The following is a 72,089-nucleotide window of genomic DNA, read 5'->3' on the forward strand; positions in this document are numbered from 1 at the left end:
TGATAAATAGAAAGTTCAAAAGTATGTATACATATTCACTATTTGAATATGTATACATTATTGACCCCAAATTTTGAACAGTAGTGTAGCTAACTAGCAAGACAACTAGATAGATAGAGACATTGCATCATTTTGTGTGTATTTTTAATAACTGGATATTTTATATATTTTGCATCTTTCATTTTTAAGTGCTCATTAGGCCCAAAACATACTCTACACAGGTATGTGAACACAAACGCTTCTAGTTGCACAAGCTTTGGCCGTCGTTGCATTCTGAAATGTGTTAGAACACAGTTTAATATGCATCACATTCTTAGCATTGCTGTAAGGGGCACTTTAGCGGGCATTAAGTGTAAACAGCCTTGCTTACTGTCTTGGCAGAGCAACAGTTTAAAGAAAGTCTTGCTTGGCAAGTTATTTGTATTTGGCTTGATTTTAGCTACTGAAGGTAATTCTATTGCCCTCTTGAGTATAGAGGTTTGTAACAGCAATGCAAAATCAATGTGTTGCATTTGTGTACTTGCATAAAGGGTGTTTCTTGCCTTATAATTGTTGTACCCGTGTAATTTGTATGTTTTATATGTAAGAGAAAAATACTATATTTTGTTTACTGATGTTCAGTGTGACCTGTTGTTCCCATTTAAAAAAAAAATATATCATATTTTTTAGGAGGATGCACTTTAAGGAGCTCAGTACGAGGATCATGATTAGGCAGCAGATACGCTGATAGGAGTTGACTGTTCCTACAACTGTACAATATGAACTGCTATTAGTTGCTGCTGTGGTATATACATTAATACATTCTGAGCATAACCCTTTCAACATGCATTATTACTTTCTGACCATGAACCTTTCATCACATATCATTGCTGTTTGATAATAAACCCTTCAGATCAGTTCTGGAGTCAAACTGGATAACAGCTTTTCAACAGGTCCAGGTTTATTTTACTATCCTGAACAAGAAGTTGAAGACGCCAAAGGCTTTCCTGTCTTTTGTGGTTCAGACTTCCTAGTTCATAGTATTTTTATTTAACTAAAGTTCAATTTTTCTGCCAAGAACAGCAGGAGCATATAAAAGACAGTCCCCCTTGATCATTCTTTATTCGCTTTGTAAAAATGTCAATTTGTCATGTCAGATATACATTTTTTTGTTTCGTTTTGTTTTAAGAGGTCTACATGAGCAATAAAGTGCTTCTTATATATCTTTGGTGCATTCTTTGGTCACATGTATCAATCTTTTCATACTGTATCAGATGACCTAACATTTCACTGAAGACAAACTGGTAACATGCATGACATTTATAGTATATTTATTGAATTTTATCGATTGCTCTTTATGCCAGGGGTTCCCAACCACATTCCTGGAGGCCCCCCAACACTGCGTGTTTTCCATGTCTCCTTAATCAAACACACCTGATTCAGATCATCAGCTCATTACTAGAGACTCCAAGACCTGAAATGGATGTGTCAGACAAAGCTGAGATTCAAAATATGCACTGTTAGGGGGCCTTGAGGAACATGGTTGGGAACCACTGCTTTAGGCTGTGTTCACACTGTACATTTTTGGGACTGACAACTGCAGGTGTGAGTCTCGAAGTGTCCCAAATGTCCCGTTCACACAGCAACTTACAATAGCGTCTCGAATACTGTCTGTATGAATGTGCAACTTATTCTCTTATCAGTAACCACAGAGACAGTGACCAAAGTGATATCAAAGTCTTATCACTTTTGACACGACAAGAGTCCAACTGAGCCGCGAGTTTATCCATCAAATCTCCATTAACCAACATAAGCGTCTATGTAAACAACACGTGCTAGCCGGACGCATTCAACCGCTGCACTGGCATCTCATGTCCTTTGCGGCGTCTCGGCATTTGAGTCGCGCATAGAACCAAAGTCCCTTTAAGACATAGACAGTAAAAGAAATGGACACAGCGACCCCATTGGAACTCAATTGAGACAAGTGAAGCCCATTTTTAGCGATTTTTAGCACTTCCGTTTCTGACCCGCAGACTCAAACTAAGCTTGATGACGTCAGCAACCTGTCTGACAGATGTAAATCTTCTAGTAGCTGTGCGTGAAAACTGCCATCGTTAATCTTGCAGAGACGGCGAGCTTGAGCGGGGAGTTCTTTGGCGTGAGTGAGCAGGAGTAAGTATTCTGATTAATTATTTTGTATAGTATTTTAAAATGTAACGCCAGTACGCCATATTAAGTTAATGCATACTATTGCCTGCGAGCTTCTCCTCCTGTCTGTACGGTAATTTCTCTACTGTGCGACAGAGAGTCGAGTGGTTATGACGCAATCATTAGCCTATTTTTACAAAAACTGTTTCTGCGGGGCCATAATGTAACATAGAAGGTAATGAAGCCCTTTATACATTGTCGTGTATCTTTAGAAATAAATAATGGACAAATGGAGTCTTTAAACGCCTCAGATGTAAAGTTATTCACTGTCAAAGTGACGCCAAAATGAATGGGAGTCAATGGGATGCTAACGCAAGTGAAGTTCTGCTACAAGATGGCAGCACGCGGCCGACTTCAACTTCCGGTCGACTTCCTTGGGCACTGCTTTAAGACAAGTCATTTCACTCGGCGGCCATCTTTGAAACGCCTCTCGGGCATCCTGAGCATCATGCCCTATCTCTTTGAATGGGGAAACATCAAATTCTCCAAAACTGCCAACCTTACGATTACATTTCATATTTGAAATCACCAATGAATTCTGACAACAGCTGTCTTATAAATGTTTTATCCAAACGCTCGAATCATGACAAAAAACTGTATTTTTTAGGCTGGATCAAGCTAATGAGCATGCGCAGACTTAAATGCGCGTCTCTTCTGCCATGTTTAAGAGGCGAGCGTCTGACTGTTTCTATAGAAACCGGTGCTTCTAACGGCTGCTGCAGTGACGCGATGACTTTACCAGTCAGCGATTGGCTCTTATTTAGAAGGCGGGACTTATTCCGCTTTCTCCCATTCAAAACAATACGAGTGACACGTCTTGTGTTATTCTATATTCTTTGATAGAACACAAAACTCACGGGAGCCGTTCCGGTGGATAACAGTGACTGTTTCCAAAACCTTCAGATGATACACAGCTCAATCTCCATTACTGTAAGTGAAACCACACACGAAACCCCTTTAGCAGAGCAGTTGTCTGACGTGACAGACAACTAGTTGTCCAGCCCGGTTCCGTTCACACAGTGCAGGTTTTACAAGAATGTACGAAATGTACGGGTGTGAGTTCGGTTATAGAATGCGGTCATCACTCCCGTAAATAACCGTATTGTGTATGAACGTAACCGTATTAAAGACCCGAATACGACAGGGCTGACAACCTTACTCTGTTGCTGTGTGAACGTGGCCTAATAATCATACTGCATAGATGTTGACTGCATTATAATGGCATGACAAGAACACAAAACCTTCACTAATGAGTCCCTTTTACACTTTTAAGAGCCTAAAAAAAAAAAATAGAGAATTATATGGTGATTGCATACAAGTTTGTTATAATACAAGGCTACTTCAAAATGGCAGTCATGAAGCAAGATGCTTTTTGGAAACAAATGATACAGTTACAGCATCTGTCAGCGGGGCAAACTGAGCCATGCTAACCAGGTGAATGTCTATGTAGCCTATATTTTTACAATTTTTAAAAATTATTTATAGGATTTTAACATTTTCATATAACATGACAGGTAGAGAGAATGGGATACTTATTGTGTGCACACTCACAAACCCTTTCACTAGTGTTGTAGTCAAGACCACCGAGACCAAGACCAGACAGCACTCCTTAAATTCATATAAAAGATCCACAATTACTGCCTGAGAAATGTTTGTTTATTAAAATAATAGGAATAATAAGACACTATATAGAGGCACAGAAATTGCATCTGAATTGATACAATGACAACTGCATAAATAATGTTGAGATTAATGTATTAAAAATAACATTTTGTTTATTGAACGTTTGTATAAAATCAATATCACGTTTTCAATCATGCTCATATTCGTGAAAACAGCACTCTTACTATTATTGCTTAATTATATCATAAAAATCAAGTACTTTTTTACAATCATACCTTGAATTTTGTGGGCATTTGTATTGATTTTGGTGACCTTTTTGGCACAATGCCTTATTGAATTCTGACCTGGCACAACAAAAGCAATCAAATTAGAAGTTATTGATTGCATTTGAAGCAGGAAGTTTTACATCCAATCATAGTAAGGATGTTCACAAACAAATCAGACAATGCACCGGCAATTTGGTGATGTTCCCGGCCGCAGTTGTTACGGTCTTGATTGGTCTTGAATCAAAATCCTGAATCCTCTTAGTCTAAGTACAAATGCGGTCAAGACTCGAGAGACCAAGGCCTTCAAAAAATGGCCTTCACTACCTTGCACTACAACTATGATCTGTTATGCGTGTTTCCATTGTACTGTTTTGTGGTGATGATGTAATTGAAAGCAAAAAACAATAAATAAAAGCAAATTTAAGATGTTTGGTCACCTGTGCACAAGATATGTAAGATGCTTGAGACAAAGCTTATTAGATGTACATCCCACAAAAAGTACCTAGAAAGCATCCAAAAAGAAGCCTATAGAAATTCTGTTCAATTCAAAAAGAAACACTGCACTATAACCAAAACAAAAATAGAAAATGTTAGACTAGTCAACCTTGCCAACACCATTCAGCAAAAATGGTTCTTGTTTTAATGAGCAGTTATTCTCTAGCTCCATCTGCTGACCAGCCAAGTCACATCAACTCTATGATATCAATTTACCACAACATATGACACATCGAAAGACTCAGGACCACAGCGTGAACTCTGGATATTCTAAATGTTTATGAAATATGTATATCTATACCAGTTTCAGCAGGTTTGCAGGCCTGGTTGAAGACTGTCGGTTGTGCATATAGGTCAGAGCAGTACTGCATGTCAAATAAATTTGGCTCTTTTATATCATTCACCCTCTCTTGTTCCTCCTCTCTCTCCTTCTCACCCTCCCTTCCTCCTCCGACCTCGATTCTGTCTCTTTTTTTGCTCTGCCCCTCCAGCTCTTGTTACTCTGCAGAAGCTAGAGGGAAATCTAGGTTATAATGTCTACACAACAGAAAATTATCTTAGGTTATTGCAGGAAGTGCGTCATTTCTGTTTGACAAATCTTTATAATACATATATTTAACAAGATACTAAGATATAGGATACCAAAAGATCATATCATTTTGAAGTGCCATAATGATGATGTTTAAAAATCTGAAGGTCAGACTTCACCAGTAGGGGGCAGATGGAGACAGTGGTTTATTAGTATGGTGAAATGACCAAAGATTACCAGGGTCACTGGTGTTGGGTAGTACGTTTTCATTTGCCCATCGTATGTCTTAACAAATTACATAAAATATGCATAAACATACAAATATTAAAGATGGAAATCGTATCACAATTAAGTGAGCATAGATGTGAGTTTTAATAACTGTGCTATAATTTTGTCATAGCAGCATTTCTAACACGAAAAGCTGGCTATTTATTGAGAAATATTTCAATATTTCCAATATAACAGAAGTTTCTTCATTTGTTTCTCTCTTTATTCAAACTGTTTCAAGCAAAAACTTTATTTTAATTGCTAATCATTCAAATTATATCACTTTCCATCCTGGTTGTCTCTTTTGTAATATCCCTTTAGAGTACAAAAAGCTGTTTCCTAATGACATCATCTTCCAGGAAGTGACATCATTTTGGAGAGAAAACAACATTGCAAACATTTGCTAGTATTAGTGGTTTGATTTGATGAGTTCTGTGATGTTTTGTGGTATTTGTCTCACTCTAATATATACCATGGTGTCTGATAAAATTTCAGAAATCAGCTTGATAATTTAAAGGTTGACATCCTAATTTAAGTTAACTTCCAATCACTAAACTATTGTATAAATAATCAAGTTATGATAGATAAAGCTTGATCAGAGTGTACAATAAATGTATAAAGTGATTGTGTCTCTTCAGGAAATCCGGCCTAAACAGCTCAATGCATATGGATTATTTTTACGATCTTTTTAGGAACTTTTTGAAGTGTCAAAGTGGTAGTTGCGACTTGCGAGGTACAGAAATCTCTCATATTGCAATAAAAAATATCTTTATTTGTGTTTCAAAGATGAACTAAATTTTTACAGGTTTGGAAAAACATGAGGGTGAATAAATGATGATGATGACATAATTTTCTAATACTTTAACCTTAATTTAGTCAGGTTGCAAGTGAACGTAAGCACAATTCACCCTGGGCACCTTGTCACTGATGTCCCATGTGCCATTAACATGGAAAATTGCCTGCAATGTTGGCATGCTAAACACTTTTCCAAAACAGTGGTTGGTAATGCAGCTGTCCCGTCCCATCATTCTTAAAGCAGGGGGTCTGTACATGCACTCGGCTTTAGCTATTCTAGATTGATCGTAAACATTCTAGCTCAGGGGAGGCTGAGGATCCCGAGACTATGGTGCTGTTTGAATCTATTTTTGTGTGGTTTAATGTATCACGGCTGCTTTGATGTTAGTCTGTTTTCATGCATTCTTACTTGCTGATGCATAATTTTAGAACTGGATAATGAAGTATTTTATACCGTCTGCTTATGTAAGTGCATTCATTCTAGTATTTAACATATTATACATACATTTATATATTTTATCCTTCTTGCAGTATCATGTCAGACATATAAGAGTAAAAAAATGGCAACATTTTTTCAAAATTACTGGCTAAAAAATACCATCATCTTTTTATTTTACTTTTTTTTCCTTTTTTTTTTACCAAGTACATGATAATTTGTTAATGCCATGGTATTCTTTGAAGTACCATGGTTTAAGCATGGTTTATTATTATTTTATTTATTTTTATATATATATATATATATATATGAAATCCATGCACCATGGTTTATATGGAAAAACATGATACAATGGTAGTACCATACTATTTTAAGTGAAGTTTCTTATAAATGGATGTTATTGGACCATCAGAGTGCATTTAGAAATGTGATGTCACTCTATCATCAATAACTTATTAGCACTTCACACTGACAAACTGATTCATTAGGGTTGAATTATACATGAACAATATCAGGCGGATGTCATAATGAAAATGTTGGATATCTCACTATTTTTTTAATATATTTTTGCCAATATCTACATTTCTTTTCTTCATATTTCTCTGGAACTGAATAGGAAAGTATGAATTGTTTGCTAATGAACATATATATGACGTGTTAGGGTGAATAAATGGATGGTAGTATTTTAAATAGTGTGACATCAAAACCACATGACAGTGACAGAATGATGTGTACATTACAGAGATGCATTTGTGTATTATCTATATTTGCCTTTGTCAACAGTGGGGCAAAGAAACGTGTGTCCAAGCAGGATTATTTGTTTTTACATGGATCAGCATAATGGCTGGCTGTTCATTTGAAACACCGTGTACTTGGTAATGTTAATAACCTTGGCACATACTGTTTGATAATGAAAATAGCACAGTAGAGCACACATATAATTAACCTGAATGATGAATTAAACATATGTTATGGACTTTTTAAAAAAAATTATTTCACACTGTGCTGCTGTATGTTTCTATTAGTGTTTGTACGTCTTATTAGGCAATACTAGACATGACACTGTTTTTAAATTTAGCATTTGTCCCCCTCACCTTTCATTACATGTTTCCAATCCGCTGTCCAAGAGGTTATAAAGTAAATATACGCAGGGGCTATAACCGGCGAATCGATAAATCATTCAAATTATGCGGAGGCCTCTCTAGGGGCAACGTGACTGACTCACACTGTGTCTAACACAAACATAGAGCCTGTGATCTCACATGCAGGTGAATTTCACGTCTGTCAAGAACATGCATGATCGAAAGAAAGAAATAAGAATGTATATTACATAAAGAAAATAAAGCCTATTTTAAGGACAAGTATGTTTTTTTTATGCATTGTGAAATTCTCATTACTTCTCATTACCTTATTCATACAATTCAACATGCCTTTAAATGCGTAATAATTTGTTTTATTTTAGTATATCTGTGTGTGTAAGCTACATAATTGCATAATCTTAACTGTGTGCAATGCACTATAGACATTTTTCCATTTCTGCTTTCATTTCACAGGTCAGGATAGTCACTGGTGACGGGTTTGGGACTGCATTTGTTCTTATGGTGCCACCAACCAATCAGCATTGTCCATGAAAATACGACAGCATGCAGATCATCGATGTTGGAGGATGTATGGGGCAGCCGAGGAGCTGTAGTTGACATTAGGAATGCTGACAGGTATCTTTCTCCTGGTATTACAGACCCCCTTGGTACAACTGGAATATGCTTGATTATACGGGTTTGAACTTTGTTTTGCATTTGCAGTTTTTAATTAGTAAAATGCAGGAGAAGAAAAAGGTATTTTATGGCTGGAAAATACACTTTGCAAAGTGCGTTGAAAGTGTGGTGTAACAAACCTCCTTCCTCAAGGGGGCGATAGAGGTACTTTCAGATGTCTGTGCAGTTAAAGGTGCCCTAGAATGTTTTTTCACAAGATGTAATATAAGTCTAAGGTGTCCCCTGAATGTGTCTGTGAAGTTTCAGCTCAAAATACCCCATAGATTTTTTTAAATACATTTTTTAAACTACCTATTTTGAGGCATCATTAACTATGCACCGATTCAGGCTGCGGCCCCTTTAAATCCTCGCGCTCCCTGCCCTCCTGAGCTCTCGACTATAAAACAGTGCATAAACAAAGTTCACACAGCTAATATAACCCTCAAATGGATCTTTACAAAATGTTCGTCATGCATGCTGCATGCATGCTTCGGATCATGTGAGTATAGTATTTATTTGGATGTTTACATTTGATTCTGAATGAGTTTGAGGCTGTACTCCGTGGCTAAAGCTAACATTACACACTGTTGGAGAGATTCATAAAGAATGAAGATGTGTTTGTGCATTATACAGACTGCAGACTGTGTTTAAAAATGAAAATAGCGACGGCTCTGTGAATATAGTAATAAACGATAGTAACTTTAACCACATTTAACAGTACATTAGCAACATGCAAACGAAACATTTAGAAAGAAAATTTACAAATATCACTAAAAATATCATGTTATCATGGATCATGTCAGTTATTATTGCTCCATCTGCCATTTTTCGCTGTTGTCCTTGCTTGCTTACCTAGTCTGATGATTCAGCTGTGCACAGATCCAGACGTTAATACTGCCTGCCTTGTCTAATGCCTTGAACATGGGCTGGCATATGCAAATATTGGGGGCGTACACCCCGACTGTTACGTAACAGTCGGTGTTATGTTGAGATTCGCCTGTTCTTCAGAGGTCTTTTAAACAAATGAGATTTACATAAGAAGGAACTCCTGAACTCCTGTTATTCAACTATGCCAAGGTAAATTCAATTTTCAATTCTAGGGCACCTTTAAACTGGATGTGTTGTTCCCCAAGCGAGCCGCACAAGTCCTGAAAAGTGAAGCCGAAGCATCTCGATCGCCCCCAGGTGGTTGGTCCCAGTATAGGTCATAAACCCCGCCCTCTCCATGTAATTTAATGTGACATGAGACAAGCTAAAATCAAATTACATTTTATGTAGTTTTTATCACGCTGATGTAAGTTCATGTGTTTTTTTTTTGTTTGTTTTTTGTTTTTTTAAATAAGTTTGGTTTTAGTTATATGATGTGATAAAAATGGGGGTATAACGTCATGATTGACAGCTTGATTGACAGCTTCTCTGAGTGAAGTAGTCACTGAGGCACTAACAGACTTTTTTCGGGAGGAGATTGGAGCTTTAACTTTAATTTCTACATTTTCATAACTTTCATAACGATTTTGCGGGTAGTTCTTGATGTGCACGCTGCACGCTGTGTGGCTCCACTTCATGCTCACTACTGTGCAGACTCTACTACAGTAGTGAAATAGGTTGTAATTAGTCAAGACATCTCCTAAAGGAGACCTGATTCCTGTGGGGGGACTCGATTTCTCATGACAGCGGCTTCCCTTTTCTGCAATGGAAGAGAGTGGAGGTGCATCATCCATATTTTTTAAAGTCTATGGTTGTTCCAGATAAGTTCAGGAAAATTAAAATGACAGTGTATAAAATGCAGCATGACATTAGATGCAGTCCATCAAAAAGACAAATTATTTGTAGCACTTTCCTGCAGATTGTTTTTGATCAGTACATTGTGACAGGCTGCAGATTTTATGGAAGAGAATTAATTTAGTTTTGCATATGAAGAAATGGTTGTGAAAAGCGAAATCTGTTTGTAAAAGAAAAATCACATGCGTTATAATCTGTCAAATCTCATCAGACGTGTTCAACAAAGCACAATCAGTGACTTCAGTGTGCATGCGGTCGGGGGTCGCGACACGCTCCTGAAGCAGACCTGATTGCATCTATTGATATGAGAAAGAACACGAGAAAAGAAAAGCAGAAAAGCAGTAGACAAAAAAACGGAATCAAGATTCAAAATGAGAAGGGGGAAGATGGGGAGGTGAGAAGGAAAAATGGAGAGGGAGGGTTTATTTTAGAGCATGTTCACGTCTTGAACAGGTGCTGCTGCGTGCTGAGAGTGTCTGAGGACAGTTTGAGTATCTGATCTGAGTCATGCACAGATATGACTCACAAACCACACCAGTCCTTATCAACATACATAGAAAGAGAGAGAGAGAGGAGGGACGTCTGGGTGTCTTTTAACACCTTTCTTCAGTACCTGGTGACAGTCTCTTATGTAAGCTTTGTATTTCTGGTTTAATTCAGACTCATTGGATGGCTAAATTAGGTGGCCCATGTGGTAAAATGGCATCTACTTCTAGAGCGCTCTGAGAATGCTGAAGCTCTTTTAACATTATAACTGTAGATCCAAGTGCCAAGCCTTACAAAATGTTCAATGGTACAGTAATGGTATCAGATGGTAACATTTTCGACTTTGACATATTTCATACAGTAGCATTTTAATATTTCTGCTCCTATGAGTAATTTGTTTTATTCTGTTGATCACCTTAATGTTAAAGGTAGGGTAGGCAGGCAATTTCAAAGAGGCAAGCAATAGCAAGCTAGCTTTGAAACAGATCCTCCAAGCTAGCTTTGAAAGATCCCCCCTCCCTTCAGAGCATTCTCCAAAGCCATGCCTCCTCCAAAATCAGACAGAGTCTGCAAAACGTCACGAGACACGGTGTTAAATTACCTCGTGTCTCAAAGCACATAACATTATAATAGAGAGCTCTTACTTGTACAACCTGACTGCTGCAGATTAATTTCGGTGTTGATAGTGTTGACATAGAAATGCAAAAATCCAAGCCTGAGAACATGGACAACTCTGCATAGCCTCATGGAAAGCGCTTGGGTGATGTCTGCGCGAAGCTATGGAAATACATATGTTGACAGGACATCATATCATTCAGACCGAATGCAATGACTGGACGAAATTTAGGTAAATTCTATTATTGATTCCTATCAGGATGTATTTCAAAGAATACCATGGTTTTAACAAATTAAAAAGTGAGTTTTTAAAGGTGCCGTAGAATGGAAAATTGAATTTACCTTGGCATAGTTGAATAAGAAGAGTTCAGTACATGGAAATGACATACAGTGAGTCTCAAACACCATTGTTTCCTCCTCCTTATGTAAATCTCATTTATTTAAAAGACCTCCGAAGAACAGGCGAATCTCAACATAACACCGACTGTTACGTAACAGTCAGGATCATTAATATGTATGCCCCCAATATTTGCATATGCCAGCCCATGTTCAAGGCATTACACAAGGGCAGGCAGTAACGTCTGGAGCAGCACAGAGCCGAACCAACAGACTTTATGCAGGTAAGCAAGCAAGAACAATAGCGAAAAATGGCAGATGGAGCAATAATAACTGACATGATCCATGATATCATGATATTTTTAGTGATATTTGTAAATTGTGTTTCTAAATGTTTCATTAACATGTTTTTCTAATGTACTGTTAAATGTGGTTAAAGTTACCATCCTTTTTTTACTGTATTCACGGAGTCAAGACTGTCGTTATTTTCATTTTTTAAACACTTGCAGTCTGTATAATTCATAAACACAACTTCATTCTTTATAAATCTCTCCAACAGTGTGTAATGTTAGCTTTAGCCACGGAGCACCATCAAACTCATTCAGAATCAAATGTAAACATCCAAATAAATACCATACTTACGCAATTAGACATGCTGCATGACGAACACTTTGTAAAGATCCATTTAAGGGTTATATTAGCTGTGTGAACTTTGTTTTTGCTGTTTAAGGCAGTCGCAAGCTCGGGGGCGGAGAGCACGAGAATTTAAAGGGGCCGCAACCTGAATCGGCACATATTTAATGATGCCCCAAAATAGGCAGTTAAAAAAAATGAATAAAAAAAAATCTATGGGGTATTTTGAGCTGAAACTTCACAGACACATTCAGGGGACACCTTAGACTTATATTACATCTTTTGAAAATGCGTTCTACGGCACCTTTAATATTTTCAGATGCTATGGTCTATCATGTGTTGATGTGATTCTTCAAAGAAAAGCATAATATTATCATGATACATATTTTTTAAAAACTTTATTGATTGATTGATTGGTTGTACTATGCCCAAATATACATGGTAATTCCATTGTACTAAGTAATACTTTTGTTAGTGAAACTAGAATTAATCTGGCTTGTGAAATATTCAGTTCATCTGTGTCATACAAAAGAGTTGGCATATGAGAGAAAGAGAGAGAAGCAATAAAAGAAAGTAATGCAGCTATATTATGGTGACAGCACAACAAGCTTGTCATACCAAAGCTACTGACAAAGCAGGATAAAAATACTGTGGTGAATATATAGTTCAAGGATACATTTTGTAGGTCATGTTGTCTGTTAATAGAACAAAAACAGAAATACAAAGTGACTTCAACTAGCTTATGTCATTCTAATATTATTGCTAAGTGGTAACCCATTATTAATAGAGTCCATTCATCATGTTTCAACAACAAAAAAATATAGTTCTTCATTCATAACTTTATCCTGAGGAATTGCCTAATGAGACTGTGTCCAAAACGTGGAACTTTTTGCTATCATTGGCTAACCACAATGTGTGAACATAAATAACATTTAAAACATTAGCATTTGGTTTTCCTATACATTCAAAGCATCGTTTAGAATGAAATATTAGAAAATCAACCATGTTTTTGCTGATAAGCATAAGCAGAGACAATTAGCGATACAGCTGTGTGCTAACTCTGTGCTAAAATGCAGGGTTGGCTTGTTTACGAGGACCAAACGGAGTGCAAGGACACTAATTGTCTCATCCAAGCCGGTTTCTAATGATACCCAAGCTGTCAAACCACTACTGCTGTGTGCGCTAAAGCTAGTTGCACTGACATGTAGTGCTGTCAATGAAAAGACTGACTACTGTGCAGGGCTAACGTCACAGTGTAGCACAGTGTTGATTAGCCGATTACTCATGGTCTGTTAATGAGACGACTGTGTTAAAGAAGAAATGATTCCATGTGCAGTTCAATCTTTGCGCTAATGCCCCATTGAGATTAGATATCCATTCAAGTTATTATTGGAAAACAGAGTTGAATGTCGGCTTGTTGCATTTATTATAAAGCACATTTATTGTAATGTGTTTTTCGATGCTAATAAATTTATCATTTGGTGTCAAGTCACTGTGAGTTGTTTACGTCTTGGACAACAGAGTCTTAATAGAGTTCTCTGTTGTTACATTTAAAGGATTAGTTCACTTCAGAATTACACAATTTCCTGATAATTTACTCACCCCCATGTCACCCAAGAAGTTTATTTCTTTCTTTCTTCAGTCAAAAAGAAATTACATTTTTTGATGAAAACATTCCAGGAATTTTCTCCATATAATGGACTTCACTGTGATACAACAAGGTCCAAATTGCAGTTTCAATGCAGCTTCCAAGGGCTCTACAGAATTCTAGCCGAGGAATAATTGTCTTATCTAGCGAAATGATCTGTCATTTTCTAAAAAAAAAAAAAAAAAAAACATTTAAGATGGAGTTTTCGCTTTACCATGGTACTTATGCCTACGTCACGCATGACCTTTCCAACGTGATTACATAATGCGTGGCTCATCGCAGAGCTAGTACAAGACAAGCGTTTGTGGTTAAAAAGTGTATATATATACTTTTTTTTGTGGAAAATGACAGATAATTTCGCTAGATAAGACCCTTATTCCTCATCTGGGATTATGTAGAGCTCTTTGAAGCTGCATTGAAACTGCAATTTGGACCTTCAACATGTTGGTAACTGTTGAAGTCCACTATATGGAGAAAAATTCTGGAATGTTTTCCTCAAAAACCTTAATTTCTTTTTGACTGAAGAAAGATAGCATAATCTTGGATGACATGGGGGTGAGTAAATTATGAACTAATCCTTTAAGTATGTAAATATGCATAAATGAGATGTGAGAGTTGCGATGCAAGGCAAGATTTTCATTAAATAACAAATACATTTCAGAAATTTCAGGATGATTGCGGATCATTTTGTCTTGGAAGAACCTGATGAGAAATGTTTGAGTTCACATTGAGATTTACATATTTTGTTTTTGATGTGATGTTGAAATCTCCTCTGAAAAAGTAGACAGACAAAAGTCTCCATTTGACTAACCCTTCTTCATATAATCTTATTGTTGAGATTAACAGTTGCAATATTAAAGCTACTGTATATACCTCCTTTGTTATTTTCTTCCCAAGGAAAGCCATTTATGTCTCTGAATGAGTTAAATGTGAATTGTCTTAGGGTTGTGAATGTCTTGCATTTACAGATACATTAGGAGACGCTACATTGGCCAGTCAGTGAAGCTTTTAATAAGCATTAATGTGAGTGTGTTGAGCTGCATTGTGAGCCAGTAAGTGCATCCAGCTGGTGGTGTTATCGGTGATATAAGTGACGGTTTCTTTCCTCGGTACACTCCTCCGTATGTGAGTCACCAAAAGCCAGAGGAAGCAGGAAGAGATGAGAACAACACCCAAAATGTCGTTTTATTTTTGTCCCCAAAGACTCAGGGATCTTGTGTGGGAGCTAAAAACAAGCAAAGACATTTATGAGACGGAAATATATTTATTGCACGTGGATTTCTGATAATCCTTGAGCAATTAAGGTATAGAATCACTTTGAGTTATCTAGGGCAGCTTTCACATTAGCCTGTTGTATAAGGCAGTGCAAACTGGGTCTCAGCTGGTTCTCAATTGGTTTTGCACCATAACACAGATTACAAATGGCGACCCATCATAGTACCAAAATTAAACAAAAATGTCTTTAAAAATTAGACATTGAAATGTATTAATATTACCATGCATGAGCTATGCAAAGTTATAATGACTACGGCTGAATAAGAAAAATGTCAGTTTTGGTTTATAAATATTATTTATACATTATTTATGTTTAAATGTTACTAAGAATATTTATTTTACTATCCTAACTATGCACGATTATATGGCCAGTTGCATGTTATTATTTAAAATTAGCTCTCCGTGACCTTATCAGAACGGATCTGCTGCCCATTTTTTGGGTTGGAGCACACCAGTTATTCACCACTGCGTTAGACATTATTTCTGCAGTTCAGCAGTAATCTGTTGTTTAACGGTTAACCTTATGAAAATGTCTAGCAGATTAATACTCCTAATCACCATTTTATCAGCGAAGCAGTATAAAAGAAACAGACTGGATGTGCAAATCCAAGGCTCATCCTAAGTTTTCTCTCTGCACGACTCCTGCTTAAAATAGCTTGGCTTGCGGTTTAAGAACAGGCCTGTGTATCAATCAACAGAAGCGCGCACATGCACAATTCAACACCCGGTCTGCAAAAATAGATCATCACACTGAGTGCTGGCACGTTGTACAAAAATATGCCATGGCAGTGGAGAAGAGCATGCATTTGTAGCCGTTTCATCAGGATCTATAGATGTCTTTGAGCAGTTTTAGTGTTTGATGAGGTCATATGTGCATCTAAAACAAGAGACACAGTCAGGTGGGATGTCATGAGTGATTTTTGCATGGTTGCACAGTTGGACAAATGTGTTTGTGGCCACCTGTTATTCCACTGGGAAAATTCCATTAGCATTTTTAGGGTCATGGTGACCATGCATGTCACACCGCCCACCTCAGAGGACACTTCCTCTTCCCATTCATATAAAAGACCCTGGTGACCACCAGTAGTGCCCAAACGGATTATAAACCTTGAGATTTGAACCTTGACAGCTTTCCAAACCAGTAAAACACAAGAAGAAGAACCATGAGCACGGCTGCCGTTCAGCAAAACCGGCCTTTCAACAGGGCCGTCAGAAAGATCAAGGTGGCTTCGACGGTGAACAGCCTGGCCAAGAGCTGGCAAAGCTGGGCAAATAAACACACCGACAAGCAAGACACAATTCCAAGTGGCTGGATGCCCGACACCATCATTGAGGACGAGAAAGAAAAGCAGAAGGAGAAGAGTGAGATGAAACTCTTGGTCACACCTCGTGTGGTATCGGTGAATAGCGAAGACTGTGCGGACAACCAGATCAAGACCATAACCGTGACTAAAGCCATCATACCAAAATGTAACGAATACGAAAAAGACCTAGTGAGCGTCATCAAGGAGAAGATCAACACCAATCAGCTAACATCAGAGGACACCAAAAACTTCCTTGGCAATGAATCTCCCACCAGGAGACGTTACTGTGGTGGGAAAGCTGGAACTTTGGCGAAGGCGCTTGGAAGGAAAGATGAAAAGACAATGGGATCCCGAAGTAGCAGTTTAGATGCAGAGGACAGTGGTCTTGGGGAGGAAGCGTCTCTGAGCGACAACAGTGATCAGAACGAGAACGAACCGAAGAAACATGTCAGCAGACACAAGGTATGTTTATCTGTATCAATCAAGCTATAATTATGGCATAAGTTTCGGCAGTTTGAGGCAAAGAACACAGAAACAATCAAATAATGAGAAACAAAGGAAACTAACTAAACAGAGCAGGGAAACAGGAACTAAATGAAAACTCCATAAGCGTAACACTACCATATTTTCCAGGAAAAAAATTAGCAGCTGACTATTAGTTACTATTTTAAATAAATGAAAATGAATAATTCACAATAAGATCAATACCATGCATTTAGTGTGGATTTTCATTTTATGACAGCTTTAAGTATAAGTCTGTACTGACCCAAACTGAAGAACAGTTGTAACATTATGCTGCTGTCCACAAGACACCAAAACATTAACTCTGGTTATCACTTAAAATTTTAATTTCAGTAAGACTAAAACAATAATCGATTACACTTTATTTTAAGGTGACATAGTTACATTGTACTTAATCAAATAAGTACTGTGTAATATTAATTATTAACTATATGTTCTTACTATAGAGTTATGGTCATAATTATGCATAATACTTGTAATTATGCATAATTTACTGTTATTACTATAGCAAGTATATGTAGTAACGTGTAACTATGCCAACTTAAAACAAAGTGTTATCCAATAATCTTTTTAAAAAGGATTCAGATTGATTTAAATGCGGTTGACACAATTTTGCAGTTTATACATGATGTGAATTACTGCAGAAGTGAACAGACTATTCATTCAAGGCTTTAATCAAAACAATGAAAGTTAACTCAGCATTATTTTAAACTATAGATTAAGCCTGTAAGTAATAGTCACAGTCTATATTTACTGTCATTGCAGCACAATGTTCCATCACAAACTCGGACATGTTTTGCTGCAATGGAATATATGTAAATACAAACAGTGATGGATCATTTACATCTGACCTTCAAAAAGTAGCATGCTCACCCTCAACTTGACGAGTGAGATCCATCACAGCTGTGTCATCGTGGTATTTGATTCACCATCTTGCATTTCACAAGATGCATTTGCACCGGTTCAAATGGCACCCTTGTGAAATAAGTGGCCCTTGAAGATATCATGGCAAATATTTAGGAGTAATGCTCAGGCATGTTGGACAGTAGTTATGTGACTGTCTGGTGACAAGCCAGGTGTCTACACCTCAAACAAGACCTGAATAATATATTAATGACAACAGAAGAAAGAAATAGAAAATTACAGTACGTACTTTCCTAATTGACTTTACTGATCTTATTGTGCACATGAATATAATGGGGGAAAAAAAAAGTTTGACTTCAGAAACACACTATTGCTTTAAATTAAATTAATAACTTGAAATAATCTTTAAAAAGCAACTTTCCTTTTCAGATAATGTCATCTAGTCCATGCTAAACACTATTACCAAAATACTTTCTTGTCTGAATACTATAAAATCTATGGAGCCCCTAGAGGGACATGGTGGTGGAAAAATATGAGATGAGAGGAAAAAATATACGTCTTTCAAAACATTTGCGTTCCCTTGAGAAACTTTGCGGTCGATCGCAGAACTTTTTTTTCCCTGAGAAACTTTGCATTTGCATACAACATTTCTGGGGGCGAACGCAAAAGCATTAGGGCTGTCAAATAAATTAATCACGATTAATTGCATCTAACATAAACTTTTATGTTAGATATGCTTAATCGCAATTAATCAACATATAATTTTCCCTCCTATCTCATATTTTTTGGCACTTTAGGGGCTCCATAAAAACCTGTTTATAAAATCTAATGCAAATTAGTAAAGATTATTAAAGATTTAATTTCATTTAATTTTCAGTGTTGACTTTTATTATCCAAACTCATTCATTTTATTTTGCAGCACCTCTCTTTTTTTGTATATAATTCTTTAAAACATACAATTGACTATGTGGTTCTCAATAACATATCAACCCTGTAATTTCTGGTCTTTTCAGATTAAAATAGCTACGATGAATGACCTGAAGAGCAGGTGGCAGCAGTTCGCTAAAGAACACATTGAGGGTCAGAAGCTCAACCCTTTCAGTGAAGAGTTTGACTTTGAGCATGCAATGGCTATTCGACTCCACAAGGGCGACGCAGGATACGGACGGCCCAAAGAGGGATCCAAAACAGCCCAGCGTGCCGATCGAGCCCAGAAACACATCCATCGTGAGATGGATGAGATGTGCTTTATCATTCGCGACATGGGCCAACGCGATAAGGATGGACATATCTGGGTTACCTTCGGCCGCCTGTTTGACCGTTATGTTAAAATTTCAGATAAAGTTGTGGGAATCTTGTTGCGCTGTCGCAAACACAAGATGGTGGACTTTGAGGGCGAGATGCTCTGGAAGGGCCAGGATGATGATGTTATAATCACGTTACTGGTTTAATGTTCTGAAAATATGCTTTGCTAAAATATAGCTAATAATAGCAGTGTCAGGGATTAACTTATAACTAATAGTAACTTCTTTTTTTTTAGTAGTGTGATAGTAGCTCAATTCTTTTCAAAATACTGTAGCTTTTCCACTGAAATAAAGTAATGAAGTAGCATGTCAAAATGGTACATTGCTGTGTTTTACACATTGCAAAAGCTGTGCAAATTTAAACAAAGATTGTTTTGATGCTATTTTTTTTTTGCTCCTGATAAAAACTACTTTCAAAAAGGTAGCTTGAGTGTAGTTGAACTACTTTAAGAAGCTATCTAGTTTCAAATTAGCCCCTATTACACTATTTATAATTTTATTTAACAGGATGAAATAGTAGAACCTTGAGAACGTTCCAGAAATCTGATGAACTCTCTGAGATGAACATGTGCTCTTCTGGTGCATGATGTGTTTTAAAAGTGTCGTCAGGGTTTAGTTTTAGTGGTGAGGAGCTTCATATTTGAGATGGTGAAAGGGCGACTCCTCGCTCACAGTTTACACAAGGGAATGGACGGTTCTCATCTCTGCCTCCTCACGCATCAAACATCAGGCATCCTCTGAATGCTTAGTACACCAGCCTTGATGTCCAGACATGTTGTGGAAATAATCTCATGTTTCATACTTCATGCTGGCCCTGTGAGATCAGAGTTAGGGTTTCTTTTATGTTTTTGCACAATTAGAAATTCCCATCTGAATATTTTGTTCATTTGCGTCTATTTTCAAACATTTGCTGTTGTTGTATTGTCCACTGTTTGTTCGCTCATTTTAATAACCTCTTTCAAAATGAAAGCATGATGGTCTTCTTACAGAAGGATTTGTTATAAATACTTGAATATGTAGTATAAAAAAAAAAAATTATTTGATGTGGAATTATTCTTCTGTCAGTTAAGGATGAAATAAAACCACAGAAAATACAACATTGACCTGAGAGGATGTCTCATTTTTTTCCCATTTTTATATACATAAAACACCTCAGGTCCTACAATGTTCGGGCCTCGAACCCGGGTCGCCGGCATGGGAGGCGGGTGCACTAACAAGGACGCTAAAGACCGCAGTCTCTAGTGTCAGTCATTAGTGCGCCTCTTGAGATCAGGGGAGTGAGGTTATTCCACATAGCTCTCTCTAGCTGGCCTCCATTGCACTCACCCCCCTAAACCTCACTCCCACCCGGGTCACGACACCAATATAACTCTTCAGGTCCTAATCACCCCATGGGAGGTGGGTGCGCTAACAAGGACCGCAGTATAGCATCAGTTGTTAATGCACCTCTTGAGATCAGGGAAATCATCAGGGGAGTGAGGTTTATCTGCACAGCTCTTACTAGCCGGCCACCCTATATATATATATATTAGTAAAAGTCTTAGGCACTTCAGTATTTTCACCAAAAACAGGTTTTAAGCCAGTTATTTATATCTTTTGCTGTAGTGTGTCAGTAGGAAATATGAGTTTACATTTCCAAACATTCCTTTTGCTATTAATTGTAATTATCTAGTGAGATTTTTGTATGCACAAAGACTCTGACAACAGCCAGTATGATCCACACGGAGATCTGATCTCACCATCAAGTCCGTCTGGGATTACAATTAGAATTAATTACAATTAAAAACTGAGACAGACTAAATCCAGAAGAACTGCGGCAACATCTCCAAGATGCTTGAAGAAACCAACCTGCAAATCTACAGTATTGTGAGAAGTTTTAGGCACTTGTGTAAAAATGCTGTAAAGTGAGGATGCTTTTAAATAGATTTATTTACCAATTAACTTCTATTAACTAAATTAAATCAGTATTTGGTGTGACCACCCTTTGCGTTTAAAACAGCTTTTGTCCTATAGGTACACTTGAACAGTTTTTCAGGTAGCTTTGGAGGTAGGGTTCTGCCAGTTATAAGTAATGTTTTTTAAAAATCTAAAAATGCAGAAAGATTTCTGTGATGAGTAGGTTTAAGGTTAGGAGATATATACAGTTTGTACAGTGTAAAAATCAATAAGTCAGTGGAAAGTCCCCATAAAACATGAAAACCCATGTGTGTGTGTGTGTGTGTGTGTGTGTGTGTGTGTGTGTGTGTGTGTTTGTGTGGGATGTGTATAAAAGCAACCTGAATCCTTTGTAATTACATCAAACAGGGACAAGATTATTCATCTGTCCCATAGTGACAAACAGTGGCTACACACACACACACACACACACACACACACACAGAATAATGAAACTCAGCCGTATCCCCTAAATACCAACATCCAGCTCAATTCCCAAATCAAGAGTGCTTGATCTAATTTTCCTTGATCTAACTCCTAAAAAGCCATTTCGTCTCCTGATAAAGACTTGAGTGAAACAGACAGACTGGGTAACTATAACACTCAGGCAGTCAGAAATATCTGATTCCCTCTGACATGCTCAATAAGCTCATCTTTATACGTTGGTTGTCAAAGGTTATCAGATGGTTTCAGAGGAAGTCCCCTTTCTAAACCACGACACCTCAGGGAGCTCATGCAGTCATCAGCCGCACAGTGTTTTGTAAATCAGAGTGAGCTATTTTATTCTTATAACCATTTTCAACAGAGTAACAATACACTAAATTGTGCATGTATTAACAGTGACATTGTTACGAATTCAAATTCATTATTTTACATATAATAAATAGTAATAAGGAATTAAACAAGTATCTCCACAAAGAAAAATATCACAGCATCCAATTTAGGAATATGTTGATTATTTTGCCATATCAACTTCAACAAGTATATTTGATATGGTAAATCGTTAAGTAGTAACAAAAATGTGTGGTGAAAAATGCGATGACGAAAGGCCATGACTATTTACCAGATTAAAATAAAATTAATTACAAAAGGAAAGAGAAAGACAGAAATACACAGAATGACATTCTTGCATGCTCGTTTCTCCGCCATACAATTGAATTGTGTTAAGACCTCTGGTTTACAAGTTAAGGCTTTACAAAAACTATTCCTAATTCAACATGTGGAATGGAAAGGATTCATTTTTATACCCTATAAATCACATTCTTTTAAACATCTGGAGTGTATTTGGAGTTTAAAAGCTATTATGCAAATATATCCAATCCATTTTACAGTAGCCTATCAGCAAGACCATCATGCTGATATAAACAGGAGAATTGTGTTGCTTAACCAAAGTATTACAGCCTTAAAAACTAAAATGTCAGTATTGACACCCTTTGATGATTTACTGTTGTTTTGCCCACTAAATCCAAGCTGTCTATTTACAATAAACAGACCAATAAATTGGAACAGGAATCATATGTAGTTTTTCAGACAGTGATTGACTATGATCAATGGAATTATGCTATATTAAATTGATGTATATTAATATATATGGTTTATATTAAAGGTACACTATACTTTTTTTGTTGTTCAAAATAACAAAATTTAAATAATTAACAAGTCAATACATAATAATAAGTCAATACGTCATGAATGCGTCTTCCAAAACGTGTTTTTGTCTTACCCTGATTCACTATGGTAAGCCTGTTATAAGTGTTTATATTTTAGAGCTAGCGGGATGGTTTTCACGGGAAATTGCATACATACGTCACTCACCGCGCGTGTCTCTTCATATCCGTAAATAGAGAAAAGTTTCTCCGGCTACTTTGACGGGTAAATGGTGTGGGAGTGGCATAAGTTAGTTGTCACAAGAATTTAGTTGTCACAACTTTTTTTTCTCGCAATTGCAAGAGTTATAAAATCAGAATTGCAAGATATAAAGTCTCAATTCTGACTTTTTTCTCGCAATTGCGAGTTTTTAATGACGCAATTCTGACTTTTTCTTAGAATTGCGTCATGTAAAGTCAGAATTGCATTATAAACTCGCAATTCTGACTATAACATGCAATTATTAATTTTATCTCGCAATTCTGATTTAACTCGCGATTCTGACTAAAACTGTCAATTCTGACTTTATAACTCGCAATTGCGAGGAAAAAAGTCAAAATTGTGAGACAAAAAGTCGCCATTACATTTTTTATTTTTGATTTCATAGCAGAAACAAGCTTCCATACTTAAGCTGAGTAGTGAATGTTTTACGAACAGTAGGATAACCATATTCATCCGCACAGTCACGCAGAGCCGAAGCAAAGTTTTTCCACAAATTGCATGGAGTTTTGTTTTTTTTAACTGCTAGAGGGCCAAAAGTTACTTAGTGTACCTTTAATATACAGTGCTAATCACTACATTGCTTCTTTAAGCTTTTCCAAAACATTCAATTCTTTTAGCCCATCAACACATCTTTGAAATGCACCCTTTTTTGGCACTAAATTCTTGAGGATCTCAGACATTCAGCGCTTCGTCTAAAACTGAGTATCTACTATATTGCTACATGGATGCAGAAGTTTCTAATGTAATGCAGAGACAGTCTGGCTTTACTCCCTGTAACAAATAAAGTGAGCAAAAATTGATTTAGTTATTGCTTTTTAAGACAATGAACATTTAATTCTTCGAGAAGAATGTGGCAGTGCTTTATATGGCCTTAACAACATGATTATGTTGAGGGTGTTTGAGGTATGTTTTTCAGCGTTAATTGAAATAATCACTCTCAGAGAGGAATAAATCTTTTAAAAAATCCTTTTGTCTAGTGGTAACTCTTGTATTTCCTTCACAAATAGTCATATTGTTATGCTGGACATAAAAAGTCTTGTCTATGTAGAATGCTGTTTTCTTCCATTAAGTTTTCTGTGCTAGCATGTATAAATGTCTTGCTTTTCAGCATTTCAGATGAATAGAAATTGTATCAGTATTATTTATTAATAAAGATGGCACAGAGTATTTCTCTGTGCAGTGTAACAGTATTTGTTTGATCATTCGCTGCTACATGTTTGCTCGACTGCCAGCGAAAACGCTCTATAATCCAATTCCATGCAAATTCTCATTAGATCGTGGCAAACTAAGATGCCTTTCATGCGTATGCTACTATCTAATGCTACGACCTTATCATTGCTACTAAAGATTCTGCATCCTGAAGTCACAAATAATATAATGATATAAAGAAGAAAATTAACTTTGGCTTATGCCAAACTAGCGGTTGCTTGTAAGAAAGACATTTAAGATTATAAAGTGCAAAATGAAATGATCTTTTTATAATTACTGATAGACTGTTAAATATCTATCGAGCAGGCTGATTAATTTGACCAGTATTTGGCCATTTTTGGTCCAATTGGCCGATTTACAGAAGTGGTCATTCCACATAGTGTCACAACTTTGTTGATAGATAGCATACATTTTCTTTTTCATATATTTGTCATTTGTTATTACATATGTATATATCATATATACTTTTTATCACTCTCTAGATATCGGTATCAGCCATTAAAATCCTGTTGGCCACTACTGCAGTTATAACTGTAAGTATATATTTTACTGACATTTATTCCATAAGCACTCTATAATCATATGTTACTGAAGTGTCTTGCATCCATTTTCTTTTTTCCATAAACTATTAGTGTGGAAAAATGTACAGTGACATCAACATTCCTCATCTGGAATCACTGTTACCTCGGGAAAAGATTGTGGACAATTATCATCTCTCTTTTCAAATTTGTGTCTGGCTAGATTATTGATTCATAAAGCATCTAGTCACTGAATATAGACACTAACCACAAATAAAGCCACTTGCTGGCAACATTGGCACTGTTCAGTAATGAGAAAGACGAAACAGAAGAGACACGAACAGAAAAAGATCATTGACTCTTGTCAAACTACACATATTGAATCTTTTTAAGACATATATCTATTCCTGTATTGTTAATTACGCAAGATAACGAATGCAAACCCGCACTTTTTTACCGATACATTCTTCTTTCTATCGTATGTCATATTGCACAAGCCCATCCGCTTCATCTAATAGGAATCAATCCGTTGCAGCACCCACAAATATTGGCCTGTTTTCTGGAAATCAATTCTAAATTGAGGACATTTCCTCTGAAAGACATACGGACCATCACAAGCTAATGTGTTGAAAGCTAAAATAAAGCCCAGACGTTTGGTCTGCATTCTTTGCCTGTCCTGAAGTCTTTTTCTCTGAGGCTGAAAAAGAGCATTCCCTCTGTGGTCGATTCTGGAATATTCCAGAAAGGCTATTATGTTCTGAAGAGATTCTAGAACATTCCAGAGGGTTCCAGTGCTGCAGTCATGCACAACCAGGGGCTGTGAGAGCCCTTCCAGAGAAAAATAAATCTAGTTGAGTTGTTAGTCTTAGGAGCGTTCACAGCACGGCCCCACGGTGCTCTCCAGAGAGAGCTGTGAGGAGTGTCGGATCAGCGGCGCCATTGTGGGATCCACCATAGAAGAGGTGGGGAAAAGCTTGTACCAGCCAATCACCATGTTTGTCAAATCCAGCTCCTCCAATAGGATGCGTGCCACGCCCATAAAGCATTTGCGATCCATCCGGCCGTAGTTTCCCCAAACAATGACCTGTTCGTGAGAGATGGAAGTATTATTTATCTTCTGGAACAATCAACAGTACTTTTGACTATAATATTGACAATTTAACATTTATATCATTCGCATAAGTCTCCATTTTTAATTGATCATAATTCACAATGATTTTTTTGTTAGTTCTATTAATCTGGGTGAATCTCATCATTTGAAATGTATATAACCCTCATAATTCACAAGTCTCTATTTTTAATTTATTTTTTGTTAGTTCCATTAATCTGGGTGACTGCAATTCGAAATATTTAATCCTCAAAATTTATAAATTTGTAATTCTCAATTTAGAATTTTTCTTGATTCATAATGATATTTTGTTAGTTCCATTAATATGTGTGAATCTCGCAATTTGAAATGTGTATAATCTTTGTAATTCATCATTTAGAAATGTATATAATCCTCATAATTCATAAATTAATTATTCTCCATTTTGAATTTATGATGATTCATAATTATTCTTTGTTAGTTCCATTAATCTGAGTAAATCTTACAATTTGAAATGTCTATAATCTTTGTAATTCATAAGTTTTAAATAGAATATAACCCTTTAAGAATTCATAAATGAAAAATTCTCAATTTTGAATGTTCCATTATTCATAATGATGTTTGTTTCATTAATCTTATGTCCAGAAATGCATGTCCAGATCACCTCAAAATCTAAAAATTATATTTTGCATAAAGAAAATAGAGCATATTTTTGGAGCATTAAGATTTTTTTTTTTTAATGAAAATTAAAAGCAATTTTGTATAATTATTCTGTGAATTCTCAATCTAATTACTGTATTTTATCCCACATTACTTAAAAAATTCTGTAATACAATGATTTTTTTTAAATAAACCTTTACCATTTAAATTGTACATCATAATTTTTTCTGCATCAGAGTAATACAAATTCAGTGTTTTTGCATTACAGTAATGACAAATTGCTTTATTGTCATGAAAATAATGTCACATCGCAAAAGTTCCTTAAAATAGGCTACATTTTCTTTAAGCAAAACAAAATTTCTTAGTTCTTTCTTTTGATTTTTGTATATAATATATAATGCAGACAAGTTTTTGATCGTTTTTTTTTTTGTGATTCATCCATCTTATATAGCACAAAACTGAATAATTAAATTCCCAAATATGATAACGAATAATCTTTAAAAGGGAATCAATCTGAAAGTTCCCTTAGATTCATTACATAATAATGGAGGATGTTTGGATGGAGGATTGCGTACATCAGTGAATAAACAAATGCAAATGATGCTTTTCCCGCCACCCGATGTTCCTGAACATCCTGCGGTCTGTTCTAACCTTTAATGTTTGCTGTGACAGGCTTTCATAAATGGTGTCCTTAGAAAAATGTATAATACGGAGAGATATGAAATGTCTCCCCCTATTCCTTCTCCACAGCTAAAAATAAAGCATTCACTGCATAGCTTTTTCTTTGCCAGTTCTCTTCGCAAGTGATGGAGAGAATGTATAAGAAATGATCATTCACTGACATCACGTCACCTACTGAGAAATTACACCAAATTGGAAAAGACGTGGGTAAAATTTGCTGTAAATTAGAGCCTATAATCGCTGTTTTCTTTGTCATTTAAATAACCAACCAGACAGATGCATTTAAAGTGCTTGACACCCTAATGTTCAATGCATTAAGAAATGCAAGTATTCTAGGCTTAGTTTGCTGGTTTGATGCTGCAGTTTTAAGCAACACTACTTCTTTTACTCATACTTAGAGTTTGACATTTGAACATCCTCTTACCCTAAATATCAAACCCCTATGATGGAGCGTAGTATCATTGCGGTCAGTTTTCCACAAGCAACCCTAATTCATTCTTCAGAAAAGGTCGAAATCTAGTTTACCTGTACAACCTTTCCCTGCGGGCTCTCTGAAAAAACAAGGACTTGATTGTAAAGGGGATCTAGCGATTTCCGAACAGACTTTGTCTTCTTTTTGGCAATGCAGATGCCATTTTCCAGAAGGTACACTTTAATGTAGGCCGCTGAAAAGGAGGAAGAAAACAAAAATATAACAGTTCAAACTACATCCTTGAAATCTGCAAGACACTGAAAATCACTTTGAATACCCAGAAGAGCCACCAATTTAGACTCTTTTCAATTTCCCTTCTTTTTAAAAAACACACACACACACACACACACACACTCGCTTCTGGATAATGAATGCTCAAATAAGAAAAGAACAGATTGGATCTAAGAGAAACTTGTGTATTTGAGAACCAATCTATAAACATTTTCAGTCAGTTTTGTCCTCTGGCTAAACGAATCTAATCAGACTCATCCCTCAGTACATCAGGTTCTGTCTGGTGAAGAATCACCTGGAGGGCCCTTAGATCCAGGCTTCATGATGAGTCCTCGAGCCTGAATGATCTCCACCTCCAGCTGCCCGTTCCTCTCCATCAGACCGATCTCAACATCTCCTGCAAAACATCAACGCACATTAAAGAGTGTCAAGTGACATATGGGTGAATACAGGTAAAGTGACTTTATTTAATCCTTTTTCAATAGCATTGTGTTGATCATAGCTATTTAAATCTCTTACTGACAAATTACATTGTCATTTGCAGTCTTATTTAAAGTTATTTTATAGATTATAAACTGAAAGTTCCAGTCAAGCATTTTAGATAAATGGCTGCTTTTAGTGATATAGATGCAAAACGCAGCAAAATTAGTAATCATAATTATTTAATTTATATAATTTTACATCACATTTGAGAACTAAATAAGCATCGGTTAGTATTCAGTGACCATTTCTTGAAATGACATCCTTCACAATCGAAATTACATTCTCTTTCAATACCCTAATTTCAGAGTTTGCTTCTTTAATTATATAACTGTTTTTGCCAGAGGTTTAATGAAATTATTTTTCATTATAATTTTTTTAGAAGCATAGAAAAAAAGCATCCTTTTGACAAGCAGCTCTGACAATTAATAACCACTTGTTGAATATTTTAAAAGGTTTCAATTTTTGCCAAATCTCCATCACATTTGTTGCACACATATTAATTGCATATACTGTATATATAATGCATAATTTTCATTATCATTTTAACACTATAAAACACAAAAATGTAAAAGAAAAGGAGACATTTCAGCCTGTTCACCTGTAGTACAATAAGATGTGAGGTCGATTCAATTGTCTGATGTATAAGTGCACTCACCCAATGAAGTTGTGGCTAGTGTCTGTCTCCCCACAAACTGAGCCGGCCCCATCCCATCCAGAAAGTCACTAAACTGAGCATCTGATGCCAAACACATTCCACTGTAGTTCAGACTAAAGGGAAGAAAACAAAGCAACTTTAAACATTTGCATTCATTTTATTTGAAGTTTCATGTATGCAATTTAATGAGTGCTGTGTTTTGTCGGGCACATATTTTGCTTGACAGGATATATTATAAAGCCGTATTAAAGGTGGGGTTAGCCATTTTTCAAAAACGCTGTTGGAAATTGTTGATATTTGAAATCAACCCAAACAAACCCATTGCTCTGCCTCGAAAACTCACCCTCCGATCCTAACCACCCTGCTCCGATCGGTCTTGAACCCCGGCCCGATCGCTGCTTGCATGAGAGGCGAGTGCACTAACAATGACGCTAAACACCGCTTTCTCTAGTGGTGGTTTACCTGCACAACTCTCACTAGCTAGTCTCTGTTACACACGCAATTTAAGAGTGGATGTCTGTTTATCACAGCTGACTCGCAACAAAATAATGCTTCATTAAAAATAAAGCGAAGATGATGAATGAACGTCAAGGAAGCACAAAAAATGAACGTACAGTACACAAGAGTAAATACAAACTAGTTTGTTGTTGTTCGCCAACAGCACAGCAGCTCCAGACATTCAATGACACTCAAACCCAGTGTTACTCGCGTGTGGAGCGGAATCAAAGCAGCCTCTGCGTCTCTGAAAACAGGCAGTTCTCTCCAGCACTGGAAAGCTTTTCTAATATTAACTTGGGTCCTAAAACGCTTGCCCAGTAATAAACCTTCATTGCAGTGATATTCTTTTGAGCTCTTTTGTCTTTGTGCATCTCTCTTTCTGTTTTTCTTCAAATCTCCCTCTTGCTCGTTCTGTCTCCTCGACCGTCATACGCCTTCTAATGCTGATTGGTTACACGTTTGTTGTTGGTGTCGGCCCGACTAACTTCCAAACAGTGTTTTTGAAAAATGACTTACCCCACCTTTAAAATAATGTTCATTGCAGACATTTCTGAATGCATTGAGTACATTTATTTCATTGCTTTGAGTATTGAGAGCCTAAATTAGGCATGTAGAATTATTTTCTGTCATTTGTAAAGGTTAATTTCCAATCAATTTTTAAATTTTATATTCAACTTGTACTCTCTTTAAAGGGTTAGTTCACCCAAAAATGAAAATTCTGTCATTTATTACTCACCCTCATGCCGTTCCACACCCGTAAGACCTTCGTTAATCTTCAGATCACAAATTAAGATATTTTAGTTGAAATCCGATGGCTCCGTGAGGCCTCCATAGGGAGCAATGGACTCTCAATTCTTCTCTCAAGATCCATAAAGGTACTAAAAATATATTTAAATCAGTTCATGTGAGTACAGTGGTTCAATATTAATATTATAAAGCGACGAGAATATTTTTGGAGCGCCAAAAAAACTAAATAACGACTTATTTAGTGATGGCCGGTTTCAAAACACTGCTTCATGAAGCATCGGAGCACAAATGAATCAGTGTATCGAATCATGATTCAGATCGCGTGTCAAACTGCCAACGGCTGAAATCATGTGACTTTGGCGCTCCGAACAGCAGATTCGACACACTGATTCATTTGTGCTCCGATGCTTCATGAAGCAGTGTTTTGAAATCGGCCATCACTTTATAAGTCGTTATTTAGTTTTTTTGGCGCTCCAAAAATATTCTCGTCGCTTTATAATATTAATATTGAACCACTGTACTCGCATGAACCGATTTAAGTATGTTTTTAGTACCTTTATGGATCTTGAGAGAGGAAGTGTCCATTGCTCCCTCACGAGGCCTCACGGAGCTATCAGATTTCAACTAAAATATCTTAATTTGTGTTCTGAAGATGAACGAAGGTCTTACGGGTGTGGAACGGCATGAGGGTGAGTAATAAATTTTTGGGTGAACTAACCCTTTAAGTCAAAAATATCTGTCTTTCTGAATATCTGTGTTGCTTGTGATGGCTTTGAAGATGCATATGCAATTTTCACATTAGATGAACATGTATGACTGACATTAAGAGTTTTGCTTTATTCTGTGATGTCTGAACCAATAACGTGTGATCGGACGGGATCGGTGGACGGAAGGCTCTTCTCTTTTATGTAATGAAGATAGACAGCCTTTAAGCCTGACAGTGAAGCTCTGCTTTGATAGTGCAGAGTGCTCCACTGGAGCAAAGCCAACACAGACACATATAATCACACTGCTTTCCTGCTCCTATAGGCACATTTCAGATGTATGCGGCCAAAAATTCATTACTAACAGTATATGTGTTTCTAGGAGATGAGCCCAATGCTCTGTGTCATATTCACCTTTGTGACCCCTTGAAATAGGAGGCCTGGCCTTCATCTAATAGCACGGCAGTGACTGGCCACTTTTTCATCAGCCTTGGTTTCCGGAAATGTTTTTCTGATTACTTTTACCCCCAAAAAAATCTTCAGCAAATGATTCTAAGTCTTAAAAAACCCAACAAGCTCCAATACTAATCACAATGTTACGTACACACACAAATTAAAGTATATACACTTTGACAGTATATATAAAATATGAATTATATAAATTATTCATAATAACATATATTAATACACAATATTTTGAAGTATACTGTCAAAGAAATGGCCATGTACCTGCTTGTCTCATTTGTGAAATGTTTCTCCTTTAGCAGTCTCTCATTTTCTGTTTTACTCTTCAGTTCAAATTAAAGACTTAATTTCAGCAATCTACACAAGTGAAGAAGCCCATATTTGCTTATCGTAGCTTTTTATGATGTTTTTTCAGCAAACAGAAGGCAGCCACTTGTGCTTGGATGAGATTAATTAGGTCCAATTTCTTTGTAACAAGAGATCCATTTTAGATACAGAAACAGATGGTTGTGGAAAAAGTGTTTTTCTTCTGCAAGAAAAAAGGGCACTTGGGCCAAAGAGGAGAAAGGGGTGCTTATTTGAGCCAATATAACCACCCTGCTCTGTACATCTCTGCTGACATAAGATGTTTTTACATTCTGTGTGAAGATGTAATACCACGTAGAATTTGAAATTTGGCAAATTTGATGTGGTTATTGTTGTAAAAGAAATGCCACTCATTTTACTTTGTGACTTCTCACTAAAACTGAGCCCTTTGTAGGTTGATTCTCCTGAAAACACTGTGGCACTATTAAAACATTTTTCTTTTTATTTAAACTGTCCGATCACAGCAACTACGACTCAACCAATGGTGTGAGTTTGGGGCGGGGCTATCTGTTTTGACTGACCAATGGCAGATGGGGTGAGTGTTCAGGAAACCTGTTTGGAAATAGTCATTATTTTTGTAGTTCTGTAAAAAAAAAAAAAAAATACACACGTTTCAGTGGTATTTATATCAATTAAAAAAATTCTATGCATTTTAAAAAGCTATCCTTGGTGGTCCAATATCACATTCTCATTCAAGCCTCCTTTCAAACCCGTCCCTCCCTCCCTTCTCCATTCTCATTCTTCTGTGTTTGTTCTCAATGATCCTCCACACTAATGTGGACGGATTCATAATTAATTTTCTTTCTGCGGTTTGACCTCGATTCTCTCCGGCTCCCCTCCACCCATTCCCGGTTCTGTCTCTTTCGCTTGCCATCTCCACACAGGTCTATTTTTAAAATGCTTTTGGGAGGGTCCAGACAATCCTGATGCCTAATACTCAGACTGGGCATCCCAAGAGACGCCATTTTCATCGGCCCTTCGTTCTCTTGCTCATTTTTCACTTCATCCTGTCTCTTTGTCCCACGTCAATATCTAGTTCATCATTTAGTCTCTCGTCTGGTGTTCCTATCCACTTGTCTCTCTGTTCTTCAAGGAATAGCCATCATTTACTCCCCCTGATGTCAGAATCTTTATATAACCACACCACCAAAGAAGAATCATAAAAGTATCCCAAACAAATTATTTTTACTATAATGATATTCACTATAATAATCTTTTTTTTTTTTTGGTCTAAATTTCCAATTAAAATATGAACAAATAATTTTACTTGAAACAACACTTTTTAACTAAAAAAACAAAACAAAATACACTTAAACAAGATTTAATATTTTATGCAGTGGTGCGTTTCATGTAAATTTAGCTTGTTTTAAATGTTGGTTGATATACACTGCCATTCAAAAATCTGGGGGTCAGTAAGATTTTATTTATTTTTAAAGAAATTGATAAAATTACATTTATTCCGTAAGGACGTATTAAATTGATCAAAAGTGACAGTGATAATGTTTGAACTCTATTGATCAAAGAACCCTAAAAAATGTATATTATTCAAATTTTAATAATATTTCGCAATAGTACTGCTTTTACTGTATTTTTTGATATAAAGACTTCTTTTAAAAACATTAAAATATCTTACCAAACCCAAACTTTTGAATGGTAGTGTATTTTCTGGACAATAAAAGCTTGTTCACACCAAGAACGATAACCATAAAGATAACTGTATTTGCATCCACACGAACGTATGATATCAGTCTGTTTATTCGCAGCTCACCACCTGTGGTTTCAAAGTGTCTACAACACTTTCCTGTCTTATTGCATTTACATGGCTTTAACCAGCAGATGTCCTCAGCATGCTATGTTTTGAGTGAATAGCTAGTGTAATCAATCTAATCTAACAGTGAATTTAGCTGACAAAGTCAATATAGTGTAATAAAAACAACGCCACTTCAACTTCAAACGAAGCAAGTCAGTGTTGTCGAAAGTAATTTTATCTTCTGTTTGCTAGCCTGCCATAATGATCTCATAGTTAAAGGTGCCCTCGAATGAAAAATTGAATTTATCTTGGCATAGTTAAATAACAAGAGTTCAGTAGGCTACATGGAAATGACATACAGTGAGTCTCAAACTCCATTGTTTCCTCCTTCTTATATAAATCTCATTTGTTTAAAAGACCTCCGAAGAACAGGCGAATCTCAACATAACACCGTTACGTAACAGTCGGGGTGTACGCCCCCAATATTTGCATATGCCAGCCCACGTTTCCAACATTATAAAAGGCATTAGACAAGGGCAGCCAGTATTAACGTCTGGATCTGCACAACCAAATCATCAGACTAGGTAAGCAAGCAAGAACAATAGCGGAAAATGGCAGATGGAGCAATAATAACTGACATGATCCATGATAACATAATATTTTTAGTGATATTTGTAAACTGTCTTTCTAAATGTTTCGTTAGCATGTTGCTAATGTACTTTTAATTGTGGTTAAAGTTACCATCGGTTATTACTGTATTCACGGAGACAAGAGAGCCGTCGCTATTTTCATTTTTAAACACTTGCAGTCTGTATAATTCATAAACACAACTTCATTCTTTATAAATCTCTCCAACAGTGTAGCATTAGCCGTTAGCCACGGAGCACTATCAAACTCATTCAAAATCAGAAGTAAACAATATAACAGTATACAATACTCACATAATCCGACGCATGCATTACGCATTCATGACGAACGCTTTGTAAAGATCCATTTTGAGGGTTATATTAGCTGTGTAAACTTTGTTAAGGCACTGTTTAAGGCAATCGCGAGCTCTGTGGGGGGAGAGCACGGGATTTAAAGGGGCCGTAGCATAAAATCGGCGCGTTTATAATGATGCCCCAAAATAGGCAGTTAAAAAAATTAATTAAAAAAAAATCTATGGGGTATTTTGAGCTGAAACTTCACAGACACATTCAGGGGACACCTTAGACTTATATTACATCTTTTAAAAACATAATCTAGGGCACCTTTAATACCTTTCACCATTTATTCTGAGGGTATGACTGATTGTTTTCCATATATCCATTTTCTTTAAAGTATCCTTGAAAAGGGGGGTTGACTTGTCAAACAGTGGTGGCTTTTTCTGAACCTCGCAGCGAATAACTTCTTCACAATGTCGTCTGCCATTTTAAATGGTGAGCCCTTAAATTATAACGTATTCTGATTGGCTGGCAGTGTTTTATCGTTCAAAAGGTGGGAAAAAATCGTTCTGAAAGTGATCCCAATGATATAGTTTCTCTATCGTTATAGCTGTGGTGTGGACAGTGCTATTCTTTTATATTTAGAATGATTTTTAGAACTATATCTTTATTGTTATCTGACTTTATAGATATTGTTCTTGGTATGAATAAGCCTTAAGACAAAGAAGGCCTAATTAAAAACTCATTAAGAAGTATTTATGCAGTGTTGAAGCCACATGAGGACCAAAAGTGTTTAAATGCATCTTATAGCCTCCAAAACAACTAAGCTATAAAAAAATATAAAAAAAAAGCTAAAGAAGCAAAATTTATGATACTATTGTTGTCATATTTTCTTGCTGATTTATTATGTTATTGAAACAATCTTGACATATGCTTTGATTTTTCATAGTAGACAGGAGCTGTACTTGTACAGGAAATGGCAGAAATATGGCAGCTGAGTGAACTGATTTTGATGAAGCACACAAATCTGACTACGTTTTTGTGATGTTTCTTATCTTTTAAGGAACCAAAAATGTAACAGCTGTGGTCATGGCTATGATGGACTGCAATTTGTGGAATAGGCCGCATGAAGATTCTTCAAAACATCTCCTTTTGTGTTCCACAGAGGAAAGGCAGTCATACGGGTTTGGGACGACATGAGGGTGAGTAAATGATGACAGAACGTTCATTTTTGGACAAACTATTCCTTCACTCTCTCCTCTCTCTCATGTGACATTTCATCATTCTATCTCGCAAAATGGAGAGTCATTATTAGTCACTGGCCCCTGTGTGCACTGGCGTCAGCAGCAGCCATCAGTAAACACACATACATTACTACAAACGCTTCGGAGAGTGACAAATACACCTATCACCGCTCCACATATTACACGCCGCATTCTTGATGTCACTCGAATAAACATTTGTCTGTGTTATGTGTTAATCATGGCGTCTCAGCGCACTGCTTTCAATTGCTTTATATATCACTGTCTCCATGCTGTTCTTCTGGCACTCATTGCATGCAAACTTTTTAAACAGATGCTCCATTCTTGCATGCAGGAGTATGTACAAGAGTTAGTGTTTTCTGGAAGAAGGTGAAAAGTATGTAGGGAATGTTTATGCATCTAAAATAGAGCACAGAAGTATCTGCTTATCTTTAAATGTGGCGGAGATGATCTTCTGTTCAATTGTAGGTACATCTCTTAGTTTAGCTGGTTGTTTTTACCTGCCTTTTGAGAATTTATAGAATGTAGAACTCGACGTCGCAATCCTTGTTAATTATACAGTGGCCCCAAAAAGAATTTGGACACTTAAAGGTGCAGTAAGTGATTTCTGAGAAACACTGTTGATATTTGAAATAAACCCAAACAAATACACTGCTCCCTTCATTGCTCTGCCTCCAAAATGCACCAACACGCAATGCAAGTGTGGATGTCTTTTTATCATAGCTGAAGAGAGACAAAATAATGCTTCACAAAAAATAAAGCGAAGATTACGAACGAACGACAAGGAAGAACAGAAAATGAACATACAGCATACAAGAGTATATACAAGCAAGAGTTGTTTGTTAGTCACCAGCAGCACACCAGTTCCAGATAAAAAAAAATGACACTCAAAACTGTCCTGTTACTATAGCTAACATTACAACAGCAGCATATCTTGGTTCTGTGAAACAGCAAAACCAATGTTACTCACGTATGGAGCAGAAACAACGCAACCTCTGTGTCCGTTTTCAGGCCTTCCCGCTTAGGTCTCTCCAGCACTGGAAAGCTTTTCTAATACATTAACGCGGGTCCTAAAGCTCTTGCCTGATCATAACCTATTCCTCTGACCTTTTCTCTTTTGTAATGTCTCTCAGCCATTTCTCTTTTTACAGTCTTTCTACAAATCTCCCTCTTGCTCACTCTCTCTCCTCCTCCATAATGAGTGGACACGCCCCCTACTGCTGATTGGCTTCAAATGTGTTATGGTGCTCAGTCCGATCCACTTTCAACAGCATTTTTCAGAAATCGCTTACTGCACCTTTTAAGGCTTGTGAATGTATAAATTGCATATGACATATCCAAACTAAGTGGCATTTAGCACAACCCCATTTTTGTAAGTGGAACATTTCACAAAAAAGTTTTAAATGATAAAACAATATATATACTATTCATAATTAAGCATTTGGGCACTTTTTAGCTGTCAGATGTCAAACCTGTGGTAACTTTGCTAGAACACCTGTGTGAACTTGAAAGGATTCACTTTTGCATTCACACTGACTTCATTGCATTTCAGTTTCTGACAAAATGCAATTTTTATTTAGGACATCTAAAATGATCATATTTTTGGTCCATGCACCATGAGCAGTTCTGGTTTTGGAGTTATAATTAGAGCGCTTTCTGCTTTCTAGGGCATTTTGACAGGTCCATTACATAAATGTCACTCATGTGACCTCTTTCAAACTTTCTGCTCCCCAAAAGATGACTTTACTGAGAAAAGTGGGAGTTCATGCAAGAGAATCAGTCTTTAATTTAGGTTCATACTATTTGTGTGAATCAACTGAAATGACAACTATGCTTCTACATCTGTGCAACCAGATGCTTATTATAGAATATTTATTGGTCTTTGTAAAACTGGCAGTGGGTCAATAGACTATAAGCAAGTTAAATTTAACTTAATTATGTTTTACAGGAGACAATTGGTAAATAATACTCTGTGATGTTTTAATAATTCTTTTATTTTTTATTGATGCTTTTTGTTATGTTTTTACATTTTTTAAATGTTTTTATAAATGGACTCCTCATAATGTTTTCTTACTTTTTATATCATGTTTTATAACGTTTAAAGTGTTTAATGGCAAAAAGCCCAACTTTATCTAGCCTGAAAGGCAAGTTACAAATAATATCTAATGGAAACCGCATAAAATAGACACTAGATACTGAATAAATATTACAGAAACTTCCACAGAAGTTTATCCAAAAATACCATTGAATCAAATCAACCTTGTGCTATGACTTTCCATCACTGTTGTTTGTCAGAGCTCAGACAGACAGCGAGTGTATACGTAAAATATGTTTTACTCCGTTATGTATTCATGAGATGCATAAGATGCAATGTAATATGGTAAAATATCCTCAGCGATGGCAGCCAAAACTGTAATCCCCATGCTCCATAAACTGCGCAGTAATCCAGCTGAATTGGGCTGGATTTTACTCCCATGATGGAGCTGCACAGGAAGAGCGTTCGACTACATTACATAAGGTTTGTGGGGAGTTTTTGTCTGTTTGTGAATTTCTAATAGAGCTCTGGGTATTGGATATGGAGTTTGAGGGGAAATTTATGCAGAATCGACCATCGGTTGAGCTCAACATATTGCTAATTATGTAACTGAACATACTGTTTCAAAGTGAATTATACAAGCACATTTCAGAAGTTTTTGTCATAAATGAGTGTTTTTTTTTTTGTTTGTTTTTTTTATTGTTTTGCCTGAAAAAGCTTGTTATCTGCTTTAGCATTTCACAACCACAAAGTGTCCAAATACTTTTTTGTCTCCATTTTGAAACAAATATCTATTGCTAATGTTTTGTTTGAAAAGTAAAATAAATGACACTTGCTTCAATATTTTATGTAAAATAACCTTCATACATGTCTTACTTTTTTGGCCTAAAATTTGGTGTAAAAACAAATTTATCTCAAAAAAAAAAAAAATGCTAGTAAATCTCACAGATAATTATAAACGCAAAATTAAATGTAAAATTTTGAAGTAGAAAGAATTAAATATATTACCTTGTAAAGCGCACTCTAATAATCTTTGATTTATTTACAACTTTGAAAAATATTTTTACCGTAATTTGTTTTTAAATTAATATACTAAGCTCGTAACTCATATTTGTCTGAACTAGCCCAAACCTGCAAATATCTTCTCCATTTATGTATCCAAACTTTCTGGCACATTGGAACTGAAGTTAAACAGCTTTTGTCCTCCACAGAGCTAATATAAGACTACATCGTGCAAAACCCAGAACCTGTGGCTTTGATGTGACACGCCGGACGGTGTCCAGATCTGAAATGAGTTTACAGTACATCTACACAGAATTCTGGATTTCATTCAGAAATGGAGCCGGCAGAGAAAAGGTTTATTACTGAAAAGGGGGTTTATGTAACTTATGGGAATACCTCAAACACTTTTTATTTATTGCTCGATATATAAGATATAAGCACAATCTCCTTACAGTAAAGACACTTTTAATGCTTTTCTTGTGTTATTGGATGAGCATCCCTATTTCTAGAGGAATGTAATGCAATAACACATGCAGTGTATCCCAAATCAACAAAATGGGAACATGAGACTTGTGATTCCTGTATAACGGTGATTCCAATTCAGGGGAATTACCGATGGGTCTGTAAAGGTACATTGATTTATAATACTCACTTTCCCTCTGAGCCATAGCTGTTCATGCTGTCCTCTATGGACTCGTGGCTCGCCTGCCGGACCGTACGACTGGGCATCTCTACGGCCAGACCTGTCTCTGTACTCCTCTGAATGCTCTTTAGCCTGCGGCCCTCTGGGTCTGAAACAAACAAAGAAAGATAAGTTCACCAAACCAGAGTTTAATTCATAAGATGTTTTTCTATACATTTTTAGCTTGTTGCCTACTGGCTGAAATTTCTTTGATTTTTAGTCCCTCCTCCAGTGTTTTATTGTGAATTTCATCACACCTCTTTTCATCAAGCTGCATGATTTAAGGTATCATTCATGTATATAGCACAAACAGTTTTAATATGTATTAGAGCTGCGTGATTAAACTGAGAAACACAATTTTTTTGTTATAAAATAGAGATCACGATACTAGATGACTAAACAAAATTACATATAATTTACTAGAGGTGCTGCCAAAATGTTAATTGCTGCAGTCTATTAAAAAATATATTAATTTAAATTATTTATTTATTTATTTTTAAATCGGTTTGAATGAATGATTCAATGACTCACTCATAAAGACTTCACTTGTTTCATTACTGGATGAATTGATGTTTTTGAATGAATCTCTTGAATGAATGATTCAATGACAAATCCATTTTTTAAGTCACTTGTCGCCACCTACTGGTGTAATGATGTAATTGATACAGTCTTTTTTTTTTTTTTAAGGTGATTTACTCTATTCTGATCGCTACCATGGACATCAGTGTTTATATCCGAATTATTGCTAAACTTATATTCCAGTACTTCTGTGATAATATGAATTATTGTACGACAGAAATAATGATACTGAGATGTTGAAACAACCTGTTTGTGAAGCTGTTTCATATATATAGATGACAACTGCTCTCTCTGGCTCTCTGAATTTGAATGTTTCCGCTGTAATCGTACTTGTCAAAGGTTTAATAGACACAGCCAAATCATTGTCATTTAGGAATAAGATCGTGTGGGTGTTCGAATCGAGATCACAAACATTTAACGATTAACCGTGCAGCTCTAATATGTATGGTTAGGGTTTCTCCCATAGCAAGCACCACAAATGATTGTGAAATATCTCTGATATTCTTGTATTTCTGCCTGAGCAGCAAGTCACTGGAAAAAGCAAGTTATATCAAATCCTCTCATACTGAATGAAATGTTGTGATAACATTGCCGCCAGGTAGAGCACTGGTTGTATTCAAAATAAATCCTTTGGAAAATATAATCTTCTTGTATAATTCAAGTGTGTAGTGGTGCCTTATTGAACTCGGATGGCTTAGAGAACAGATTCACAGAGCCTGAACTTTTCCTAGTAAAGGTGAAGGGGATCAGCCGCAGACTGATCGCTTTACTAGCCCATGACCTCATGAATATATTTCTATTCAGAGAATGAGTTTCAGAGGAATTTCAAAGCTGAATGTCATTTCATAATGGTTTTGTTACTCATTTTTTGCATGTACTTCATATAAATCAACATAAAACACAACCTATTTTACCCTCGTAGACTAACATATTTCTAATTAGTCTGAATGGTGAACCTGATTTCACCAAGTACAAGTAACATTGATCCTGGAACAACATTCCAATCAACCAATTAGATTTGAGGAACAAGTTTACAGTTTATGTCAAGTTTAGGTTTAAAAACAGGGTTAGGTGCTTCTCTCATTTAAATCTGATTTTAGGGATAAGTTATGGGTAGGGTTAAGTTTAGGTGTAGGGATAGGGTCAAGACTAAAGTTTTGGACAGGAATGTTGTTCTAGGATCAACAAAATATACTATTTACTTGGCAAAATCACAGCGACATGGATGAATATTCAATGAAGTCGAATCCCTCAAAAGAGGGATTTTTGATGTCCAAATTTTACATAAATATATATATATACACACACACACACACACACACACACATACACACTAACATTAAAACATTTAAGGTTGATACAATTTAAAAAAAAATTTAAATAATAATTAAAACAGTAATACTGAGAAGCATTACTGCAATTTAAAAGAACTGTTTTCTCTTTGAATATATATTTAAAATGTAATTTATTCCTGTTATCAAAGCTGAATTTTCAGCATCATTACTCCAGTCTTCAGTGTCACATGATCCTTCAGAAATCATTCTAATATGATGATTTGCTCTTCAAGAAACATTTCTTATTATTATCACTGTTGAAATCAGTTGTGCTGCTTCATATTTTTGTGGAAACAAAATGTGATACTTTTTTTCAGGATTCTTTGATGGCTAGAAAGTTCAAATTTACAGCATTTATTTGAAATAGAAATCATTTGTAACATTATAAATGTCAAGTTTTTTTAAAATATAACAGAAATTAAGATATAAATATAATTTAGTCATCAGTGAGATCAAGTTATCCATGGAAATGCGCTCTATCTGCACTAACACGTTCTCTCTGTAGTGGTGGGAATACTGCCATATTCACAGCTTTTTCCTGGCCGTGAAGCACATGACCTAGTTAGGCGGTTCCTAAAAATACAGTCCTCTTTTGTCTGTTCCTGCGTATCTGGTGCGGTCGGCACATGCTAACTAGCATGTCATCGTAACCTTCCAAAACAGAACATTGTGTATCAGGAAATGCACTAGAAATGCCAGGGTTGCTATGGGAGACAAGAGCAGGGTGCTTCAATGGATCTCTCACTCTCTCTTTCTCTTTTACAGTTTTTGTTTAGTGGAACATGCTTGAAAGAATGATTTAATCTTTTCACAAAAAAACAGTCAAATTTCAGGAAGTGTGTGGACAAAAAACTTGATTTTTAAATGTGCATTGTACATGCACTTCCCACCACAATCCTAGGGTCTTCAGTGTGGCCTCCAGGGTGTTGCTAAGATGTTCTGATCGGGTGTGGTCACTTGGGAGTTGATTGGTGGTTTCTAGGGCAGTTGCTAGGGCATTGTTAAGTGGTTTCTAGGATGATCTGGGTGGTTGCTAGGGATTTGTTTGTTGGTGTCCAGGGAGTTCCAAGTGATTGCTATAGGGGATTATTTGGTGAATTTTCACAGTATGAGGAACAATGAATTCTCTCTAAAAACACAACATTTTTATGTTAATTATATCTTGTGTAAGTGTGATGTTTCTGATCCCTGGACATCTCTCACCAACGCTTTCTGTCAATTATTGTGCAACCACAAGTAGGTCTCACCGACAACAGATAAAGTATCTCATTTTATCAGTATGACCAACACCCATTAATCAAAGTGGCATTCATGAATTTACTGCAAACAAGAAGGAAATAAGAGGCTTTTCTAACAAGCCCTTTTAGTTGCTATCTCATCTTGCTTGTGGTTTATGACCCACGCTTGTTAGCTGTCAGAGCATTTAGATTTATAATTTGATTAAAAAAACAGAGAGGCTTATAGAAAACCTATTATCAGACTTCAGATTAGATCTTCAGTAAAGACCTGTTAAAGCAGAGTAATATGTGAATTTAAATGCAAATAGTTGCATCATTCACTTAATTAAAGGAATAGGTAATTTATTAATTAATTTTATGTCATTTTCTCACCTTCATATAATTCTAAACCTTTATTATTATTTTATTTCCTCAGTGAAAACACTAGGAGAAATTATTTTCCATTAAGAGCTTACAAGCTCCAAAAAGGACACAAAAGCACCATAAAAGTATCACTTGTGTGCTTTATGGACTACTTTTATGGTCCTTGAAGCTTGGTGCAGGAAAAGAGCACAAAGAAAGTTTGCTTTTGTTGAAAATAACGACATGATTTAAATGTTTGGGTGAATTGTCTCTTTAAGAGCATGTTATGTTGACGTGTCACTAACGGACTGCGCTCATCCCATGTTCAGATGAACAGGTATAGGATGCTCTTAACCTTGTTTTGATTTCAACATGGCTTGCTGAAGATCATTAGGACAGTCATTGATTGTCATCTAAATGAGCATGTCAGTTTTCTGGTTTGTCCATGCTATCGATCATGCCATTACCTCTCATTACCCCAGCCTGCCTTAATTACCTATTAACTCTTTGATAAATCAGTAGCACTAGAGGCCTATTGATCTACAGTGATGTTGATAGATGCCTGGTTGGAGGCTATAACCTCTGTGCTTTCTAATAACATGCAACTGTTTTTGAAGTAAAGAGGGATATCCAGACCTTCCTTTCTTCCATCCATCCATCCATCCATCGCACTGTTTTATATATATATATATATATATATATATATATATATATATATAGACAGAGAGAGACTTTAATAGAGGGGGTTGATTTTCACAAAACTCACAAAATTACATGTCTTACTTTATTCGTATTCGTATTACTGTAATGCAAAGACACTGCATATTATTTCAATTTTTTAGATTTATATATCATTATAATAATTTATTTTATTTTATTTTATTCCAGGATGTATTTTTACCCTACAAGGTTCTCATTTTGAGGTTTTATGTTTCCCTGTCAGCTCCTTTATATTTGTTGTATTGTCTTATTTGTACAGAAATAATGTAATTCCAATTAACTGAAAATAATTGGAATTACAAAAATCTCAAAACTAGAACTTCCAGATGGATTATGGGAAATCTACATTATGGAAAATGGAGCAATACATTGAGATCAGAATGCAAAAATTGTAATAAAAATGCTCCCCTTTCTTCTAAATATTTAATTTTAAGTAATTTTTATTTTATTATATATTTTATTTTTATAACCTGGACATGTTCTTGTCCTGCTCCATATATGAATGTGTTAAAAATCCTTTTAAAGCCCCAAATACAGAAGCATTAAGCATGTGCTAGTGGTTAGATGAGAGTCCATCTGTTTAATCACAGTGGAGGGTCTGATCATACACAGATGCGTCCATCTCAGCCAAAAATTATGCCAAATATTTACTCATATACTGGCATAATTCAACTCTGACGTTTTCCGTACACGCTAAAAGAGAAGTGAGCTTCAGGAGACAGTGAACGTAAGAGCTTTGATCTGAGCTATAAATGAAGCAAGGGGGGAAAATGACCTCAGAAGGTCATTTATCAGAAGCAAATATATTAGAGTTATATTAATATACCTGGGATATTTCTGGGATTTTATGAGTTTGATTTTTCATACCGGAGCTTCAGTATAGCTGTAGATCAGACACAAGAGTCTGTTCACAGCGGACATTAGATTAAAACATTTGTCTTGTGTTTTATAATTTGAGTATTTTATCATTGCTGATGGTTTAAATTCATCTATATTAATATAATTTATATATTTTTTTTTCATTATTTGATTAGCAATTAACTGATATTTTTCTTAAAATGCCCCAATTATGCAATTTTAAAGGTTTCTAATTTTGTTTTGGAGGTCTCCTACTGTAGATTGACATGCATCAAAGGTCAAAAAACACTTTTTTCATAATATTCATTGCACATCACCTCATTTCTCATAGGGTCTGAGACCGGTTCGTTTGAAGATTCTAAATCCCTCCTTTCCGCGAGCCTCCTCTGCTCTGATTTGTGCTCAGTCTGTTGTGATTGGTCTACTGCTTACAGCGCATGTCGGAAACGGAATCCCTATTACAATATTTGAATTTTTTTAATGAGTTTGTTGGTGTTTTGGAGGTTACCTTTGTAGAGAAGAGTGCCACTTGTGATTTATAGGTTGAGGATGTGTGTGTACAGAGTAATAATTCTTTTGGAGTTTATTTAATTCCGTTAGATTTGTGCTAATGAAGGTATTTGAGTAGAGTGTATGGTTTACATTGTGTAGAAACGTGACTGCCTACAATAGTTCAGCCAGACAATATTTCTTTGAGTGTAGACTGTCTCAGAACCTTCTATCTTTAATTTTTTAAAAGCTGGTGATGTGTGAATATCATTAAGAGATGGGAGTGCATTTACCTTACTACCCATTACATAAATGAAACTCAAAATAAGTAACTCTTTGCCTGAAATTTATTTTCTCCCCTGAGTAATATTAGTATGAAACCGTACTAAGCTCTGCCTTAAATCAGAGACATCCATTTCCATCCGATTGCAAACCGCTTTGTAATAATGTGCACTGAAGAATCTTTTATGAGACCAGAAATGTTTATTAAGAAAGTTAACGGGGTCCATTATGTTCACTTTAAAATCAATTTAGACGATATACTGAATGTTTTCTTCTATATAAACTACTGTAAAAACGAAGTAAAAGCAGTAATATGGTAAAATATTATTGCAATTTAAAATAACTGTTTTCTATTTGAATATATATTAAGATGTAATTTATTCCCATGATCAAAGCTGAATTTTCAGCATCATTACTCCAGTCTTCAGTGTCACATGATCCTTCAGAAATCATTCTAATATGCTGATCTGCTGCTCAAGAAACATTTTTTTTATTATTATCAATGTTGTGCTGCTTCATATTTTTGTGGAAACCGTGATACATGTTTAGGATATTTTGATGAATAGAACAGCATTTATTTGAAACAGAAATATTTTGAAACATTATAAATGTTGTTACTGTCAATGTAGTATTCATTTCTTTTTCTTAAAAAAAAAAAAAAAACTTTTGAATACTATTTTAATTGTCTTTTATTATTTTATTTTTTGCCCTTTTGTTACTTTTTAGCATCTTTTGCATCTCTGGACTTTTTTCTGCCACCATTTGTTTTGTGTGGATTAGTATTAATGATTTGGATAGAACAATACCATGACAATAAAGTACTTTGAAATTGATATGAGAGTAGAGATAACGGGAGGTAAACAAGATCAGTGGCTGTAGTTGCATAAACTGCTTAAACTAGTCTCACAAATTCGTCTTCTAATTCTTTTCTTCAAGGCTGTTCATAAGATTGTAGATCGAATACAGAAATGTTAGAGAAGATTACACCTAACAAACTGCTAGTTGGTCATTCTAGTTCTTAAGACACATTCTTAACATAATGGCTATGTTTATGCAACAGGCCACAGGAAGTTACACACAAGCTGGACTCAAACTCATATTGCCTGGATGAGCACCAGTACCATTAAGTCACAGCTCTGACTTAATTGCCTTTCAGAACAGCGTGTCCATTCAAAATGTGGGCCAGCGGATGCTGTTTCAGATACTTCAGTCATAATAACGTGTAGGCGGCAATAATTGAGCAAGTGAGTGTTGAAATTGTGTGAAGCCTCAAACAGTCTCGTTCTGCAGAACTGCTCAGAGAGACTTCATGCTACAAAACAGACTGTGATTTACTACACAAGTCAACTGCTACTTAAACTGATGTGCTCGCCGAACGCTTCTGCCAAGCGGTGTATTAAAAACAAATGCATGTTTGGTTAGGATTTTCAATTATGATCTTCATTTGTAACATTGGGTGCACACCTGTTATTCCATTATTCCATCATTATGTAGATGTAATTGTCATTATAATATTATTATATTGACTCTACTTCTAAATGAATTCATTATGAAACCTCAAAGTTGTTGGATGTGCTCCCTGCTAGTATATAATTTAATTTGTATTTTGTTTTTTATTGATCTATGATGGTGAACGTCACAAAATCCTGTCAAGAACATACTGGATCATATTTCACCCCAAACTTAAGAAAAAAGTGATAAAATATAAGTTATGTTTTGTATAAAGAAAATTAAGCCTGAAATACTGTGTTACATTAATGAGATTCTATTTAGACTTACTATTCAGATAATAGTCATAATGTAGACTTAATAGGCTTTAATTTTATTTTCTTTCTTTGCTTTTCTTTTGTTTTTGAGGTGAAATGTGGCCTGGACCTGTTTTTGTGAGATTCACTTACAACCATAATGATTATTGATGATCAAAATAAAAGTTCATAACATGATTCTCAGTTCCAGGCTGTAGTAAAGGACATGACAGCAGGTAAATCTGAGCATTTGTGCACAACCATCTGTTCTTGTTCCCGCGCGTCACTGTATCGCTGTGCTTTCTGACTGCATATGCCAACACAAAGGGTGCAGAGCAAATGCACCTGCATGCTACACTGTCAGAGGACACGCTGGGAAAGGAAAAGAGAGATCAATCACTGCTGCATTTACAAGGCTTGAGTGTGCAATGATTTGATACGCAAAGCACTTTTTTAAAAAAAATACTTTTACATTGCAAAAAAAAAAAAAAACCTTTTATTTTTTACAGTAACATCCTTAAAATCAAATCAATTTACCTGAAAAAAAAAAAAAAAAATTAAAGCTGAAGTGTGTAGTTGTTATTTTTATATTTTTCGGTTTTCATTTTAATTTTAGTTACATTTTTAGCATTTTTTTTTTTTTTTGCATTTTTGTAATTTTTAATAATTTTTGTTTTTAAAGATGTCTTTACAATTTTGTTTTAGTTATTTTTGCACTTAGTTAATCTAACTAAAATTAAATTCCTTCATGAATTCTTTCATTTCAAGTGACAAAAATGTTTTGTGTGTGTGGTTTTAGTTTGTTTTAGTAAAATAACCCTGTTTCAGCTAAACTGATACTAAAATAACACATAAATTATACATTTTAAATTTAAGCACAAGTCTCACTAAATTATTATTATATTTCTTTCTTTTATATTTCTTAAAAGCCATTTTTGTGTGCGATCTTAAAATGTTGACCTTTTTTATTGTAAAAGACTGACAATTGAAACTTGATCTTTGTAGAAATCAGAATTAAACTCTTGATCTATGTAGCAACTTTTATGCTTGCAATCAAACTAATTAAACTATTTAAACACATTATTTATCTGATAAGATGCTACAGTATTTACCTACAGTCTTTTAAAAATAGAAATTGCTGATTTCATTTTATATATTTATGTTTTTATATATATATATATATATATATATATATATATAAAGATTTTGACATGTAGGCTCATGTTTCAAAATTAGAACAAAGAATATTTTGTATATATGAGATGCTTCTAACAGGAACAATGAATGATGATTATACTATGAGTCAGAATATGCATCAGTGTGAAACAAGAAATTTTATCATCTGATTGGACAGACTGTTGTCTTCACATTGGCATCATGTGATAGATTTCTCACCCTGACTGACTTTTTCTCTTTTTCTGCTTGGGAAAAAAAACGACAGCTTGCTTTCTCACCTGTGCATGATGTCTAGGAATCGAACAGCACTTCAGCAGCCATTGATTTAAGATCACTACACAAACACACACCAGCTCATATGTGAATCCACTGCTGCACACTTATCACACTGACACTTTCTAAATAATTGAACTTGGGCAATGGAAACAGACATGCAATCTCTACCATAGAAATGGTTTCGTGACATTTTCAAAAGAGCGTAACATTTGATAAAGTGATGCCACTTCAGATTGTCTTTAAACAGACCTATTTGAAGATTGAGTCTGAAGATATTTTTTGCAAAAAATAAAATAAGGGCTGTTAAAAAGTAAGAAATAAAACTACATTTTTACATTTTCTAAAGAAACATGAGTGGTTCTTTATCATGAAAAACGTACCACCTTGATGTTTAGGGTGGTTTTTAGTGCTTTGCTAGGTGTTGATTACTGGCTCAAGTCAAAACAGCTCTTGCACAAGTGATACTCTGGTTTCTAGATATGGCTCCTTCAATGCAAGTCTATAGTAAACTTGCCAGAAAATAAGCTGGAACGCTACTAATAGCACACCTCTCCTTAAAGGTAGGATAGGCAGTTTAACGTTTTAAATAAATGTTAAAGACACTACATATTTCACTACATGGCGGCAGCACAAAAATCTGCATCTTACCTTGTGATACTCAAATGTTTGGCACTCAGGAGTTAGGGCCGGTTCACACAGAAAGCAATTTGAAAGCAAAAACACAACATGTGGGCAGTGGAATGGGGAAAAAACGCAAGGTCTCAAGACGCATTTTTTAGAAGTTTAACTTTATCTTTAGCACCTAGTTTTTAAAACTCTGTGTCATGCGCAAGACATGCAAAATATGCTCACTCCATGCAAGATCAGCTTTTGAAGTTGCCTATATTTATTTCTCATAAAACCATATTCAACAAAATGAAATAATCTTTAGTAATTTCATGATAAAGGTGGAAAATTAAAAACATTTTTTAAGTTATTTTAAATGCGACCTATTATGCCCCTTTTGGTGTCCCCAGAATGTGAAGTTTCAGCTCAAAATACCCCACAGATCATTTATTATAGCTTGTCAAATTTGCCCCTATTTGGGAGTGAGCAAAAACACACAGTTTTTGTTTGTTCCTTTAAATGCAAATGAGTCATTCACTTTCCAGAAGAGGGCGGAGCTTTAACAGCTCACGCTTCGGTTGCTCAACAACAACAAAGCTGAAGAATCTCACGCAGCCAAAATGAGGATTGTCAGTAACGGTGTTCAGCCTTACATTGTTCAAACCGGAGTCGACACTGATGGAGAGACTCAGGAAGTAGTCACAATTTTTAGAATGAAACTGGATGTTTCTGAATGGATAGTTGATAAATGAATGTAGTTGGTGTGGAGTTGATTCAACTCATCCACTAGCATGTGCCGTCATGTTCATCTTTTGTGCAAATCTAGCGTTGAATTGACCCTCATTTGTGAAGCAGTTTGGCATAAATTGATGGCATGACAACAACACTCTACTACAACAACTCTTCCTCTTCTCTAAAGCAGCCCAACATGGCTTTGTTGCGTGATCTCAGGGGCAGGGACACGAGCAATAAGTTGCTGGCTGCTGTTCACTTAACGGCCACCGGTGTCGCTAATAACAAGGGCTTTTGAATTGTACATATAGCCCCTTTAAAGAATATTTTACAAAAGTACTGTTTTTACTGTATCTTTATGGTAGTGTACATAGATGAAAACATGCAGTGACCTTATGTAGCGCACAACGCTGCACTCTTTGTGTTCTGTCTTGGGGGGCCAGTTGGATAAACATAGCCATTATATTAAGACTGTATCTTAAGAACTAGTATGAACAACTAACAGTTAGTAATGGGTAATCACTCTTACTTTTCAATATCAAATTAGATCAATTAAAGTTTTTATGTAACTGACTTAAAAAAGTTATGAACAGTCTTAAATAAAAATATTTGATGACTAACGTGTAAGTCTAGTGTTAGCGGTATATGCAATCGGCCCTGGGGTTTGTATTTCCTCAGGATGAAGGTAAGATCTTACAGATTTATGAATGAACTTCTCATTTTCAAATCTTCCCGGTCTACTGACATTTGTTATGACATCCACTTCAAACATTACAGTGCTCATTATAACTTTTGTTAGCTCTACAATAAGTAAATCCACTTCACCACCTAATAACTCTTTGACAGTGATGCCATAGAAATATAAAGAGGTACTGCAATAATGGAAGTTCAAACACAAAAATTCTAAAGATGGCTGCGTGCTTGTTTCTCTGACGCATAAGTGTGACTCTGATTTTACAATATAAATATCTTCACCTGCTTTTTAAAACCAAAGGCATGCTGATAATCAATGTCACCATTAAATCCCATAAGCACGGACACACATGCACATTGGAGACGGATGCTACGAGTATCAATCATCCTGACCTCCTTCTATCTTTTCCTCTGTCCTTGATTCACTACGCTCTTACGCAACACAGAATGTGCGCCTGCCGCCATATGACATCTCGCTGATGGCGTGTGTGTGTTTGTTTGCGAGTTATTTTGAGCAGCAGCATCAATGCAGGACCTGTCAGTGTAGGAGGGTTAATAAGCCTCGAGACTTCAGAGCGTTCGCTTTTCTTCGGTAGAGATTTGTTCCTGTGCTGGTGGAGGGGGGAGCGAGACATGTTGTGCTTTGGGATTCTTAGTTCACATTGCATCAAACAGCAAACAGGATATGAAAGATGAAGTCTGAATGCGCCAAGACAAGCGGTGGGAGGCAACGTTGAGTCTGATGCGTGTCGCAAAGGCTTCGGGCCCTTCTTGTCGACGTGGCTGTTGAGCGAGTGTGTTATATAGGTGTTGAACCCCCTTGTGTGGCTGTTAGATTAAATCTGAACACAGAATGAAGAAACAAGCATAGGGTGAAAGCAGTCTGAACATAGTAACTTTGACTTTGACTTTGAGAGAACACTAATCAAGTATATTAAGTGCAAAATAAACCTGATTAAAGCTGCTGTCCGCGATTTTTGGCCCTCTAACGGTTAATAAACAGAACTGCACGCGTCTTGCGGAAGAACATTCTAGCCGGAGCTACTTTTCTCCGTGTACGTCTATGGAGAGTCACGCAGTTACTGTGATACTCTGCGGCGAGTCCTACCAGTCCGATCTGAAATAGTCCGAATATAAACACTTATTATAAGTGTACCATAATGATTCAGGATAAGACAAAAACACGGTTTGGAAAATGGATTCATGTTGTATATTCTCATTATATAATTTTTGTACATTTTTAACACAAAAAAAGTTGCGGACTGCAGCTTTAAGTAATTTCTCAATTATTTCCATGATCACACAGCACATATATTTACATTTTACCATGAAAAATCATCTAAAATGCGTCTTTTTAGCCTTTTTTTTTTTTTTGTTGCTTTAAAAAGAGATTTGCTTATGCAGGTTATTCTAAATAAGATGCATGCAGTTTGATGCCATTTCCTAGCTAGATAGGATGCAAAAAGTTTCCAGCAAGTTTTTTTTTTACCCTCACAAAAAGCGAAAATGCTTCAAACCAACAACGTAAAGTCCATGAAACTGTAGGGTAACCCACACCAAAAAATATTTTTTTGCAAAATAAACGTACCGGATTAAGTCATTTCTCAATCACACAGAACTTAAATTTGCATGTTACCTTGAAAAAATCCCCCAAAATATGTCTTTTTAGCTTTTATTTTGCATTTTCAGGAAAAAAAAAAAATGCTAAAAATACTCTTTTTTTTTTTTTTTTTTTGGCTTATGTAGGTTTTTCTGGATCATTTCTTCAAGATGTGTGCAGTTTAATGCCACTTCCTGACCAGATGGGATACAACAAAAGCTTTCAGCAAGTTATTTAAAAAAAAAAAAAAAAACTCACTGAATACGAAAATGCTGCAAAGCAACAACATGAAGTCCACGAAACTGTAGGGTAAGCCATATCAAAAATTAAATCTCCAGCCTTAGCACCCAAATAGGAGTGTTTGGCATGGTAACAATGTTATTATGTTTGGTCTTGGTGAAACAGATCTGCTACACTGCTGCTGCTGCTGATTATTGCTGCTGCTGAAGAACAAGTATGGGACTTGCTACTGCCAATACATACACAACACGCTGCTGTGAGTAAGTAAGACATGCTGCTGCTGTACAATATAGCGTACATGAATTACCCATATCAGATCTATACAGGTGGAGCTGGGGAAGGTGGAGGGTTTCTAAAAGCTGTTCCCTGTAGAGAATGATGTGATTGCTAGCAGATTGAGTTAAGTTCATCTGTTTCATGACAGAACTTTGTATTCAATCTTTGCTTATGTTGGATCATTTCTTTAAGATACGTGCAGTTTAGTGCAATTTCATGACCAGATGGGATGCAAGTTTTTTTAAAACTCGCTGAAAGCGAAAATGCTGCAAAGCAACAATGTGAAGTCATTGAAACTGTAGGGACCTATGTGTCTTTTTATTGAATGATATATTATAGTAGTCTATTTTTTATTAGCATTGAACAGAATTAAAATAAGATAGAATACAACATAATTCAATAATACAAACTCCAAAAAGCCTAGAGGGTTTTATTGTAACAAAAATTAAATAAAATTTAATTTAAAAAAATAGAATAAACAAAAATTATACATTTCATTGTCACATTTTCACTTTTAGTAAGAACAGAAAAATACTACATTGCAAAAAATAGCTTTATAAAATGGATAGTTCCTGTCCTTGATTCTGATTGGTTGAGCCATGTTCGAAGCCGTTGTAAATGACTCTACATTCACTGTAAACCACAGCTTCACTGGGCTGCTTTAGTCTATCTTGTGTTGTGCCTAGTTAGGACACGTGTTAGTTTGAGGACATAATGGTAGAACAAAGATGAGAACACAGCTGTCTTGTTAAAGAGTGAATTGTAGTCATTAATGGCTCATTATTTAAACAATATATTAGCCTGCAGACTGCAATTGCGGTCGCCTCTCTCATAGCCTCAGTTTTATACATCTGTTTCAGTGAGAGCCTTTTGAGCAAGACATCATGTTTATGTATTGCAATATCAGCCTTGAATTTCTAAAGTATCAGATCAGTTGCAGGTAACTTGAGATGTGAAAACAACACAGCCAAAGAACCTTAACATTCAGCAGTTCTCTGAAATGGACTGACAAAGACATCATTAACTCCCCTCGTTCTTCTGATTAATGGATCCGTCCGAAAAGCATTAATATCATGCGGTAGTTCATTTTTTTCCACTAGATAATTTTGCTTCTATATTTGTGGTCAGAAATGTCCCGGGGTTTGAGCAGTGAGTAATGGATGTTATTACGAAATCACCAGCGACTTCATTTGTTACTGCATTTTCTCCGTCTTTTGTAGAAAATCTTTTGTGTCGATCTTCATGTTCATAAACAAAAGATTTAAATGGTTGCAAATAGATGCAAATAACGTCAAATATCAATGTAATTTGCACAGTGTATCACCGTTTTGAGTCTTATTTGTTATAAATCACCACTGCATTTTCAGTCATCTGACATTCAGCAATAGGTGTTAAACTGAAGCACTTGCAATGTGTCGTTTGTGTTCCAGTAATTAGCATATTCATTAGTGCGATTTGCATTGATTAAGTTGATTTATGCAAGTATGTATCGGCATAAAAAGGAGATGCAGTGAGCTGATTAGTTAAATGACAGGCCTATACGTCTAAAACCAATAGAATATGCTAATAATTCAAACGCAAGACAGCACAGGTCGTACAAATGGACGTATAATTGATGCATCTCAATTATCATGTGTGCAATATTTTATACAAAATGAAAATTGAAGCTATAACCCAGAAAGTGCTATAAGTGTGCACTGTTTTTGTGGGGGGTGTGTGTGTGTGTGTGAGTTTGTTTGTTTGAGTGTGATGTGCACATGTTCAATGAAGAAGATCATCAGCTAGGCACAATCTTTTCCTCTCAATACTAGTCTCTCTCCTGCAGAGTAGTCTGTAATCAGGCCAAGGGAAGAGAGAAAGAGTGTGTGTGTGTGTGTGTGTGTGTGTGTGTGTGTGTGTGTGTGTGTGTGTGCACATGGGTGGGTGTGTGGATGTCTCGGATAGACGGTGGCTGTGTAAAAAGGTTTTTTGGGTGAGTGGACAGCAAAAAAGGAAATGAGGGTGATCAAGAAAGCAAGAGAGCACACAGGGACAGTGAGAGAGATTTATAGCATGCCTAGACTAAAAGCACTTGGGAAATTATGCAAAATTGCAACCCTAAAACGCTCAGCAAGTAGCACACAAGCAGTCGGAATATTTCTAATGAGTGCTAAATTAACGCCATGATGTCTGCTGATGGATTTGAGACAGACATTAACCTGCAATCAGACGTTGTTTGAAATGAGCCACAGCCGTACCTGGAGAAAATCACAGCTATATTAGCATTGGAGTGTCAACGCTGTGATTAAATGCCTTCATTAATAAAACCCTCTGTTTGATTAGAATGCCGGCTGAAGGAAGCGTTTTGTGTGTGCATATGCATGTATTCATCATAAGGATCTTTTTTTTTTTTACCATTTCAGATTACAGATATGGATTTCAAACGCCATTCAAGTAAGCAACCACACCATTTTCTTTATTGCATATGCAAAATGAGCAAGCTGACACGGCCATATACCCAAACCACGCATGTGGCCACATTTTTCAAGAGTTTGAGGGCTTGCAAACACCCCAAGACTGGCAAAGAAAATGAGCATCATTTTGTACAAATTGAAATGTTGCACTAATGACCCAAATGAGTCACAAAACCATAGGATAACCATTATTCTCTAGGATATCTGGCTTGAAGACACCTAACTTGTGATTTAAAAGACACTCTTATCCAAAGCACATTATCTGGAGTAATCTGGGGTGTGTTGCTTAAAGAGATAGTTCACTTAAAAATAAAAATTCTGCCATCATTTACTCACCCTCATGTAATTTCAAACACATTTCACTTTTTTTCTTGGACATACAATGAAAGTCAATGGGGTCCAATGTTGTTTTGGACCCCAGTGACTTTGACTGAATAGAGAAAAACAGTTGAAACACTTTTTAAATAGCTTCTTTGCATTTTTGAGTGAACTATCAAACACACTCTCATGGCAATTTGTAGCTATTGTCAATTTTGTCAAATTGTTGGATAATTCATACAATTTCATTCGTATGTTTTTGTACGACCTGACCTGCCTACGCCTCACTGATGGTTATGTTTAATGGTGGACCTTCATGCTTACTTTTTTATTTTTTATTTAATCAAATTCATATACGAATCTGGATCAGATTGGAACTCTCATAAAAGTCTTGTGGGATTCGAACCCATAACCCCTTTTGGTTTGAAGCCACAAAGCCACATTTTCTTAACCAGTACCGATAACCTCAAAATCTCAACCCTAACCCTAACTTCCGGGTGTCACAATTTTGAAAAAGCAAACCCACATCCTCGGACACACATATACATCCACTCACCGCCATCGTCCTCATCGAAGGAGTTCATGCAGGGGAAGTAGATGGCCAGGGCCTCAAAGGACGCGGACAAGCTGATGCGACTCTGTGACCGCTCCATGTAAAGGCCCGGCGTGGGTGCCGGCGCCGTGTCCACAGGCTTGGGCAGGCGCGCCTGGGCATTCTTCACGCGGAGCACGGCACGCGGCGTCTTGGCTAACTTTCACCGGCCCCTTCGCCAGCCACGAAAAAAGAGAGAAAAACAAACGCCGAAGCACCCTCGTACGTCCCTGTGGACCTGGTTTGGGTTCAAGAATCCTGTGAAGATATAATGTCCAGACTTCTTTTGGTGTCTGCAAAGTCCTTGTTTTGTTTTGTTTCTGTCCAGGTCTTCAGGACAGAGAATTAGGATGTATGGAGTCTCATCTCAGAGGCTGATGTCTCAGAGCTGTGCTGGATCTGCTTCTGAGAACATGATCTGTTGCTTGTCTCTGTCTAGCTGATCCCTCACTGGGCTGTGCACGGGATGGATGGATGGATGGATGGATGGATAGACGGATAGCATATAATGCCGTGTGTCTGTGTGTGTGTGTGAGAGAGAGGAGGACAAATGGAGAGAGAGAGGGAGAGATGGGAGTGAAGAGACAGACGGAGAGAGCGAGAGAGACAGACGGGGAGAAAAGGTTCTTACTATTCTAGCAGTCTGAGGCTGATTCACTTCATTCAGCGCTGAGCTCTTTGTGGAGACAAAAAGGGGGAGGAGACACCCAAGAGCTGTTGCTGGGATTCAGGATACTGGCCAATCACATGCCAGGTGTCAGGATATGGGCGTGGCCATGCTCTACAAGGCACAATAACTGTGAATATCACAGACATTGACCTAACACGGTGAAGAGGAAATCTTGAAACATTTGGAAGCAGGTAGATTTCAGACATGGTTTGATTGCAGTATGTTTTTGCCTGATTCTTTTGAGAGTAAATCACAGAAAATGCAACAGTTGGCTATAAATTAAGATGTATCAAATCAATAATGTTTTGAATATGAATGAAGTTGTCAAACACCCCCCCCAAAAAAAAGATTGAGAGGATTTTACAGATCAAATAATAAGCATTTTTCACTGAATAATTCATGTAAATGTTTTTCATTGACAATAATCCTTTAAATAATAAATAATGTTAATAGAAAATTGAGAAGTAGAAATGTAAAAGCTTATTTTTGCACTTAATTCTTTCACACACACACACACACACAAATGTTATTTGCTAACTAGTTTTAGTTATTGTCAGCTAAATCTATGAATTTTCGTTAATTGAAAAAGCTAAAATAAAGATCAAATATTAGATGAAAAACTTAAAACTAAAATTATTTTTAAAATGTTGCCTAGGCAAGTAACTGAAGTTGAAGTACTAACATTACTAAAGCTAAAATTTTATTAAAAATAAAATAGAAAAACAGAAACTAATAAAAATAAAAAAGTACATAAAAATGTAAAATTAAAACTGAGAATATAAACATAAAAGTTAATTCAAACTATTAGCCTAATAAATACTATAATAATATGTACACCACAATATGGACCACAAAACCAGTCATAAAGGTCAATTTTTTTAAATTGAAATGTATACATCATCTGAAAGCTGAATAAGTAAGTTTTTGTTAGGATAGGATAATATTTGGTTGAGATAGAACTATTTGAAAATCTGTAATCTGAGGGTGCAAAGGAATCAAAATATTGAAAAAATCGCATTTAAAGTTGTCCAAATGAAGTCCTTAGCAATGCATCTCCACTCACAAAAATTCATTTTTGATATATTTACAGTAGGAAATTTACAAAATATCTTCATGGAACATGATCTTTACTTAAAATTCTAATAATTTTTGGCATAAAAGAAAAATCAATAATTTTGACCCATACAATGTATTGTTGGCTATTGCTACAAATATACCCGTGCGACTTATGACTGGTTTTGTGGTCCAGGGTCACATATAGAAATAATAAAATAACAATAAAAATAACACTGGTTATTTGAGCTGTACATTTTTCGAAACCATATACTTTAGTAGAGAAAAATAAAGGCTAAGTTCCAGTGAAATACCTTCATTATGCTTTATGTCAAATTTACCAGGTTTACCTGTTTTAGATGTCGGCTACCTTTCATTTGTTTTTAAAAACTGAGGAATGGTAGAAACAGCATCCACAAACAGGCTTATTGCATTTGATTCAAACATTGTATGTTGTGGATTGAAGTAGAAGTGAACAGCAAACAAAATGACAGTAAAACAACCACTTTTCTCATTGAATAACCTCTGATGATTGGCAATTTAAACATAGCCATTGACAGCACCCCTGGGCTTCAGCTGTATTGTACCTTTAAGAAGTGGAATAAAAGAATGACACTGCTGGCTGAGAACAGTCATCTTCTGTTAAAGACGCATTTCGTCTTCTGTGTGTCTGGCAAGAGAGGCTAAGAGTGTGTGTGTGTGTGTGTGTGTGTGTGAGAGGGCTGAAAATGTCACCTGTGCCACCTCAATGAACAATCACAACTCTACTGCAAATAACAAACGCAGGAGCATCACTCATAGTTATGAATGCCTCATAACCGATGCTGACAATCTCAGTCTCTCTCAAAGTGCATCCTGTCAGCTTTTGAATAGATTTAGTCTTTGTGTATGGTTTAGCCTCAGCAGGGTTGCCAGAGTTCATCAGATCATATGCTAACCCTCATTTATTTACTAGATTTTTACATTTTCAGAAGAAATTGTAGTGTTGCGATGTGGTTGATATTATAAGGTGTTCTGAGTGGTTGTTGCCAAGTTGCTATGTGATTGGATGCAGCACACTGCTATGTTTTGGGAGATTGCTAAGACATTGTTAAGGTGTTTTTGGTAGATGTTTGACTTAACAAATACCACAATTACAATGATAAAATCTGTGCATTTCAGTACCATGTTATATTTGAAGTGCCACAGTATTATCATCTGATACCATCACTGTACCATGGTACCATCACAGTACTGTTTTATAAAGGTAATCATTCAGTCACTATAAAACAAAGTACCAAAAAGTAACATGATACTGCCATTAGCTTTGAACATGTACCATGGTAATCATGGAAGTACCTTGGAGCAGTGTTGCTATTGTTAACTAAAACTGTTAAAAGTTGTTTTTGTTATTTGAAATAAAATAAAATTAATAGATGAAAAACATAAATGAAAATTATATGTTGTTTTGGCAGCTAACTGAAAAAAAGTAGAGTAAAGAGTAAAGCGAGGACATTTTGTCCATTCCTCACTTTCTGAGACCCCTTTAAAGGCCTGTTTCAGGGTCAAGACTTGGTTTTTGGGTCAAGTTTATAATTAGATTACAGTACGGAAGAGGATTAGGGCCAAGCAATAATAAAGAATAAATGAGAATAAAGTCATTAAATTACGAGAAAAAAGTCGTTAAATTACGAGAAAAAGGTTGTTAAATTATGAGAACAAATTTGTAATTTAACAACTTTTTTTCTCATAATTTAATGAGTTTATTCTCAACATTTTATCTCGACTTTTTTCTCGAAATTTAACGACTTTTTTTCTCATAATTTAATTAATTTGTTCTCGTAATTTAACGACTTTTTTCTCGTAATTTAATGACTTTATTCTCAACATTTTATCTTGACTTTTTTCTCGTACTTTAACAAGTTTTTTTCTCGTAATTTAACTAGTTTATTCTCAACATTTTATCTTGACTTTTTTCTCGTACTTTAACGAGTTTTTTTCTCGTAATTTAACTAGTTTATTCTCAACATTTTATCTCGACTTTTTTCTCGTACTTTAACGAGTTTTTTCTCGTAATTTAACTAGTTTATTCTCAACATTTTATCTTGACTTTTTTCTCGTACTTTAACGAGTTTTTTTCTCGTAATTTAACTAGTTTATTCTCAACATTTTATCTTGACTTTTTTCTCGTACTTTAACGAGTTTTTTTCTCGTAATTTAACTAGTTTATTCTCAACATTTTATCTCGACTTTTTTCTCGAAATTTAACGAGTTTTTTTCTCGTAATTTAACTAGTTTATTCTCAACATTTTATCTCGACTTTTTTCTCGTACTTTAACGAGTTTTTTTCTCGTAATTTAACTAGTTTATTCTCAACATTTTATCTCAACTTTTTTCTCGAAATTTAACGAGTTTTTTTCTCGTAATTTAACTAGTTTATTCTCAACATTTTATCTCAACTTTTTTCTCGAAATTTAACGAGTTTTTTTCTCGTAATTTAACTAGTTTATTCTCAACATTTTATCTCGACTTTTTTCTCGAAATTTAACGAGTTTTTTTCTCGTAATTTAACTAGTTTATTCTCAACATTTTATCTTGACTTTTCTCTCGTACTTTAATGAGTTTTTTTCTCGTAATTTAACTAGTTTATTCTCAACATTTTATCTCGACTTTTTTCTCGAAATTTAACGAGTTTTTTTCTCGTAATTTAACTAGTTTATTCTCAACATTTTATCTTGACTTTTTTCTCGTACTTTAACGAGTTTTTTTCTCGTAATGAGTTTATTCTCAACATTTTATCTCGACTTTTTTCTTGAAATTTAACGAGTTTTTTCTCATAATTTAATGACTTTATTCTCAACATTTTATCTTGACTTTTTTCTCGAACTTTAATGAGTTTTTTTCTCATAATTTAACGAGTTTATTCTCAACATTTTATCTTGACTTTTTTCTTGAAATTTAACTAGTTTTTTCTCGTAATTTAATGAGTTTATTCTCAACATTTTATCTCGACTTTTTTCTCGAAATTTAACGACTTTTTTTCTCATAATTTAATGAATTTGTTCTCGTAATTTAATGACTTTTTTCTCGTAATTTAACGAGTTTATTCTCAACATTTTATCTCGACTTTTTTCTCGAAATTTAATGACTTTTTTTCTCATAATTTAATGACTTTTTTCTCGTAATTTAATGGGTTTATTCTCAACATTTTATCTTGACTTTTTTCTTGAAATTTAACGAGTTTTTTTCTCGTAATTTAACGGGTTTTTTCTCAACATTTTATTTGGACTTTTTTCTCATAATTTAATGAATTTGTTCTCGTAATTTAACGACTTTTTTCTCGTAATTTAATGACTTTATTCTCAACATTTTATCTTGACTTTTTTCTCGTACTTTAACGAGTTTTTTTCTCGTAATTTAACGTTTTTTTTCTCAACATTTTATTTTGACTTTTTTCTCATAATTTAATTAATTTGTTCTCGTAATTTAACGACTTTATTCTTAACATTTTATCTTGACTTTTTTCTCGTACTTTAACGAGTTTTTTTCTCGTAATGAGTTTATTCTCAACATTTTATCTCGACTTTTTTCTTGAAATTTAACAAGTTTTTTCACGTAATTTAATGAGTTTATTCTCAACATTTTATCTCGACTTTTTTCTCAAAATTTAATGAGTTTTTTTCTCGTAATTTAACAAGTTTATACTCAACATTTTATTTCGACACTTTTCTTGAAATTTAACAAGTTTTTTCTCGAAATTTAACAACTTTAATCTCGAGATGGTTTTATTTTTTTATTATTGCTTGGCCCTAATCCTCTTCCGTATTAAAACTGCCAAAGTCATGTGATTTCAGTAAACGAGGCTTTGTTACATTTTAATTTCAGTGGTTCACGTGACTTTGGCAGTTTCATACACGCTCCGAACCACTGATTCGAAACAAAAGATTAGTAAAGCTTCAAAGCTTCATGAAGCGGTGTTTTGAAATCGCCCATCACTAGATATTGTTGAATAAAGTCGTTATTTATAATAAAGTATTCTTTTCATAACATTAAGGTTGAACCACTGTAGTCACATGAATTGTTTTAAATTTGTCTTTAGTAGTTTTCTGTGCATAGAAAGTGTAAATGCTGTCATTTGCTGTCAATGGAGGCCTCACTGAGCCATCGGATTTTATGAAAATTATCTTAATTTGTGTTCCGAAGATGAATGAAGGTCTTACAGGTGTGGAACGACATAAGGGTGAACTCATTTTTGGGTGAACTAACCCTTTAAGGGTAGGTTCAGGGTAAGAGTTCGGATTAGGCACTTAGTTGTGATGAGACGCTGTCAATGAACGTCCTCACATAGATAGATGTACAAGAGTGTGTGTGTGTGTGTGTTAGAGTTGTTTGGTCACTGCATCGTAGCCAATGGCAGATGTGCTGGCTCTTGTTCACTGCTTCACTGACCTTTTACCATGTTGTTCCATCTACCAGCAGGACCCAGGGGAAGGGGCCGTCTCACGGTGATGACATCTTAAGTGCGAGACGCCAATGAAACCTGACAGGCGCTGAGAGTAAAAGTGAACACAGGTTTGTGTTCGAATGAGACAACATACGGGAGGAAGAGAGAGAGTCGAATTAGGGCAGGATTGTTCTCTCCGTCCAAGAAACGAACAACATGTACTTGCGACAGTTGACACCCCTTCTGTTCAAAGCCCCTTCTGCAGAAACCCATTATCATACTGTGATGGTAGACATTATTGAAGATCTGTAGTTCAATCAAACCATTCAAAATTGACCCCTTTTCCTCATTTTTGATTATTGCAGCTCAAAGAGCTGCCTACCTGGACAGCATTTTGAGGTGCACTCCAGACATAAAAGCTATTTCAAATAATACACTTACAAAAAACTGTACAGTACATGGCAATCGCAAACTTTATCGATATAGATTTTTAAAATCCCAAGAACAATCTTATTCTAGTGAAAACACGGCGGCATGAAGCTTCGAGTCCTTTGCGAATCTTTTGTTTTGAATCAAGATTCGTAAAGCATATCAAACAGAACATGTCAGCAAACTTTTTTGCGTCATGTCAGATCAATAAAAGACAATTCAAAGATATGATATTTACTGATATTATAGATTGCACTTTAATGAAAACACTTATTGTTTTGTAGAACATGAACAATTTTGCGGCATCCTCTTGCATTTATGCTGCTTTGACCAGCAGATGTCCACAGCATTTCGAGCTCCCGAAACAGTGAATCATTTTGCAAAGCAATCAGTTCAATTGATTCAAGTCTGATTCAATAACAAATTACTCTAATGAACCAGTTATTTTAAAGGGTTAGTTCACCCAAAAATGAAAATTATGTAATTTATTGCTCACCCTCATGTCGTTCTACACCTGTAAGACCTTCGTTCATCTTCAGAACACAAATTAAGATATTTTTGATAAAATCCGATGGCTCAGTGAGGCCTCCATTGCCAGCAAGATAATTAACACTTAAATGTAAAGAAAGGTACTAAATCATATTTAAAGCAGTTCATGCGACTACAGTGGTTCAACCTTAATATTATGAAGCGGCGAGAATACATTTTGTGCGCCAGAAAAACAAAATAATGACTTTTCAACAATATCTAGTGATGGGCGATTTCAAAACACTGCTTCATGAAGCTTCGAAGCTTTACAAATCTTTTGTTTCGAATCAGTGATTCAGATCGCATATCAAACTGCCAAAGCTACGTGAACTATTGAAACGCTTATGATGGAACAAAGCCTCATTTACTGAAATCACGTGACTTAACCACTGAATCGAAACTAAAGATTCGTAAAGCTCTGAAGCAGTGTTTTGAAATCACTCATCACTAGATATTGTTGAAAAGTCATTATTTTGTTTTTTGTTGCACAAAAAGTATTCTCGACACTTCAGAACATTAAGGTTGAACCACTGTAGTCACATGAACTGTTTTAAATTTGTTTTTAGTACCTTTCTAGGCATCTGAAAGTGTAAATTATCTTGCTGGCTATGCAGGCCTCACTGAGCCATCGGATTTCATCAACAATATCTTAATTTGTGTTCTGAAGATGAACGAAGGTTTTTATGGGTGTGGAACGACATGTGGGTGAGAAATTAATGACAGAATTTTCATTTTTGTGTGATCTAACCCTTTAAGACCGGATGGAGCGTCGGCGCTCCCATTTGCGTGTCTCTCTTTAAGAGCCAATAAAAATTTAATCCATATAGGTACCACAAAAATTCTTTTTGCATACAAAACCAGAGACTTTAATCTTTCATATCAAGCCTCCAACATGTTTCTGTTGCGTTGTTTTCACCCTCTAATGAGTCTGAGTAATATATGTTTAAAACAAAAAACAGCACAGCCGCTAACTGAATACAAGTATGTATATTTCACGTGCTCATAACTTCATGAAAAATGCACAGATCATAAGAAAATGGCATATCAATATTTAAAACAGATTCTCAAGATTAAAATGAATCCAAAATCAACATAATGTATTGCGTTGATCACAAGATATTACTCACGGAATGATTTAATATACTTGGCTGAAAACATGTCTCTCATCTTTCAGGGATGAAGTGTGTATCCAATGTGGAATAACACAAAATAGATATAATTTTAAAGCTTAGAATCTCATCTTTTTAATGCATCTAACTATTTTGAAAAACTCCTAACGAGTGCTGAGAAGCGCATCTAAACCTGAGTTTACCGCCCGTTGGCGCCACCTGGCTGCGTAAAAAAATTAATAACAATTTTTTAAGCTATTCTTTATGCTATCACCACGAAATTTGAACCAGATGCAGCTCACATGTAGGAGAGCATCACCAAAAAAGAATTTTTTCTTTAAAGTTCTTATTGTGTTCCTGAGTTATTCCATGTCAAATAAAAATATATATATATTTTTTTGTCTTTTATCAGCTGTTTCTCAGCCAGAAAATGTCCAAATGTAATGTAATTTATATTTTCTTAAAATTTAAAAAGTTTCTATCAAATGATACCTACCTTTTGACTCTCCTTGCTACAGTTTTGGAGTTATGAGTCTTTACTTTTGTGTGTGTCGCTCAGAAAAAAAACTCTAAAAAAAGCCTTCAGGTCTTAAAGGGATAACTGGTTATTGAATGACTCACAAATGAATCAGTGTGACAAATCCTTCACTGAATTCGTGAGCGGTTAATAAATCAACCAAATCAGAATATTATTACTTCTATACTATTGATGAAATATAGGCTAACACATTAGCCTACAGGATGGACAGTTGGAATGTTTATTTCGGTCCATTTTATCTTAGCCTAATGATTTGATTTTAATGACTTAACACCTGATAGCACAAGTACAAGTGTCAACATTTACTGTATATCTGCAAGATGTATTTTTTTAGAGCGTTTGCTCATCTGCAATACATCTAAGTTTTCTGTCAGATGTCATATAGACATTTAAAAGATGTCTTTGAGATGTTTAAAATGTAGATGCTTTTTCTGAGATGTTTATCAAATGTTTTTACACAGCAGATGCTTTCCAGATTAAAAGATCTTTAGCAGACATCTTACCTGTCTGTCCCTGATGTAATTTCAGGGAAACCAGCAATTCAGATACTAAATCTCCAGATCAAAACACAGACAAAAAAAGGAGCAGAAACAAGTGATAAAACCATTGCTTATGCATGTTTTAGTCTTTGAAAAAATGTGATTTTCTCAGCTTTTTGTTCAAAATGTTGCTGTAAAAAAGCAGAGGCTCTGTTCTTTCTTTTGATATATCGCATGTTCAGATATTCATACAACAAAATATTGTAGGGGCCAATAAATTAAAATGATCAAAAAAGCTGGCGGTGGCTGGCAACACTTAAAAAAAAACACTGGCGGGTAAAGAGTTAAAAGCAGCTTCCTCTGTAGGTGATTTTGGAATGTTTTTTATGTTTCCTCCTGGTCAGTAATATTGTTTAAGAGCAAACGAATGACATGTGATGTCATGATCACGTTATATATTAAATTGTCCTGTATTCATTTTGTTCAGTTGACGCTTGCCTGTGGAAGCAACAGCTTTTCCTGCTAGGAGAGCACACAATATGGGATTAGAGACATAACAGCAGGTGACAACAGCAGCTTTATTTTTTTCAGCTCACTGGCTTCCTGTACAAACACATCCTCCACTATTATCCTGTCTGCAAAAAGAGAAATGTATATTTGAAAGAAAACTTTTACCTTATCTCAAATAAAACGTATCGAGCAAATCAGTGAAGGAAATATAATCTGGAAGGAAATGACACAATCAAGATAATCTTCCATTTTCAAAGCCCTAGTTTTGTACTGACAGCAGTCAGGCTGTGGAACGGATCATTTCAGGTGGCTGCATTGCATCATGGAGATGTTTCAACACGTGACCACCTGAGATACAGACACACGTGTTGAAGATGTGTGGCTCCATGTTCATGAGCTGCATCGGGGGTCGCTTGATGAATGGATGAAAGGGCAGCACTTTTATGTTTTAGTGTCCATTTGTAAAAGCTCAGAAAGCATTGTTTGATGCCATTAAAAAGGAACGGTTCACCCAAAAATGATTTACTCACCCTCATGTCTTTCCAAACCCATTTGCTCTTATTTTTCTGTAGAACAGAAAGGACAATCTTCACACAATAACTGAACGTAAATAGCGGCTGAGATCGTTTGGTCTTTAACGAGAAATATTGAGAGTTCTGACTTTTGTTTGCAGTTTAGTGTCTTGGTAAATCTGAGCACATGGTTGAGATCTCTTCAAAACTATACACTAAAAATAAAGGTTCCAAAAGGGGGATTTTGCAGCAATGCATTGAAGAACCATTTTGGGTTCCCCAAAGAACCTTTCAGTGAACAGTTTTTTTCTTAGTGTGAAGAACATTTCAAAAATCTAAAGAACCTTTATCCACTATCCACCTTATTCCTGACTAGCCTACTGCGTTTCGAATTATGGGTTGTACTTCCGGTTTGGGGAACTTCCATTTAAAAAGACTGAAACAAATCGTTTCAAATCATAAGGTTGCCCTACAAATAAAGCTTATCTGTCAGTTTGACTGCAATTTTCCTTCATGTTTTATTTTCAGACATCATGAGAATATCTATGGCAAGAGCTCTTTTCAGTCGCTGCTTTCTATCCTCGTGATTATTTTCTTTTGTCCCTTTGCATTCTGCTGTAATAGTATGAAAAAGGAAAACATAATCTGCACATTTGTGGTCTGTTCTCCTGATATAATTTACGATATATCCCATTAATAATTCACTGGAATGCACGAAGAATCGTTCGTTTTTCTCCTCAAAGCCTGACATCTCTTTCCAGGTTTGTTTTCACAGGTAAATACAGTTTATTATCTTTAAAAATGCTGGAAATCACTTTGAAATAGTATCACGCAATGCTGAAGTTCATGAACATTTTTTATTAAGGCAACGTATATTACACAATACAGATATATATCACTATAGTTATATTTAACCCGTCTGTTATTGCTGTGGAAAGAATCACGCTTTTTAATGGCCTGTTGAAAGTACCTTGTTGATGCTTTTACACTTTTAAATGTCCTTTTAATGTTCGATGGTTGAAGGGTGAGCAGAATAATGTCATCTCATTGCATCCAGTTAAAAAAAAAATAAAAAATGTATTATTGCATTCATAGTGTGAGCCTTTCACTGACTGTTTACAGTTTAAAGGTGCCGTAGAACATCTTTTTAAAAGATGTAATATAAGTCTAAGGTGTCTCCTGAACATGTCTGTGAAGTTTCAGCTCAAAATACCCCATAGATTTTTTTTTTTATTCATTTTTTTAACTGCCTATTTTGAGCCATAATTATATATGCGCCGATTCAGGTTGCGGCCCCTTTAATTCTCGTGCTCCCCTCCCCCGGAGCTCGCGACTGCCTTGAACAGCATAAACAAAGTTCACACAGCTAATATAACCCTCAAAATGGATCTTTACAAAGTGTTCGACATGCAGCATGTCTAATCGCGTAAGTATGGTATTTATTTGGATGTTTACATTTGATTCTGAATGAGTTTGATAGTGCTCCGCGGCTAAAGCTAACATTACACACTGTTGGAGAGATTTATAAAGAATGAAGTTGTGTTTATGAATTATACAGACTGCAAGTGTTTAAAAAATGAAAATAACGACAGTCTTGTCTCCGTGAATATAGTAATAAACTATGGTAACTTTAACCACATTTAACAGTACATTAGCAACATGCTAATGAAACATTTAGAAAGACAATTTACAAATATCACTAAAAATATCATGTTATCATGGATCATGTCAGTTATTATCGCTTCATCTGCCATTTTTCACTATTGTTCTTGCTTGCTTGCCTAGTCTGATGATTCAGCTGTGCACAGATCCAGACGTTAATACTGGCTGCCCTTGTCTAATGCCTTGAACATGAGCTGGCATATGCAAATATTGGGGGCGTACATATTAATGATCCCGACTGTTACGTAACAGTCGGTGTTGTGTTGAGATTCGCCTGTTCTTCGGAGGTCTTTTAAACAAATGAGATTCATATAAGAAGGAGGAAACAATGGTGTTTGAGACTCATTGTATGTCATTTCCATGTACTGAACTCTTGTTATTCAACTATGCCAAGGTAAATTCAACTTTTAATTCTAGGGCACCTTTAATGGAAGTTACACCCATAATTCACACAAAGCGTCATGGGGTGTTGGAATAAGGTGGATAAAGAACCTTTATTGGAATGGAAAAGTTCCATGGATGTTCCAAAAGATCCTTCATGGAACCATCAATACCAATAAAGAACCTTTATTTTTAAGAGTGTAGTGGAGACACATTTGAAATCTGAGAATCAGGCCATAGGTAAAAACCTCTATTTGATGTCTGTTTAAACTCAGTGCTGCCTAGGAGAAACAACTGAGATATTAAAGAGATCTCATTTGCGGTATTTCTTTCTTGTGGAGCGCCGCAGTGTGGATGGCCTATATTTTCTGGTCCAATTGTCTGCATTTTTTATTAACACACTGTCTTACTCTGAAGACAACTTGTAAAAGTGGAGCTCAACTGACATCCAGGTCAAGCTGATGTGGGCCAGGAAACACTTTTAAATTTGCAGACTCATTTTCAGCCACCACCATCTCAGTCCAGAGTGGCGGCCCATGGTTTGCCAAAGCCTTTCATACTTTAATTACTTAATAGTGCTTCACTAAAGGTAATTAAAGTAAATATATGGTTATTTGATTAAAAAAAAAGAGGCTCTTGCTGTTAAAAGTGCCACACACACACAAAAACCCAAGTGATTATCTGGTTCTTTTTCGGGGCGTGTTGTATTGAAGCTTTGCTTGATCACATAATTTTACCAACCAAGCAAAAACGCTCAGTCTATCACAGTATTGCAAAATCCACTTACCGGATTTACAAAGCGCTGTGTCCACAGGCCAATCCTTCTAACAGCTTTTAATATCAACATAGTGCCACACGTTTATCTCTCTTTCTTTGTCTATCTCACCGTCTCTCTTGTTTTCCTAATATGCTAACTTCTCCTTGGCATTTAACTTCAGTTGAAATAGCAATTTTGTTGTAATACCACATGGGTCGAAAAAAAAATTCAGATTTACAAATGCTCGCAAACCTACTGAGGTAAGATCTGGGATTAATTCCACAGATTTATGTAATTCCCTGGTGAGCCTGCTTTTTGCATCTTAAAGGGATAGTTCACCCAAAAAAAACATTTATTCACCCTCATGTCCTGCTTTTTGTAGAATCACTATATTATCTATATTAAAACTTATATTGATTTTAGCCAAATAATGCCAAATTTACATTAGTCGTGTCTATCTAAAAAAAGATTGAAGCTGTTGATTTGATAGACATGAGCCCGCAATCACGACCAGGGCTGACTGATGCCCGTAAACATGAAACAGTCTGGCACTCTCCACAGGAAGTGGAAGCAAGAGACCAACCTCGATAGTTCATCTCAGGCTGTGTGGCATTTAGTGCTGTTTAATTCAACGAGTCATGTGTAATTTCGGGTGTTTAATGTATGCACTCAGCAGGAGGTGTAATGTCACAGATCATCTCATCCAAGATGCCAAACTGAACCAATTCATGGTTAATAAATTTTCCCAAATTGAAAGCTATTCTTAGCGAGTCTGCCTACTGAACATACTACTGCAGCTCCAAGCCCATCTGATTAATACAAAATTCAAGCTGTTTTTCGGATATTCTTAAAATCCAAATCAAACCAAATCTGATGCATTTTGACAGCATCCATTAAAATTACCTCCTCATTTGTAAATGGACTGCCATTAAAGTAAACATCCTCTTTGTGTTGTCAGCGTCCCATTGTCTCAACAAATAAAACCCTCTTAAGCTGTCAGTTATTTTATTTTTCTTTGTGTCATCTCAAGCTTTTTACTAAAACTGTTGGTCTACAGTCAAACCAAAATTAATTCAGACACCTTGAACATTTCATTCATTATTACAGTTTATTCACTATAGTTTAAAAAATGGTAATAAAATATGACAAGATCTCAGCGTTAAACTGTGTCAGAAAAAGATAACACTTAAGCAAAACATGGTCAGGTCAAAGTGTCTGAATAATTGTTGGCTCCAAATTTTTACACTGGTAGTCCAATGTATGAAGAATTTTTGGGTATAATATGTCACAGTTTACTTTATTTTGCTATCCTCACTTACATAAATTAACTATAGTGTCCTGCACCTACTAGTAAAAAGATATTAAAAATGTCTGAATAATTTTTGGTTTGACTGTATGTTGACGTCTTGATAACTTATGTATTCTAATTTCTAACTTTATTATGGACAAACCTTTTGTTTGTACTGGAAACGACCATGTTTGTTATTGTCAACTAAAACAAAAACATTTTTGTTAATAAATCTGAATACAAAGTTCTGTCATGAAACTCTAGATGGCGCAGGCTAATAGGTCCTTTAACATCGTTATCTATAGGACACAGCTAATTGGTTCCTGCTGTATCAGTAGCCAATGAGCTTGCGTGCTCAACCTTCAAAATACTTGGGTAGCATTTGCTTTTGCAGTGCAGCACTCTTTCCAAAACACTTCACCTTCCCCAGCTCCACCTGTATAGATCTGCTATGGGTAATTTATGTATGCTATATTGTACAGCAGCAGCATGTCTTACTTGCTCACAGCAGTGTGTCGTGTATGTATTGCCAGTAGCAAGTCCCGTACTTACTCTGCAGCGGCAGCGTACATATCAACATTGTCATACCCATTACCATGCCAAACACTCAGAGAGTTGTCATGACAGAAATATAAATATTAAAATAACCCTGGAAATGATGATTGAGGGACAATTTATCAAATTTTTAAGTTTTATTTTTTATATAAATCATGAAATAAATTCTACAAATAATGTGAATATCATAATAATAAATATTGAAATGTTTATTTCAATCTTAGTTTACTTTTAAATATTTTTAGAAAAATGTGACTTCATATAAAACATATTAAAAAGTTGAAAATAAATAAAAAATTTAAAAAGATTGTTCTTTATAGTTTTTTAGTTCTAAAACCACATTTACCTCTATTTCTTAGTCCATCTAATCCTTTGCTTTTCTTCCTGATATTTTTCAGATGTTTATTATATAACAGCTTTTTGTTTAGGCCCGCATCATTTCAGTTACTGAAACACTGTTTGATCCTGTTGGCTTTACCCTGATTTTTTTATGATAATTCTCTAATCTTGTTATGTTGATGGCTGTGTGAGTTGAGCAACATGCAGAGATGTAATCTCACCCGTTTACTTCTGGTGTCTGTTATTGTGTTGTTTCCTAGGCTGCTGATAGTCTGGATGCTGGGCATCTCATAAAAGGAGCTGCAGAGTCACACACTGATTTACTCGTTGTAGTATCGCAGCAGCTCCTGCTCTAAAAACGGTCCCAATTTTAGGACACTTCTTTGGTTGCCACACAAGAGAGTCCCCTTCGAGTCGGCCTATTTAAACACGTCCTACACTGAACTCAGACTGGGTTATACAACAGTCTGGAGGTTATTCAATAAGTGTGCTTATATGTGCAACAAAACACTGATATAACTATGAAACATCAGCTTATTGTAAAGCCAGACAATGCAAACAACACTGAACCTCACTGACTTTCATTGTATGGACAAAAAGAAGACTTTGTATTAGTACTTTGTTTAGTACAACATTTAATTTTCTCATAATATACATTGAACATCACCTAATTTCTCAAAGATTCTGAAAACAGTTAGTTTGATGATTCAGTCTCTCTAAACCCCTCCTCTTTGAGAGCCTACTCTGCTCTGATTGGTCAGATGGCCCAGTCTGTAATTTGGAACTTACAGAAACAAAACAGCCATCACCATATCTGAATTTCAGCTCCGGAGGCTTCCTCAGCACTTGATACGCAGTGATACGAACTGTAAAGATGGCATCATTTTTTGGATTTGAAGTGCATAAAATAGTGTCTTCTTGACATGTCGACAACACAAACCAAACTCTTCCA

General features: G+C 35.7%; 2 protein-coding genes and 1 long non-coding RNA gene across 6 annotated transcripts; 2 read left to right on the forward strand and 1 right to left on the reverse strand.

Annotated features, from left to right (window-relative positions):
- Nucleotides 1-2,968: 2,968 nt before the first annotated feature.
- On the forward strand, nucleotides 2,969-52,489 carry LOC125273593. 4 transcript variants are annotated; one of them, XR_007186105.1, is made up of 7 exons: nucleotides 2,969-3,117; nucleotides 8,152-8,313; nucleotides 24,617-24,667; nucleotides 28,049-28,235; nucleotides 35,438-35,576; nucleotides 52,172-52,334; nucleotides 52,431-52,489. It is a non-coding gene; the product is annotated as an uncharacterized LOC125273593 (long non-coding RNA). The 4 variants fall into 4 exon arrangements; XR_007186103.1 differs by lacking the exons at nucleotides 52,172-52,334; nucleotides 52,431-52,489 and adding exons at nucleotides 38,883-39,027; nucleotides 39,344-39,483; XR_007186106.1 differs by lacking the exons at nucleotides 2,969-3,117; nucleotides 52,172-52,334; nucleotides 52,431-52,489 and adding exons at nucleotides 7,849-7,959; nucleotides 38,883-39,027; nucleotides 39,344-39,483.
- On the forward strand, nucleotides 16,197-20,224 carry abraa (actin binding Rho activating protein a). Its single transcript, XM_048199096.1, has 2 exons — nucleotides 16,197-16,893; nucleotides 18,831-20,224. The coding sequence occupies exons 1-2, from the start codon at nucleotides 16,291-16,293 to the stop codon at nucleotides 19,266-19,268; spliced, it is 1,041 nt and encodes a 346-aa protein (XP_048055053.1). The 5' UTR covers nucleotides 16,197-16,290; the 3' UTR covers nucleotides 19,269-20,224.
- rims4 (regulating synaptic membrane exocytosis 4) lies at nucleotides 23,203-57,230 on the reverse strand. Its single transcript, XM_048199097.1, has 6 exons — nucleotides 55,869-57,230; nucleotides 39,326-39,464; nucleotides 28,922-29,034; nucleotides 28,079-28,180; nucleotides 27,606-27,745; nucleotides 23,203-25,736 (listed from the first exon to the last, which is right to left on the reverse strand). The coding sequence occupies exons 1-6, from the start codon at nucleotides 55,963-55,965 to the stop codon at nucleotides 25,518-25,520; spliced, it is 810 nt and encodes a 269-aa protein (XP_048055054.1). The 5' UTR covers nucleotides 55,966-57,230; the 3' UTR covers nucleotides 23,203-25,517.
- Nucleotides 57,231-72,089: the final 14,859 nt, after the last annotated feature.

This window comes from Megalobrama amblycephala, linkage group LG8 (assembly GCF_018812025.1).
Source record: "Megalobrama amblycephala isolate DHTTF-2021 linkage group LG8, ASM1881202v1, whole genome shotgun sequence".
Taxonomy (NCBI): Eukaryota; Metazoa; Chordata; class Actinopteri; order Cypriniformes; family Xenocyprididae; genus Megalobrama; species Megalobrama amblycephala.

Bases quoted from the DNA above. Each gene is read 5' to 3' on its own strand.
- abraa (XM_048199096.1), top strand. From the start codon at position 16,291: ATGAGCACGGCTGCCGTTCAGCAAAACCGGCCTTTCAACAGGGCCGTC. The intron at 16,894-18,830 runs GTATGTTTATCT...TGGTCTTTTCAG, and splicing joins AACATGTCAGCAGACACAAG to ATTAAAATAGCTACGATGAA.
- rims4 (XM_048199097.1), bottom strand. From the start codon at position 55,965: ATGGAGCGGTCACAGAGTCGCATCAGCTTGTCCGCGTCCTTTGAGGCC. The intron at 28,181-28,921 runs GTGAGTGCACTT...GATGTTTTGCAG, and splicing joins ACTAGCCACAACTTCATTGG to GAGATGTTGAGATCGGTCTG. The intron at 27,746-28,078 runs GTGATTCTTCAC...CCTCCTTTTCAG, and splicing joins TGGATCTAAGGGCCCTCCAG to CGGCCTACATTAAAGTGTAC.